This window comes from Chionomys nivalis, chromosome 12 (genome assembly GCF_950005125.1).
Source record: "Chionomys nivalis chromosome 12, mChiNiv1.1, whole genome shotgun sequence".
NCBI classification, from domain to species: domain Eukaryota; kingdom Metazoa; phylum Chordata; class Mammalia; order Rodentia; family Cricetidae; genus Chionomys; species Chionomys nivalis.
In genome coordinates this window covers 75227766-75299854 of record NC_080097.1, presented here as the reverse complement: position 1 = coordinate 75299854, position 72089 = coordinate 75227766, and the positions used below count along the sequence as shown (strand labels likewise).

Here is a 72089-nt window from a genome sequence, read left to right as displayed (position 1 = left end):
TATCGGTAACCACCTGTGTCTTATCAGATCACCATGGATTAAAGTTAGAATTCAACAACAATGCTATCCCCAGAAAGCCTATGAACTCATGGAAACTGGACAGTCAACTACTGAACCTCACCTGGATCAAGGAAGAAATAAAGAAAGAAATTAAAGTCTTTCTTGAATTCAATGAAAACGAAGACTCAACATACTCAAACCTATGGGACACTATGAAAGCAGTGCTAAGAGGAAAATTCATAGCATTAAGTGCCCACTTAAAGAAAACGGAGAAAGCACACATTGGAGACTTAATAGCCCACCTGAAAGCTTTAGAAAAAAAAGAAGCAGACTCACCTAGGAGAAGTAGAAGACTGGAAATAATCAAATTGAGGACTGAAATCAACAAAATAGAAACACAGAAAACAATCCAAAGAATCAATGAAACAAAAAGCTGGTTCATGGAGAAAATCAATAAGATTGATAAACCCCTATCCAAACTAATCAAACGGCGGAGAGAGAATACGCAAATTAACAAAATCAGAAACGAAAAGGGAGACATAACCACAGACTCAGAGGAAATTCAGAGAATCATTAGATCTTACTACAAAAATCTGTATGCCACAAAATTGGAAAATGTTATAGAAATGGACACTTTTTTAGATAAGTACCATATACCAAAGTTAAACCAGGACCAGGTGAACAATCTAAATAGACCTGTTAGTCGCGAAGAATTAGAAGTTGTTATAAAAAACCTCCCCACCAAAAAAAGCCCAGGTCCAGATGGCTTCAATGCAGAATTCTACCAGAACTTCCAAGAAGACCTAATACCTATACTCCTTAATGTATTTCACAATATCGAAACAGAGAAGTCATTGCCAAATTCCTTTTACGAAGCTGAAGTTACTCTGATACCAAAACCACACAAAGACACAACCAAGAAAGAGAACTACAGGCCAATCTCACTCATGAACATCGACGCAAAAATACTCAATAAAATACTGGCAAACCGAATCCAAGAACACATCAGAAAAATTATCCATTATGATCAAGTAGGCTTCATCCCAGAGATGCAGGGCTGGTTCAACATACGAAAATCTATCAATGTAATCCATCATATAAATAAACTGAAAGAAAAAAACCATATGATCATTTCATTAGATGCTGAAAAAGCATTTGACAAAATTCAACATCCCTTTATGATAAAGGTCTTAGAGAGATTAGGAATACAAGGGTCGTTCCTAACTATAATAAAAGCTATTTATAGCAAGCCGTCAGCTAACATCAAATTAAATGGAGAGAAACTCAAAGCTATTCCACTAAAATCAGGAACACGACAAGGTTGTCCACTCTCTCCATACCTCTTTAATATAGTGCTTGAAATTCTAGCAATAGCAATAAGACAACATAAGGGGATCAAAGGGATTCAAATCGGAAAGGAAGAAGTTAAACTTTCATTATTTGCAGACGATATGATAGTGTACATAAGCGACCCCAAAAACTCCAGCAAAGAACTCCTTCAGCTGATAAACACCTTTAGTAGCGTTGCAGGATACAAGATCAATTCCAAAAAATCAGTTGCCCTCCTATACACAAAGGATAAGGAAGCAGAGATGGAAATCAGAGAAGCATCACCCTTCACGATAGCCACAAATAGCATAAAATATCTTGGGGTAACCCTAACCAAGGAAGTAAAGGATCTATTTGACAAGAACTTTAAGTCAATAAAGAAAGAAATTGAGGAGGATACCAGAAAATGGAAGGATCTCCCTTGCTCTTGGATAGGGAGGATCAACATAGTAAAAATGGCAATTCTACCAAGGGCAATTTATAGATTCAATGCAATCCCCATCAAAATCCCATCAAAATTCTTCACAGATCTTGAGAGGACAATAATCAACTTTATATGGAGAAACAAAAAACCCAGGATAGCCAAAACAATCTTATATAATAAAGGATCGTCTGGAGGCATTACCATCCCTGACCTCAAACTCTATTACAGAGCCTCAGTATTGAAAACATTTTGGTATTGGCATAAAAACAGAGAAGTCGACCAATGGAACCGAGTAGAAGACCCTGATTTTAACCCACAAACTTATGAACACCTAATTTTTGAGAAAGGAGCTAAAAGTATTCAATGGAAAAAAGAGAGCATCTTCAACAAATGGTGCTGGCAGAACTGGTTGTCAACGTGTAGAAGAATGAAAATAGATCCATATCTATCACCATGCACAAAACTCAAGTCCAAATGGATTAAAGACCTCAATATTAGTCTGAACACACTGAACCTGATAGAAGAAAAAGTGGGAAGTACTCTACAACATATGGGTACAGGAGATCACTTCCTACGTTTATCCCCAGCAGCACAGACATTAAGGGCAACATTGAATAAATGGGACCTCCTGAAACTGAGTAGCTTCTGTAAAGCAAAGGACACTGTCACTAAGACAAAAAGGCAACCCACTGACTGGGAGAAGAACTTCACCAACCCTGCAACAGACAAAGGTCTGATCACCAAAATATATAAAGAACTCAAGAAACTAAACTTTAAAATGCTAATGAACCCAATAAAAAAATGGGGCACTGATCTGAACAGAGAATTCTCAACAGAAGAAATTCAAATGGCCAAAAGACACCTAAGGTCATGCTCAACCTCCTTAGCGATAAGGGAAATGCAAATTAAAACAACTTTGAGATCCCATCTTACACCTGTCAGAATGGCTAAAATCAAGAACACCAATGATAGCCTTTGCTGGAGAGGTTGTGGAGAAAGAGGCACACTCATTCATTGCTGGTGGGAATGCAAACTTGTGCAACCACTCTGGAAATCAGTGTGGCGATTTCTCAGGAAATTTGGGATCAACCTACCCCAAGATCCAGTAATACCACTATTGGGAATATACCCAAGAGATGCCACATCAAATGACAAAAGTATCTGTTCAACTATGTTCATAGCAGCATTGTTTGTAATAGCCAAAACCTGGAAACAACCTAGATGCCCTTCAATGGAGGAATGGATGAAGAAAGTGTGGAATATATACATATTAGAGTACTACTCAGCAGTAAAAAACAATGACTTCTCGAATTTTGCGTGCAAATGGATGGAAATAGAAAACACTATCCTGAGTGAGGTATCCCAGACTCAAAAAGAGGAACATGGGATGTACTCACTCATAATCGGTTTCTAGCCATAAAATAAAAGACATTAAGCATATAATGTGTGATCCTATAGAAGCTAAATAAGAAAGTGAACCCAAAGAAAATCATATAGTCATCCGCATGGAGAGGGTGAAGTAGCCAAGATTCCAGGGCAAAAACTGGGAACTTGCGGGTGAGGTGGCATGGGGCAAAGGGGAAATGGGATGAGAAATATGAGAAGGGGAGGATGGGAGGAGCTCGGAGGATTGGGATGGTTGGGATATAGGAAGGATGGATACGGGAGCAGCGAAGTATATATCCTATCTAAGGGAGCCATCTTAGGGTTGGCAAGAGACTTGACTCTTGAGGGGTTCGCAGGTGTCCAGGAATATGTCCCCAGCTGGTACCTTGGGCAACTAAGGAGAGGGAACCTGAAATGACCCTATCCTATACTGATGAATATCTTGCATATCACCTTAGAACCTTCATCTGGCGATGGATCGAGGTAGAGACAGAGTCTCAATTTGGAGCAACGGTCTGAGCTCTTAAGGTCCAAATGAGGAGCAGAAGGAGGGAGAACATGAGCAAAAAATCAGGACCACGAGGGATGCACCCACCCACTGTGACAGTGGAACTGATTTATTGGGAGCCCACCAAGGCCAGCTGGTCTGGGACTGAATAAGCATGGGTTGATTCCGGACTCTCTGAGCATGGCGGTCAATGAAGACTGATGAGAAGCCAAGGACAATGGCACTAGGTTTCGATCCTAATACATGAACTGGCTTTGTGGGAGCTTAGCCTGTTTGGAAGCTCACCTTTCTGGACGTAGATAGAAGGACCTTGGTCTTCCCGCAGGGCAGGGAATTTGGACTGCTCTTCAGTATCGAGAGGGAGGGGGAATCGAGTGGGGGGAGGAGAAGAGGAGTGGGGATAGGGGGAGGGAAGTGGGGGGAGGGCAATATTTGGGAGGAGGGGAGGGAAATGGGAAATGGGGTGCAGGTGGAAATTTTAATTAAAAAAGAATAAAAATAAATAAATAAGTAAAAAAAAAGTGACTGGAGTGTTAAGATATGCAAAAGCTTGGAAGTGGCAAAGAACCTGAAAAAGTCTGATACAGTGATAAGTGTGTAGGGGTCAAGGCTAGTATGGGGAATCAGGCAATAGTGAAGAGTAATATGGAAAAGAAGCTTTTTTTATTTTGTGGAGAATGCTGAGTGTCATATAGAGTCCATATTTTGTGAATTTGTATAACTAAAAATAGTTTTTGAGAACATATTCTGGGGTATCATTCCAGGAGTGGCATACATACACACTCACACACACTTATACACAGGCACACACACACATTCCCCACACACACATACACACACATATCCACAATACTTACGCATAAAATTAAAAATTTTAAATTCTCTAATAATGAATAGAAAATTATTCAAAAATATTGAAAAATTGAGAAATACAGGAAATATAACAAAATAGGGCTTTAAAATATAAGAAATGTCTCCTTTGTTTGAATAGAAGAATGTTGGATAAAATTCTGAGGGAAATTTACATGTACTACATATATAATACATTATAATATAATCATATGAAACATGTATAGAGATAGAAACAGAGACAGAGAAGTAGAGAGATGTGATACATGGGAGAGAGGGATAAAGATACAGAGAGAAGAGAGAGATAGAGGGAAAAAAGAGAGCCAGAGAGAGAGCTAGAGATAGTTATATAGGGAAAGAATATCCCTAATATTACATAATTGTCAGTTTAAAAGTAATGTACTGAACAATTGTTTGATAATCATATTTTCAGTAATTTCAGTTTTTACTCATATTCCAATGTCATTGTAATACTCTACAAAAGAGTACAACGCAATATTAAAGGGAAAAACATTGAATATTCTGATAAAATGAGATATCAACAGTTACATAGGGAGGACATTTTCTGGTCAAATATTTATGTAGATTATTTTGACATGAATCTCACACATGGTCTATGATAATTATATGCAGTTGGAGTCCTATAGTCAAATAATTGGCATAAGGGAGGCTACACTACCACAAAGTTCCTCTACTCCAGTCAATTATATATGTCTTATAGAACCTCAGGGTGGGGGACCCCAAGGCCCTACTCCATCCATGAGGAAATGTCAATTAAAAGACAGTTATCTTCAGATAGAGCTAATTGAACACAGTCTAGAGGAGGTTTTAACACTCAGGAGAACCTGTCAGGGAAGAGGAAGACTCTGCCTGTTCAAGACAAGCAGAACCAATATATGGGGCACCATGCTGGCCTTAGAGTCAGAAACAAGTCATGTGCAAATCCTGTGGATGGGACTACTCACTGAGAGCAGTGGGGTTACTGCTGCTCCTGAGAGTTCACTGAGCAGCAGAGCAGCACTGACCAAGACCAACTGGGCACTCGGTAACAAGCAGGCTCCATGAAGTGTCTTCCAGCCTTGTGGAGCCAGGACTTGAATATGCAACAGGCTTTCCTGTCTGTGAGAAAGGGAAACAGTGAAAATAGTCTGGAAAAATGTGAGCTGTTGAACTATTGCTAGACATAAAGTATGGGTGGTTAAAATCTTAAAACTGCGTTGTTAATAAAGTGGAACCCAGAGGAAAATCCATAGCTTTGAAATTCATTTTCTTTACATGATCTATTGTAACTGGCTAGTAGTGGTGCAGCAGGCTCAGGCTAGCTAGAGTGCGTGTCTAGCATGTCATAGCCTTTGGATTTGATCCCAGAACCCAGAACTAGAAGTTCAGCTAGGCATGATGTCCAACACATGTAATCTCCTGCACCCACATTCAGAATTCTGAGGAGCAAGGATTTTGAGGTCAGACCAGGCTGAGCTATATAGCAAGCTAAAGGCCAAGGTGGGCTTTTAAGGCTATGTCTCAAAACAAAGCCAGAAAAGAATAAAATTTACTAATAAAATATTTATTAATTTAAAAAGTAATTTTCGAGGCAAAGTCTCTAGCCCAGGCTGGTCTCAAACTCCCTGTGTAGTTGAAGGTGATCTTGAACTTCTGACCCTCTGCCTTCTACTTTCAAAGCATGAGATTACAGTTTTTCTCCTTGTCCGGATTATGTGCCATGGAGACCAAACTCAACTCCTCTTGTTTGCTAGGCAAGAAAAATTATCATCAACTGCTGAAAAACAAAACTTGATCAGGAAAGAAAGAAGGTGGACGGTAGTGCATACCTGTAATTCATTCTTTGAGCAACTGAGAGAAGAGGATCATTGAGACCCTATTTGGAGCAACGGACAGAGTGGGGGGAGGGGGAGAGGAGTGGGGGGAGGGGGAGAGGAGTGGGGGGAGGGGGAGAGGAGTGGGGGGAGGGGCGATATGTGGAAAGAGGGGGAGGGAAATGGGAAACAGGGAGGAGGTGGAAATTTTAAGTAAAAAGGAATAAAATAAAGGAAAAAATTTTTAAAAAAAGGGAAAAAAACTAAAGAGTAAAGGAGCATGGCAGAGAGACACTCAGATGGATGCGGCCTTCCTTGGTGGTAAATTGTCAGCTCTGATGATCTGGGCTTAAGGAGTGCTTGATCTACAAGCACAAAGTTCCACATGCACAGCTAAAGAAATAGAAATGAACCCATGACAATGGCATCTACTGGATGTACCGGCCTTCTAGAAGGCGGAAACAGATACTAAAGGTGCAACCAAAATGTCAGCCTGAAGAACTCTGAGAGGACAGAACGCTATCCTGTACTATGCATCCTGTTAGTGAAATCAGAGGTTTTTCTATGGCACTGTGTCCCAGTGAAAAGATGCCTGTCAGTGGAATCCAAGAATAGAACCAAGAGCCAGTCTTGGTTTGGCATAGATTTCAACAATAAGTATTTGGTGCTTTCTACCCCCAAATTTACTTAGAGGTCATGTGCTGTGGGACATCCTTCATTTATGCTATATGTTTTATTCCTAGTGGTTAATAAAGAAGCTGCTTTGTTCAATAGCAAGACAGAATAATGCTATGCAGGAAAGCCAAACTGAAATTACAAGGAAAAAGAATGGGGTTTGGGAGAGGCCACCGAACTGCCAAAGCAGAAAGATGTCCTTCACTATTAGGTAAAGCCATGAGCTATATGGCAATGCATAGATAAATAGAAATTTGAGAGTAGGAACTAGTTAGTAATAAGCCTGAGCAACAGGCCAAATAGTTTACAATTGATGTTAAGTCTCCAAGTGGTTATTTAGAAACAGGACAGAGAAACCTCCAACCACAATTCTGTTTCCAGAGTGGGCTCATCTCATCTAGAGATAGAGCAAGGGTATCTTTTTACCTGACCATTACAGCTGCCACTAGAAAGCCTTGGACTCTGTACTTGGGAAACAACAGGATGATAAAGGAGCCACCATCATGGCAGAGATAAATGACCCTTCTCCGCAAGAAGATAGACATGCCTTTATACTGCCCTTGCCATGGGGTCACTGGTAGATGTTTTGTATTTTCTCACTAATAACAGCTTTTGTGATGATTCATGTTTCACCCATTTTTTCTTGATTGTTCAATTTTATCTAGTGACTTTCAGGCATCTAGGACCTTGATTGAAACTGTTTTCATAAACACATTCATATGATTACTTTCCAGACATAATCATCTTCTCCATGTGCCTAGCACATCTGTGAAGTCCTGAATTCAATCTAAAGTGCCATCAGAAAAACAAACCAAATCTACATGTATACATTCCTAGAATAAATACCACCTGGTCATTGTGTAGTTTTGTGCTACTAGATTCAACATTTGTCTGCCAGTTTGGGTTGTTTGGTTTTGGTTTTTTTGTTTTATTTTTAATGTGTGAGTTTTTGACTATGTGTCTACCCTGGATACATGCCTATGCCCACAGAGGCCAGAGAATATTGGATCCCCAGAATTGCAGATGGTTTCCAGCCAACTTTGTGAGTGCTAGAAATCAAATCCAGGCTCTCTGAAGTCATCTCTTGAGCCCTATTGGCTTGTTTATTTTTGAGGAATGGGATAGCAACTCATGACAGTCTTCCTGTCTGTCTCCTAATCTAAGATGTTAGGTTCTACACTGCCATGCTTAACTTTTTGTTTAGACTCATTATGCTGCCCAAGCTGTTCTCAAGTTTTAGTGAAATCAATTCTCCAGTCTCCCAAGTAGCTGGAACTAACAGTATATACCACAGTACTTGGTATGTTTTACTTTTAAAATTTTATCATAAAAATAAATATTAAACTTTGGAATAATACAAAAGTATTAAGGATTGGGAGTAGTGTTAGATGCCTGTAATCTCAGTATTTGGGTGAGGGAGGAAGATCTGAAGTGTGAGGCCAGCCTAGGATCCTGTCTCAAGGATAGATAGATGATGATGATAGATAGATAGATAGATAGATAGATAGATAGATAGATAGATAGATAGATAGATGATAGATAGATAGATAGATAGATAGATAGATAGATGATAGATGATAGATAGATAGATAGATAGATAGATAGATAGATAGATAGATAGATAGATAGATAGATAGATAGATAGACAGATAGGTAGACAGAGACAAGGAATACCTGGAGAAATATTAGACTGTGCATTCTACCATTTTCTTTGAGGATATTTGCCTCATACCAAGGGAATTCGGTATAGCTTTTCTGTTTCCCAGCCTGCCAGTAAGTTGGCACTGGGGCTGTGAGCTGGGTCAAAGGTGCTGCTGTGTGGGGCAGCCACCTGAGTTTTAATCCCAGAACTCACATAATATAAGAGGGAGCAAAACAGTTTTTCAAAGTATCCAGAAAATCAAGCAGTTGTTTCAAGAAGCCTAATTGAGCAAAATGGTAATATGAACAAAGCAAAAGAAACTAAATGTTATTCAACTGGCTTGCATGTTGCCAAGGAATAGTACACTAACCAAGGGTGTGATGTAGCAGGACAGGAAAACACGGTTAAACTTGGGTTGGTAAAATGGGTGCATGGGTGAGTGGGTGTCTGGGGAGCAGGCTACACCAATTCTGTAAAAGGCTATGGTCCTGGGGCTGCTTATCCTTTACAGACTTTCCAGTCTCTGAATGGAAGACAGGGATCATCTCTAAAGCAGGCCACTTCATCTAACCTACCCTAGCAGGGTTAAGAAACAAATGGGAAAGGGATAGGTGACAACTCAGTGAGGGGAGGAGGAGAAAAGAGGAGAACTCAGGCTGTTTAGGAGCAAAACAGGCCACATCATGGGGATGGGGATGGCTCAGTGATTAAGAGCTCTGCCTTCTCTTGCAAAGGACTAGTCAGTTCCTAGCACAGACGTGTTGGCTCACAGGCATCTGCAACTCCAGTCCCAGGGGATGTGACACTGGCTTCAGGCCTCCATGGGCACTGAACACCTACATGTAGTCAAAATGTTCACACACATAAAAAATAAACCTTTTTTAAAAGGCCACCTTAGGGAACTTTGGGGCTCTCTGTTTTTAAAGAATATAGCCAGTTGTGCATATCTGTAATGCCAAAAATCCAAAGGCTGGTTCAGAAAGACAATAGCCTGGACTACATAATGAGACCCTGTCCCGAAAAGAAAAACAACAAATCAAAAAGATACAAAGATTGAGGAGATGGCTCAGTCAGGAAGGAGCCTGTTGTGTGAACAGAAAGACTGAACTCCCATGCCACATTCTGTAAAAAGCCAAGGTCGGTGGTGCATCCCTGTGACCCCAGTGCTGGGGAGAGCGGGGTGGGACAGACAGATGGATCCTAAAGCTCCTTGTCTAGCCCACATAGCTAATCTGTGAGGTTCCTTGTTGTTGTTGTTGTTGTTGTTGTTTTGAAAAAGAAAACAAGGTCAGGAGGTGGTGGCACACACTTTTAATCCCAGCACTTGGGAGACAGAGGCAGGCGGATCTCTGTGAGTTTGAGGCCAGCCTGGTCTACAAGAGCTAGTTCCAGGACAGGCTTCAAAGCTACAGAGAAACCCTATTTCAAATAAACAAAAAAATAAAAATAAAAATAATTTTTTTTAAAAAGAAACATCTATTTTTCTTATACATACCAATCCAAGTTTTCACTCTCTCCCCTCCTTCCATTCCCTCCAATTACTCCACAACCTCACTCCCAACCATTCCTCAGAGAGGGTAAGATGCATTGGTTTGGAGGAGGTCCAACGCCCTCCCTACTATATCTAGGTAGCCATCCAAAGAGAATAGGTTCCCAAAAAGCCACTACAAGCAGTAGGGATAAATCCTAGTGCCACTGCTAGTGGCTCCTCAGGCAGCTCCAGCCATCTAACTGTCAGCCACATTCAGAGGGACTAGTTTGGTCCTATGCTTGTTCCTTTCCAGTCCAGCTGGAGTTGGTAATCCCTCCTATATACAAATGATAAAGAAGCTGAGAAAGAAATCAGAGAAACATCACCTTTCACAATAGCCACAAATGATATAAAATACATTGGGGGGTAACACCAATCAAAGAATTGAAAGACCTGTTTGACAAGGACTTTAAGTCTGAAGAAAGAAATTGAAGAAGATACCAGAAAATGGAAAGATCTACCATGTTCTTGAATAGGTAGGATCAAAATAATAAAGATGGCAATCCTACCAAAAGCCATCTACACATTCAATGCAATCCCCATCAAAATTCCAACACAATTCCTCAAAGATCTCGAAAGAACAATAATCAACTTCTGTAGGGATAAGTCTCGCCCCTTAGGGAGCGTGTTTGCCTTGGGCTAATGTTTACCTATAAATCTGGTGAGCATGCTTGCAGCGCTTGCTTCTGCTTTCCTGGTCTCCACAGGAACGGTGGTTCTGTAAGTTTATTTCCTCATTAAAGCTGTATATATTTTTACAATCTGTCTGCATTCATTTATGCCGTTATATTTTGGCATCCAACATCGGGCTATTTTGCCCCCAACTCAAGCGCGTAGCCCGCTAGCTAACATAGCATGCTCCTGGGTGCCGCACGCTCCTGAGTGCCATTTTTTAGTTCATGACTCGGGCCCCAGTGCTGAGTCCGAGATACACCCGGCCACACAGGCCCATTCTGCCCCGCCTGCTCACCAGAGCAATTAACCCCTCCCTGCCTGCCTTGGCTAAGTTTGCAGAAGAACCCCACTGCCTGAATTAGCAGAAGCTCAAGTACCTGCGGTTTTGCAACAAAAGCCACCACAGCAGCAGATTTGGTCTGATACAAAGTGACTTGGCCAGGTGGTGGTGGCACATGCCTTTAATCCCAGCACTTGGGAGGCAGAGGCAGGCAGATCTCTGTGAGTTCAAGACCAGGCTGGTCTACAAGAGCTAGTTCCAGGACAGGCTCCAAAACCACAAGACCACCACTGGCAGGAACCGGTCATTGCAGGTAAAAACATTTCTTTTATAAATAAAATGTCTGAACACATTACTATTCAAGAATTTAACAGTTTTTTCAATTGTACCATGTGGGAGATTTTACAAGAGGTGTCTATCACCCCACATCTATGGATCCTTCTGGGATTCGTAGTTTTCATTGGCACTAAATGGTTTGATAACAGAAATATGATAAAGTCTTTACGAGAGGAATCCAGGATTCTTAAGGCAGAGATTGAATGCTTAAAAACAATTGAGAACGACAACAATCTTATCAAGAATCAGTTTGAAGTTCTCCAGGAAGAGAACAGATCTTTGTTTAACATGACTCGATCAACAGAGCAAAATTTAAAAAAGGGACAGGCTGATGTTAAGGAGAAATTCATTACTATGGAAGAGGGAACAGCTGATTTGGATCGTAAGCTTCAGTCCCTTTCTGTAGGAAGTGAAACATTAACTGAGAGAATCAAAACTGCTGAATGTGACGATTGGATTTTGTCTAAAGCTTATGACGGATTGGTGGAAAGATTGTCAATACAAGAAGGCACGATTTATGCCATAAAATTATGTCCAAAGATGAGATGTTATCTCTAATGGACAAACTTCATACTTTAGAATCCTCAATGAAGGCTTTGGAACATAATTCTGGACAGGAGATTCAGACATTGCAGAAGGCAATGGTGAATAGAATTGAAAATATTGAGGAATTTCTAAATTCTGATGAAGAAGAGCAAAGGGTAGAAAGGCAAATTTTAACTACATCTGTGGGTAAATCTCTCCAGGACATTTTACACAAAGCTCTACCTACAGCTCTACCTGCCTTTCCAGTAATAACAACAGAGAAGGTGATTGGTTCAAGAAACCCCAGGGTCATCAAGGAAGATACATGGGAGCCTGTCCGTATGAATGATCTCAAAGAAATTAAACAGGCTGTCATGACTTTTGGGATGCACGCCTCTTTTGTTAAAGAGATGCTAAAATCTAGGGCCACGACAAGCAGAGTAACTCCTGACTGGTTCCCGCTGAGCTCTGCAGTACTTGAGAGTGGACCGCAATTGAAATGGAAATGCTTATTCAGGCAAGAGACTAGACTTTTAGAACAGCAGGAAAAAGCAAAGGGAATTCACATTTCCCTAGATAAAATTCTAGGTAAAGGGCTCTTTTCCGACCCTCAGGAACAAGCTAATTTGGATGAAAACACACTCTCCATGTGTACTACAGCAGTCTTAAGGGCTGGGACAGGGAACAAGACCCAGGACAGAGAATGGAATCATTTGTCAGAGTTAAACAGGGTCAGAGAGAACCCTTTAGTGACTTTTTACAAAGACTAACTAAGGCTGTACAAATAGGGATATCTGACCCAGAAGCAAGATGTATAATGATTGAGTCTTTGGCTTATGAAAATGCAAATGTGGAATGCAAAAGGATTTTGGGGCCTTTAAAGCTCAGATCAGTGCCCTTGGAAGAATGGGTCTTGCATACACTGAATGTTAATACATTTGACTATGGCACTGAAGCATGGGTAGAAGAAGCAATTTCCAATGGTAAAAGGAGATACCAGAATACCAAATGTTTTAATTGTGGCAAAATGGGTCATATAAAAAGGAATTGTAGACAACGGATTTTCAGAAATAATAATAATGCATCTTCTAGAAATAACAGAAATAGGAGGACTCAGCCTTCAGGTTTATGTAGAAGATGTGGAAAAGGCAGACATTGAACGAATGAATGCAGGTCTACAAGAGATACACAAGGCAACCTGATACAGATGGGAAATGTGAGGGGGGGGCTCACAGGCACCCATGGCAAACATGGTTCAGTCATTTCCAGTTTCTGCAGAGAACGTGCCTCGTCAGGACAATTAGGAAGCCACATGTCTACTGTTACAAGCAATAATGATCAGAAAGATAAGTTACATGTGTTTTGGCAAACTTCTATAAATGATCAAAGACCTAAACTGAGAGTGTGTGTAAATGGCAATTTTATTACTGGCATGCTGGATACAGGTGCTGATGTAAGTATCATTACCCCTGAATCTTGGCATCCGTATTGGCCTCTTCAGAATGTAAATGTTCAGCTCCTGGGAGTTGGAACCCTATCTCGAGTAAGGCAGAGCATGAGATGGGTTGAATGTATAGGGTCAGAGAGACAAATAGGAAAATTAAGGCCATATGTAGCCAATATTGAAATGAATTTATGGGGTCGTGAACTATTACAACAATGGAATACCCAAATTAACATTCCTGCTACTTCTAGAGCCTATATTTCTGAGAATAATATTAAAAGATATTACAAACAGATAAAACCGGCCATTTGGGCTGTACAAGAACAAGCAATTGATGTCCCTTCAGAGATACCAACAGCCTTGCCTCTAAAATGGTTGACTGAGAAACCAATATGGACAAAGCAATGGCCTTTAGCTGAGGAAAAGTTACAGGCTTTAGAACAGCTGGTACAAGAGCAATTAGATGCTGGACATATAGAAGAATCTACCAGCCCTTGGAATTCTCCTGTATTTGTGGTTAAGAAAAAATCAGGTAAATGGAGAATGGTGACAGATCTCAGGGCTATCAACAAGGTTATTCAACCTATGGGCCCTCTGCAATCTGGAATTCTTTTGCCCTTTTTATTACCAAAAGGATGGCCTCTCATAGTTATTGATTTAAAGGATTGTTTTTTCACTATACCTTTACAAAAAGAAGATAGAGAAAAATTAGCCTTCACAGTGCCTACTTATAACAATTCTCAACCTTCAAGGAGGTACCACTGGGCCGTCCTCCCCCAGGGTATGTTAAATAGCCCTTCCCTGTGGCAATATTTTGTGAACCAACCATTGCAAATAATATGCAAGAAATTTCCCAAATCTATAGTATACCATTACATGGACGACATTTTGTTATCCAATTCAAACATGGATACCTTGAACAGACTGTTTGAAGAAATAAAGATACTTTTACCTAAATGGGGATTGCAAATTGCTCCTGAAAAGATTCAGAAGGGAGATTCTGTTAATTATTTAGGTTATAAAATAGGTTTGCAACAAATTAAGACACAAAAGGCACAAATTAGGAGAGATCGCTTACGGACTCTCAATGACTTTCAAAGACTGTTAGGAGACATTTCCAGTCTATGACCAGCAATGGGATAACACCTGATCTAATAATTCATTTGAACAAAACCTTGGATGGTGACAAAGATTTAAACAGTCCCAGAGAATTAACAGCTGAAGCAGAAAGGAACTGACAATGATTGAGGAAAAATTACAACAGGCACATGTGGACAGGGTGAATCCAGAGCTCGATTGTATTCTCGTCATACTACCATCAAAAATTTCCCCTACGGGAATTTTAATGCAGAGAGATGATATTATCTTAGAATGGATCTTTTTACCACATAAACCAAGTAAGAAACTGAAAACTTATGTGGAAAAAGTCTCTGAGTTAATTATAAAAGGCAAATTGAGACTTCGTCAACTAGCAGGCATAGACCCAGCAGAAATTATAGTGCCTTTCACTGCTGATGAACTAAAGAAATTATGGGAAGATAATAAACCATGGCACAGAGCTTGTGCTAATTTTTGGGAGACATTAATAACAACTATCCAAAAAGCAAGAGGCTTAACTTCATAAAGAGAACTTCTTGGACTCTTCCTCAAATTGTCCGTGATGCTCCAATAACTGGAGCCTGTACATTCTATACTGATGCCAATAAATCAGGGAAGGCAGGTTACAAATCAGAAGACTTGGGTAAGGTGGAACAAAGTCCTTATGATTCTGTCCAGAAGATGGAATTATATGCCATTCTTATGGTGCTAAGGGATTTTAAAGAACCTATTAATATAGTTACTGATTCACAATACTCAGAAAGAGTTATTTTACATATTGAAACTGCTGAATTTATACCTGATGATACAGAACTAACCTCATTGTTTCTCCAGGTTCAAGATTTGATCAGGAACAGGCTTTGCCCTATGTACATAACACACATTCGATCCCATACGGGTCTGCCAGGTCCTCTAGCACAAGGGAATGCAGAAATTGATCAATTACTGATTGGTAGTGTGCTACAAGCCTCTGAATTTCATAAAAAACATCATGTTAATAGCAAAGGTTTGAAGAAAGAGTTTTCTATTACATGGCAACAAGCTAAGGAAATTGTAAAGAAATGCCCTACTTGCTCTTTCTATAACCAAACGCCACTGCCTGCAGGGGTTAATCCAAAGGGCACCCAAAGGAATGAAATCTGGCAGATGGATGTGTTCCACTTTGCAGAATTTAGCAAATTAGAATATGTTCATCACACCATTGACACTTATTCAGGCTTTCAGTGGGCAACTGCTTTAAGTTCAGAAAAAGCTGATTCAGTAATCACTCTATTAGAAGTCATGGCTATCATGGGTATACCTACACAAATAAAGATGGATAATGGTCCTGCTTATATCTCTAGGAAAATGAAACGGTTTTTTGATTATTACAATATCAAGCATGCTACAGGTATACCATACAAACCTACAGGTCAAGCAGTCATAGAAAGATCAAATCGAACTATAAAGGATATGTTAAACAAACAGAAAGGGGTGGAAAACACCCCCAGAAATAGGTTACATAATGCTTTGTTAACCTTGAATTTTCTCAACGCTAATGAGAAGGGAACATCGGCTGCAGAAAGACATTGGATAATGGAAAAGTCTACTGAACTAAATCAATCAGTTTATTTCAAGGATGTGCTGACCTCACAATGGAAGCCAGGAGATGTGCTGCGTTGGTGAAGGGGTTTTGCTCTTATCTCCACAGGTGAGGAAAAATTGTGGATACCATCAAAATTAATAAAGGTTCGGTTTGAAGAAGAGAAGCCACTTAGAAAAGATAAATAACAATTCATTCACAAGGATGGCGAGCATACTGATGGTAAGAAATACAGATAGGTTGGGGGCAGGGTTCTTTTCTTATCTCCACAGGAAAATACTCATCTTCAAAGAAATTAAGGGACCCTGAATATTTAATTACTGATGGATGGACACATTTTGTAAGTATTAAATTATATATATATATAATATATATATATGTCTTATTAAACATTTCTTTATAAATATGTAGAGCTGGTTTTGAAGTTGGACTCTGGCTCAGTCCCTCTCCAATTCCAAGCCTGTTAGTAAGAGAAAAATCCAGAGTTTCTGGAGTTTCTGTCTCATGTCAAGAGCCATGATATGGGACAGAAAGAAATATGAGTTTAGAAAATATCTTTGCTTTTCTTCATATCTTTCATACTTTTCATTGAATATATCTATCATGCCTTTCATTGAATATATATATATATGTATGTCTATATATGTCTATATGATTAATGTTTAAGTTTTTTACAATGAACAATGAGTTTTTCCTGAAGTGACATTTAAAGTTTCCAGGAAGAAGATGGGGTCCCACAACAACAACTCTACCTGGTTGATATGATGTCATGATACTGATAGCACTACTACAAGACCTGTTTTGGGTACCAGCTGCACAAGACGATCCCAACTTGGTTAGCCGAAATGGTGTACATCTTGTACAACATTCTGGCCAGACCTCCACAAAATACTCAGAGACTCTTTGCAATTTTAAAAGACATTGATCTTGAAATTTAACCATCATTTTACTTTCACAGGATCCCCCAGAAAGAACGTCGCCCCCATGACAGCTGGAAGTAATTCTAGAGGACGATGTCCCCTCTCCCAGTAAAGTTTGTCCCTGGGTTTAGGGACATCATTTAGGGGTTGGGAGATTGGGGAGAAATTTTATAAGCTCAGGGATCATTTTGAAAAAGAAAAAGAAGAGGGAATGATGGGATAATAGATTTATAATTGTGAGTTACTGTTTTTAGACAAATATATTGGTATTGATTCTTGTATATTGATACAAAGTTAAATTATATTGACTATTGTATGCATGCATGTTTCTACCTCTGTTTAAAACATTTTTTATGTATTGACATATATTGTATTGATATATATATATTGTATATATTTACCATATTGTGTGTACATTTCTACCTCTGATTAAGATACTTATATAATGTTTGTGTATTGATTAAGATACTTATATAATGTTTGTGTATTGATATATATTTACCATATTGCAATGTATATTTGTACAGTGTTTATATTTGGAGGTCATTATCTTCATTTGTTACACAGTTGTTTATTGTCTTAGTCTTTAAGTTAGATAGATATTGAGAATTATGTAGATTAATAGTCATCTAAGTTTGTCATTTATAATTAGACTAATCAGGTTCTTTAGATATACAGAGATTATACTCAGTATAGATAGATAATCTTCAACCTCTTCAAAGAGCTGTAGAAAATGGCCTTTAATCTAACTCAGAGTTTCGTGATAGTGAGACACAATTGCTCCTGGCAACACTGCTCTATTCCCGAGAGAATGTTGAGCAGCAAAGACACTCCACCTGGAGCCTTTCTTTTTGTCAGAACTGGCCTTTGGGCAAAGATATGCCCATACTTCAACCACTGACAGAGATACAGAGCGTGCATCAATGGATAAAACAGGATTGTCATATCCTGCCAATACAGGGTAAGATAGTTTTGAAAAGTTCCTTGCCTTTAATAATGGTATGTCAGTTATGTTAGGCCTTAGCCAAAGTTGGTTGACTCAACATTGCAAACGAGACTTTGAGTGATTGCCCAGGTAGTCAGTTGTCTCTGTCAATTGTTGCACATTTTGGATATATCTCGTTTGTTAAGTACTATTCATTCCCTTCTCAGTTCTTTGACGGAGTTGAAGATTATATAATTGTAGTTACTCTTTACATTATTTAGACTCCTTGAGATAGAATGTTTAGCGAAACTTTCGTTCTCAATATTGTTTGTTATATTTATTATTTGTTATTATTGTATATAGTTGTATTTGTTTTAGTTCTGTCTTATTTAGACAAAAAGGGAAGATGTAGGGATAAGTCCCGCCCCTTAGGGGGCGTGTTCACCTCAGGCTAATGTTTACCTATAAATCTGGCGAGCATGCTCGCAGTGCTTGCTTCTGTTTTCCTAGTCTCCACAGGAACGGTGGTTCTGTAAGTCTATTTCCTCATTAAAGCTGTATATATTTTTACAATCTGTCTGCATTCGTTTACGCCGTTACAAACTTCATATGGGAACAACAAAAAAAAAACAGAATAGACAAAACAATCCTGTACAATAAAGGAACTTTTGGAGGCTTCACCATCCGTGATATCAAGCTCTATTACAGAGCTACAGTAATGAAACAGCTTAGTATTGGACAAAAACAGAGAGGTTGACCAATAGAATTGAATCAAAGACCCAGATATTAATCCACACACCTATGAACACCTACTTTTATACCAAGAAGCTAAAAATGTATAATGAAAAAAAGAAAGCATCTTCAATAAATGGTTCTGGCATAACTAAATATCAACATGTAGAAGAATGTAAATACCAGATTCTTATCTATTGCCATGCACAAAATTCATATCCAAATTGATTAAAGACCTCAACATAAAACCAACCACACTGAACCTGATGGAAGAGAATATGGGAAATAGCCATCACACTGCATAGGCAAAGGAAAACAATTCCTAAAGATAACCCCAGTAGCTCAGATGCTGAGAACAACAATAGATAAATGGGACCTCCTGAAACTGAGAAGCTTCTGTAAAGCAAAGGACAGAATCAATAAGACAAAAAGGCAGCCTACTAAATGAGACAAGATCTTCACCAACCTCACATCAGATGGAGGACTGATCTCCAAAATATATAAAGAACTCAAGAAATTAGGCATCAAAATTCCAAATACTCCAATTTAAAAACTGGGGGTACAACAGATTCAACACAATGCCCACCAAAATCCCAGAAAAAATCTTCAAAGACCTCGAAAGATGGTACTCAACTTGATATGGAAAGGCAAAAAAAATTCAGGATAGCCAAAACAATCCTGTACAATAAAAGAACTTCTGGAGGTATCACAATCCCTGACTTCAATCTCTACAACAGAGCTACAGTACTGAAATCAGCCTGATATTGGCATAAGAACAGACAAGAGGACCAATGGAACTGAAGAGAAGACCCAGATATCAATCCACACATCTTTAAACACCTGATCTTTGATAAAGATCAAATTGAAAAAACAAAGCTTATTTAACAAGCGGTGCTGGATATCAACATGTAAAGAAATATAAAGAATTAAAATAAACCCATATCTATCACCATGCACAAAACTCAAGTCCAAATGGATCAAAGACCTCAACATAAAGCCAGCCACACTGAGCCTTATAGAAGAGAAAGTGGGAAGTACACTTGAACACATTGGCACAGGGAACCACTTCCTAAATATAACCCAGCAGCACAGACACTGAGAGAATCAATTAATAAATGGGGCCTCCTAAAACAGAAAATATTCTGTAAAGCAAAGGACATGACCAACAAGACAAAATGACAGCCTACAGAATGGGAAAAGATTTGTATTAACCCCACAGCAGACAGAGGTCTGATCTCCAAAATATACAAAGAACTCAAGAAATTGGACACCAAAAGAACACATGATCCAATTTAAAAGAAAAATGGAGTACAGACCTAAACAGAGAACTCTCAACAGAGGAATCTAAAATGGCTGAAAGACACTTAAGGAAATGTTCAACATCCTTAGTCAGTAGAGAAATGCAAATCAAAACAACTCTGAGATTCCATCTTACATCTGTAAGAATGGCCAAGATCAAAAACACTGATGACAACTTATGCTGGAGGGGTTGTGGGGAAAAGGGAACACTTCCGCATTGCTGGTGGGAATGCAAACTCATACAACCCCTTGGATGTCAGTGTGGTGATTTCTCAGAAAATTAGGAAACAACCTTCCTCAAAAGCCAGTACTACCACTTTGGGGTATATATCCAAAGGAGGCTCAATCATGCTCCAAGGACATGTGCTCAACTATGTTCATCACAGCATTGTTTGTCATAGCCAGAACCTGAAAACAACCTAAATGCTCCTCGACCAAAGAGTGGATAATAAAAATATGATACCTTTACACAATGGAGTACTACACAGCAGAAAAAATAATGACAGCTTGAATTTTTCAGGAAAATGGATGGAACTAGAAAACATGGAAATAACCCAGACATAGAAAGACAATTATCACATGTACTAACTCACAGGTGCCATTTAAACATAAAGCAAAGAAAGCCACCCTACAAACCACAATCCCAGAGAACTTAGACAACAATGAGGACACTAAGAGAGACTTACTTGGCAATTAGATAGTAGAAAAAGACAAGATCTCCTGAGTAAATTGGCAACATAAGAACTTTGGAGGAGGGTTGAAGTGGGCAGGGAATAGGCAGGGAGGGGAGCAGAGAAAAATGTAGAGCTCAATAAATATCAATAAAAATGTAAAAAAAATTGGGGGTACAGAACTAAATAGAGAATTCTCAACAGAAGAATCTCAAATGGCTGAAAGACACTTAAGGAAAGGTTCAACATCATTGACCATCAAGGAAATGCAAATAAAAACAACTGTGAGATACCATCTTGCACCTGTAAGAATGGCTAAAATCAAAAATACAAATCATAGCTTATGCTGGAGAGGATGTGGCGTGAAAGGAACACTCACCCATTGCTGGTGGGAATGCAAACTTGTATAACCACTTTGGAAATCAGTATGGTGATTTCTCAGAAAATTGGGAATCAACCTACCTCAGAACCCAGCAACACCACTCTTGGGCATATACCAAAAGGATGCTCAATCATACTACAAAGACATTTGTTCAACTATGTTCATAGCAGCATTATTTATAATAGCCGGACCTGGGAACAACCTAGATGCCCTTCAACCAAAGAATGGATGAAGAAAATGTGACACATTTACACATTAGAGTACTACTCAGTGGGAAAAAAAAAACAATGGCATCTTGAAATTTACATGCAAATGGATGGAACTAGAAAACACAATACTGAGTGAGGTAACCCAACCCAAAAAGATGAATGTGGTACGTACTCACTCATAAGTGGCTATTAGCCATAAACAAAGGATACTGAGTTCATGATTCTGGAGAAGCTAAGGAACAAGGTGCACCCTAAGAAAAACACATATCAATCACCTGAAAAGTCAAAATAGACAAGATCACCTGACAAAATTGGGCACATAGAGGGGGGGGAGAAGGGAGAGTGGAATATGTGAGTGTCTAATCAGTAGAAGCCATGTCTCAGAAATAAGGCATAGGGAAATAAAGGAGGATACCTACAGTAGAACTCTGGCTTCCATGTATCCACACAGATATGTGCACAGACACACACATGCACACATAAATAATGCCAACTGAGAGGGATGAACCAATGAGAAAACATGTCCTCACTTACCTTTCAACATCACAACAAGAAAAGCGTCTTCTCTCCAGAAATTAGGTAGTAAATTAGTTACAGCCCCTCAGCTCATAGTCATCCTGCCTCAGACTCCAGACTGCTATGATCACAGACATGTCATAGCAGACCTGGTTTAGTCTGAATCTTTGGAATGTGTGTGTGTGTGTGTATATATATATATATATATATATATATATATATATATATATATATATATATTAATGTTAAATACCCCCTTACAGGTTCATATATGGAATGCTTGGCCCCTAGCTGGTGGCACTGTTTGGGGAGGTGATAGGAGCTTTAGGTGACGCCCAGCTGGAGGAAGTATGTCACTAATGAGGGAGTAGCTGTGTAGGCTATACCTAGTGCCCTCCTTCTGTTCCCTGGCAATCATGAGGTGAGTTGTCTTCTGATAACCACAGACTGATAGCAACAGATGGCATGCCCATAAGAAAGTATCTGTCTATCCCATGGCAAAGAAAAGGAGCTGGGGGCTAGGGACATCCCTCAGTTGGTAAAGTACTTGCATAACATGCTTGAAACCCATAAACTGGCTGTGGTGGCTTGAATGAGAATGTGCTCCCCTAAACTCATATATTTGGACGTTTGTCCACTTCCCACCAGTTGGTGAAACAGCTCAGGAAGCATAGGGAGAATTGCTACTGAATGCAAGCTTTGAGACTTAAAAAGGCCACATGATCCCCACTTGTTTCTCAAGAGCTGGGCTATGTGGCAAATTTGAAGCCAACGTGGAATTCAGGAGACAAAGGAGGGAAGAGGAAGATCTGGGGAGAGTCAATCAAATAAGAAGGGAAAAAAAGGAAGAATCATGGGCCTTCAATTCTATGGGAGAGTCTCAGAGAATTAAGAAGACATCCAGTAAACAATAAAGTTTGAAGCCAAACCCATCTGTAGTCCAAACTTGGGAAGCACAGGCTATCTCGATCTTAAATTCTAAAGAATGTTATTCTAGGGAACAGTAAGAGCAACACAGTAATACTTCATTTGGCTATCCTGGAATTCACTCTGTAGACCTGTGTGGCCTTGAATTCACAGAGCTTCCCCTGGCCTTTGCCTCCCTGAGTGCTGGAATTAAAAGCATGGGTCACCATTGCCCTGTTTTTTGTTTATTTGTTTTTATTTTTTATTAAATACAGTGACTGCCTCTTAAACAACTGCTGTCCTAAACAGCAATTGCTGTTGTGGAATATTATTTTAAATGTGTGTTACTTTCTTTTTTCTGCTTTTGTTAACAATACAAAGGTGTGTTACATTTGTTTGATTGAATAATATTAACCTAAGGTCAGGACACTGAATCAGCAACTAGCAGACAGGAAGTGGTAGGGAGGAAATAAGTGTAGCTAGGGTTCTTAAGTGGAAGCTGAGCAGAACTCCAGCTTTGGGGGAAACAACAGGAAGGAGAGATTAGATACTTGCTATTTAGCCTTTCTGGGTGAGCTTAATGTCACATCAGGTTTTGAGTCCTAAGTTCTGTAGAAGAACAGAGATCTAGATAAAGTACCTTTATTGGTTGGAAAGATGGCTCAGCAGTTAAGGGCATATCAGGAGGCTTCACAGTCACCTGTAACTCCAGCTCCATTGAATCTGATCCCTCTTCTAGCCTCTATGGACACCCACATGCATGTGTGCATACATACACAGACACACCAAAATGAACTGAAATTAAATAAACCTCAGTACCAATAGGAAATTCCATCTACCAAAACATACTGGTGGAAAATTGATTGAGGGATCTCTCAATAGGATCTGCTGAAGAAGGCCTTACCATAAGGTTTGCTATGGGTTGATCCACTAAAAAATTACTAGTCATGATTTTACAAGTGCAGTACAACGTTGATTATGTTTGGTTAGAATCATGTTTCCACGTCCAGAGAAAAACATCACTTATCTCTGTTATCAGCATTTTCCCAGTCCTGGATAGAGGACAAGGTGCTGATTAGAGAAGTGATTTCGCTGGCTAAAGAGCTACAGAAAAGCCTGTCAGGGATGGAGCTCCAAGACTCCTAGAGGGACAGAGGAAAATAGAAGCTCTGATTTGTGTAGAGCTAAAGCTGTTAAATATCTGGGGGACATTTTTCCTCCCATTCCACTGGCTGTTTCCCATAGGATCATAGTTCTCCCCTGGAAGCAGGTTTAGAGGCTTGGGAAACACAGAATATAGAACAACACAATTAAACCATTAAAGACCTCTATTGTCTCTTCCTTGTGTGGTTGCTTTGGGAGAGGGAATCTTAAGGAATGTGACTTTGAGTCCGAAGCAGTGATTAAGTTGTAGACTTACAAAGATGAAACAATATGCTATTTAATGTCAACTCTTAAAAAAAATTTATTTATTTATTTATTTATTTATTTATTTATTATGTATACAACATTCTGCCTCCATGTATTCACACACACCAGAGGAGGGCGCCAGATGTCATTACAGATGGTTATGAGCCACCATGGGTTTGCTGGGAATTGAACTCAGACAGTGCTCTTAGCCACTGAGTCATCTCTCCAGCCCCCTTAATGTCAACTTTTTTGTTCTGATAAAGCAACATGGTTGAGAAGGTTTAGTACTGTAGGAAGGCAAAAACAATTTTCCAAAATGGAAAAAACTGAGACCCTGTAGCTCTAAGAAGGGACCCTGTAAATAAACAGTGGGTGTGTGAAAATGTGTGAACTTAGAACTTGACTTTAAGATCTTCATTCTTTTTCAAGATTCCTTTTTTAGGTTTAGATCACAGGAACAGGAGAAGGAACACAACCAGTAGCTGTAGAGGCAGGAAACAGCTATTCTAAAACTGTCCCGAAAGAGAGCACGAATCCCCCTCCCCCAGCCCCTGCTGCAGGGCTTCCTTTCCTACAAACAACACGCCGCCCCCAAGCCTGCCTTGTCTGCAAGGTCCTTTGCTGAGGAACAGCTTCCTGCTCCTACACTAAGGCTACCCACTCAGAGTGGTGAGTGCCTGCCTACCGGGCAGGCCTCAAGAAAACCCAAAAGGGAGTGCAGGCACCTCCAGCTTGTGCTGCAGGGTCGCCTGTGTTCTACTCAACCCCAGCCTACATCCCGCACCCACATTCGCCCTTTTGTCCGCCGGTCATTGGACTACCAGGTGTTCATGTTTTGGTGTTGAGGAGTCCATCTGGAAGGGAACGGTTCCTGCCCCTACACTGACGAGATACACCCAGAGAGTTAGTCACAGCAAAGACTGGACCAAGAAACCAGGCCTCTCCTGGTTCCATTTGAAGGAAGAGATGGGCAGGCGCCAATGCAAGAATTCCTCCAACAACCTGAACTGCAACGTGATATCACCAGAATCCAGGAATCCCTAAATAAGAAGAATTGTACACCCTAATCCAGAAGAATTAGAAGAACTCGACTCAAAAATGAATTATATGAAAATAATAGAGGACCTTAAACAGGAGGTGAAAAACTGGCATAATCAATTAGAGACTACAAACAAAAAGGTAGAGGAAATGAATAAATCTCTCAAAGATACCCAAGAAAAACAAGAAAAAGCAATCAAACAGGTACGAGAAATGGTCCAAGACTTGAAGAATGAAATGGAAGTAATGAAAAAAACACAAACCGAGGGGAGGATGGAGATGGAAAATTTGGATAAACGAACAGGAACTACAGAGACAAGGACTACCAACAGATTACAAGAGATAGAAAAAAAGAATCTCAGACACTGAAGATACCATAGAGAAAATAAACACAATGATCAAAGAAAACAGCAAAACCAAAACAAATTCTCATCACAAAACATTCAGGAAATCTGGGATACAATAAAAAGACCAAACCTGGCACAGACAGTTCCGGCCGGCGGAGGCACCGGCAGGCAGGCCTAGGCGGCGGAAGCAACGGCGCGCAGGCAGGCCCGGGCAGCGGAGGCACCAGCACGCAGGCAAGTCCGGGCGGCAGAGGCACCGGCGTGCAGGCAGGCCCGGGTGGTGGAGGCACCGGCAGTCAGGCCCGGCAGGCAGGCCTAGGCGGCGGAAGCACCGGCGCGCAGGCAGGCCCAGGTGGCGGAGGCACCGGCAGGCAGGCCTAGGCGGCGGAAGCACCGGCGCACAGACAGTTCCGGCCGGCGGAGGCACCGGCAGGCAGGCCTAGGCGGCGGAAGCAACGGCGCGCAGGCAGGCCCGGGCAGCGGAGGCACCAGCACGCAGGCAAGTCCTGGCGGCAGAGGCACCGGCGTGCAGGCAGGCCCGGGTGGCGGAGGCATCGGCAGTCAGGCCCGGCAGGCAGGCCTAGGCAGCGGAAGCACCGGCGCACAGACAGGCCCGGGCGGCGGAGGCACCAGCACGCAGGCAAGTCCGGGCGGCAGAGGCACCGGCGTGCAGGCAGGCCCGGGTGGCGGAGGCACCGACAGTCAGGCTCGGCAGGCAGGCCTAGGCGGCGGAAGCACCGGCGCGCAGGCAGGCCCAGGTGGCGGAGGCACCGGCAGGCAGGCCTAGGCGGCGGAAGCAACGGCGCGCAGGCAGGCCCGGGCAGCGGAGGCACCAGCACGCAGGCAAGTCCGGGCGGCAGAGGCACCGGCGTGCAGGCAGGCCCGGGTGGCGGAGGCACCGGCAGTCAGGCCCGGCAGGCAGGCCTAGGCGGCGGAAGCACCGGCGCGCAAGCAGGCCCAGGTGGCGGAGGCACCGGCAGGCAGGCCTAGGCGGCGGAAGCACCGGCGCACAGACAGTTCCGGCCGGCGGAGGCACCGGCAGGCAGGCCTAGGCGGCGGAAGCAACGGCGCGCAGGCAGGCCCGGGCAGCGGAGGCACCAGCACGCAGGCAAGTCCTGGCGGCAGAGGCACCGGCGTGCAGGCAGGCCCGGGTGGCGGAGGCATCGGCAGTCAGGCCCGGCAGGCAGGCCTAGGCAGCGGAAGCACCGGCGCACAGACAGGCCCGGGCGGCGGAGGCACCAGCACGCAGGCAAGTCCGGGCGGCAGAGGCACCGGCGTGCAGGCAGGCCCGGGTGGCGGAGGCACCGACAGTCAGGCCCGGCAGGCAGGCCTAGGCGGCGGAAGCACCGGCGCGCAGGCAGGCCCAGGTGGTGTAGGCACCGGCAGGCAGGCCTAGGCGGCGGAAACACCGGCGCACAGACAATTCCGGGCGGCAGAGGCACCGGCAGGCAGGCCCGGGCGGCGGAGGCACTGGATACAGGATAGTGCGGGCAAGAAACAGTGAAGCCTGCACTGAGAACAGATTGCCCCGCTACAATTAAATCAAACCCAATAGATAGCATCGGTAAGAGGAGATGGGCAGACGCCAAGGCAAGAATTCACCCAACAATCTGAAAAACAACATGAAAACACCAGAACCCAATGATCTTACAACACAAGGACTTGAACACCCTATCACAGGAGAAGAGGAAAAAACTGACTTTTTGAAAGCAATAGAGTCCCTTAAACAACATGTAAAAAACGCCCTCATAGAAATGGATGAGAAGTATAACAAAAAGTTTGAAGAAATGAGTAAATACGTAAATGATACCCTGGGAAGCCAAGAAAAAACGATCAAACAGGTAATGGAAACAGTCCAAGAATTGAAAACTGAAATGGAAGCAAGGAAGAAAACACAAACTGAGGACCAGCTGGATATGGCAAATATAGGTCAACGAGCAGAGACTACAGAAACAAGCATAATCAATAGAATACAAGAGATAGAAGAAAGAATCTCAGATTCTGAAGACACCATAGAGAAAATAAACGGACTGATCAAAGAAAACACCAAAACCAACAAATTCTCATCACAAAACATTCAGGAAATATGGGACACAATAAAAAGACCAAACCTAAGAATAATAGGGATAGAAGAAGGAGAAGAGGCACAGCTCAAAGGTCCAGAAAACATTTTTAACAAAATTATGGAAGAAAACTTCCCCAACATAAAGAAAGATATTCCTTTGAATATTCAAGAAGCATACAGAACACCAAACAGACTGGATCAAAAAAAAACGTCCCCTCGCCATATAATAATCAAAACACAAAATATACAGATTAAAGAAAGAATATTAAGAGCTGCAAAGGAAAAAGGCCAAGTAACTTATAAAGGTAAACCGATCAGACTTACACCTGACTTCTCTATGGAAACCATGAAAGCCAGAAGGTCCTGGATAGAGGTACTACAGAAACTAAGAGACCATGGATGCAAACCCAAACTACTATACCCAGCCAAGCTATCGTTCACTATCAATGGAGAAAACAAGACATTCCAGGATAAGAACAAATTTAAACAATACGTTGCCACAAATCCAGCCCTACAGAAAGTAATAGAAGGAAAATCACAACCCAAGGAATCCAACATTGCCAACACTGCCTACAATAACCCAGGCATCTAGCGACCCTTCAACAGCACAACTCAAAGAAGGGAGACACACAAACTCTTCTACCAAAAGCAGTAAGAATAACCGGAGTTAACAACCACTGGTCATTAATATCACTTAATATTAATGGTCTCAATTCACCAATAAAAAGGCACAGGCTAAGAGATTGGATACGAAAACAGGATCCAACAGTCTGCTGTTTGCAAGAAACTCATCTCAACCACAAAGACAGGCATCTACTCAGAGTAAAGGGCTGGGAAAAGGTTTATCAAGCAAATGGTCCTAAGAAAAAAGCAGGTGTGGCCATACTAATTTCTAACAAAACTGACTTCAAACTAAAATCAATCAGAAGAGATCGAGAGGGACACTTTATACTCATAACAGGAACGATTCATCAGGATGAAGTCTCAATCCTGAATATCTATGCCCCTAATATAAAAGCACCCACTTATGTAAAAGAAATATTGCTAAAACTCAAGGCAGACATCAAATCACACACACTAGTAGTAGGAGACTTCAACACACCTCTCTCACCAATGGACAGGTCAATCAGACAGAAAACTAATAGAGAATTAAGAGAATTGTTGGAGGTAATGAATCAAATGGACTTAACAGACATCTATAGAACACTCCACCCAAATAGGAAAGAATACACCTTCTTCTCTGCAGCTCATGGAACCTTCTCGAAAATTGACCACATACTTGGAAACAAAGGAAACCTCCACAGATACAAAAAAATATCAGTGTCCACCTGTGTCTTATCAGATCACCACGGATTAAAGTTAGAAGCCACCAACAAAGCTACCCCCAGAAAGCTGGCAAACTCATGGAAACTGAACAGTCAACTACTGAACCACACCTGGGTCAAGGAAGAAATTAAGAAAGAAATTAAAGTCTTCCTTGAATTTAATGAAAACAAAGAGACAACATACTCAAACCTATGGGACACGATGAAAGCAGTGCTAAGAGGAAAGTTCATAGCACTAAGTGCCCACTTAAAGAAAACGGAGAAAGCATACATTGGGGACTTAACAGCACACCTGAAAGCTCTAGAAAAAAAAGAAGCAGACGCACCCAGGAGGAGTAGAAGACTGGAAATAATCAAACTGAGGGCAGAAATCAACAAAATAGAAACACAGAAAACAGTCCAAAGAATCAATGAAACAAAAAGTTGGTTCTTGGAGAAAATCAACAAGATTGACAAACCCCTATCCAAACTAATTAAACGACAGAGAGAGAACACGCAAATAAATAAGATCAGAAATGAAAAGGGGGACATAACCACAGACACAGAGGAAATTCAGAGAATCCTTAGATCTTACTACAAAAGCCTGTATGCCACAAAACTGGAAAATGCAAAAGAAATGGACACTTTTTTAGATAAGTACCATATACCAAACCTAAACCAAGACCAGGTGAACGATCTAAATAGACCTGTTAGTCGCGAAGAATTAGAAACAGTTATCAAAAATCTCCCTTCCAAAAAAAGCCCAGGGCCAGATGGTTTCAATGCAGAATTCTACCAGAACTTCCAAGAAGAGCTAATACCTATACTTCTTAATGTATTTCACAATATAGAAACAGAAGAGTCATTGCCAAATTCCTTTTATGAAGCTACAGTTACCCTGATACCAAAACCACACAAAGACCCAACCAAGAAAGAGAATTACAGGCCTATCTCACTCATGAACATCGACGCAAAAATTCTCAATAAAATACTGGCAAACCGAATCCAAGAACACATTAGAAAAGTTATCCATTATGATCAAGTAGGCTTCATTCCAGAGATGCAGGGCTGGTTCAACATACGCAAATCTATCAATGTAATCAACCATATAAATAAACTGAAAGAAAAAAACCATATGATCATTTCATTAGATGCTGAAAAAGCATTCGACAAAATTCAACACTCCTTTATGATAAAGGTCTTGGAGAGATTAGGGATACAAGGGGCATACCTAAATATAATAAAAGCTATTTACAACAAGCCGACAGCTAACATTAAATTAAATGGAGAAAAACTCAAAGCCATCCCACTAAAATCAGGAACACGACAAGGATGTCCACTCTCTCCATACCTCTTCAATATAGTGCTTGAAGTTCTAGCAATAGCAATAAGACAACATAAGGGGATCAAGGGGATCCGTATTGGAAAGGAAGAAGTTAAGCTTTCATTATTTGCAGATGATATGATAGTATACATAAGCGACCCCAAAAACTCTACCAAAGAACTCCTACAGCTGATAAACACCTTTGGTAATGTGGCAGGATACAAAATCAACTCCAAAAAATCAGTTGCCTTCCTATACACTAAGGATAAGGAAGCAGAGAGGGAAATCAGAGAAGCATCACCTTTCACGATAGCCACAAATAGCATAAAATACCTTGGGGTAACTCTGACCAAGGAAGTGAAAGATCTATTTGGCAAGAACTTTAAGTCTTTGAAGAAAGAAATTGAAGAGGACACCAGAAAATGGAAGGACCTCCCTTGCTCTTGGATTGGGAGGATCAACATAGTAAAAATGGCAATTCTACCAAAAGCAATCTATAGATTCAACGCAATCCCCATCAAAATCCCATCAAAATTCTTCACAGATCTGGAGAAGACAATAATCAACTTTATATGGAAAAACAAAAAACCCAGGATAGCCAAAACAATCTTATACAATAAAGGATTGTCTGGAGGCATTACCATCCCTGACTTCAAACTCTATTACAGAGCTACAGTACTGAAAACGGCTTGGTACTGGCATAAAAACAGAGAAGTCGACCAATGGAATAGAATAGAAGACCCTGACTTTAGCCCACAAACCTATGAACACCTGATTTTCGATAAAGGAGCTAAAAGTATACAATGGAAAAAAGAGAGCATCTTCAACAAATTGTGCTGGCAAAACTGGAAGTCAATCTGTAGAAGAATGAAAATAGATCCATATATATCACCATGCACAAAACTCAAGTCCAAATGGATTAAAGACCTCAATATCAGTCCAAACACACTGAATCTGATAGAAGAGAAAGTGGGAAGTACTCTACAACACATGGGCACAGGAGAACACTTCCTACGTACAACCCCAGCAGCACAAACACTAAGGACATCATTGAATAAATGGGACCTCCTGAGACTGAGAAGCTTCTGTAAAGCAAAGGACACTGTCACTAAGACAGAAAGGCAACCCACTGACTGGGAGAAGATCTTCACCAACCCCGCAACTGACAAAGGTCTGATATCCAAAATATACAAAGAACTCAAGAAATTAGACCGTAAAAGGTTAATCAATCCAATTATAAAATGGGGCACTGAGCTGAACAGAGACTTTTCAACAGAAGAAGTTCAAATGGCCAAAAGTCACTTAAGATCATGCTCAACTTCCTTAGCAATCAGGGAAATGCAAATCAAGACAACATTAAGATACCATCTTACACCGGTCAGAATGGCTAAAATCAAAAACACCAATGATAGCCTCTGCTGGAGAGGTTGTGGAGAAAGGGGCACTCTCATCCATTGCTGGTGGGAATGCAAACTTGTGCAACCACTTTGGAAAGCAGTGTGGCGGTTTCTCAGGAAAGTCGGGTTCAACCTACCTCTTGACCCAGCAATACCACTATTGGGAATATACCCAAGAGATGCCCAAACATACAACAAAAGTATATGCTCAACTATGTTCATAGCAGCATTGTTTGTAATTGCCAGAACCTGGAAACAACCTAGATGTCCTTCAGTGGAAGAATGGATGAAGAAAGTATGGAATATATACATATTAGAGTACTACTCAGCAGTAAAAAACAATGACTTCTTGAATTTTGCATATAAATGGACGGAAATTGAAAACACTATCCTGAGTGAGGTAAGCCAGACCCAAAAAGAGGAACATGGGATGTACTCACTCATATTTGGTTTCTAGCCATAAATAAAGGACATTGAGACTATAATTCGTGACTCTAGAGAAGCTAAATAAGAAGGTGAACCCAAAGAAAAACATATAAGCATCCCCCTGAATATTAACCTTCATCAGGCGATGAAAGAAGACAGAGACAGAGACCAACATTGGAGCACTGGACTGAAGTCTCACGATCCAAAGGAGGAGCAGAAGGAGAGTGAGCACGAGCAAGGAACTCAGGACGGCGAGGGGTGCACCCACACACTGAGGCAATGGGGATGATCTATCGGGAACTCACCAAGGCCAGCTGGCCGGGGACTGAAAAAGCATGGGACAAAACCGGTCTCGCTGAACATAATTGACAATGAGGACTACTGAGAACTGAAGAACAATGGCAATGGGTTCTTGATCCTATTGCATGTAATGGCTTTGTGGGAGCCCAGGTAGTTTGGATGCTCACCTTAATAGACTTGGATGCAGGTGGGTGGTCCTTGGACCTCCCACAGGGCAGAGAAACCTGCTTGCTCCTTGGGCTGAGGAGGAAGGAAGACTTGATTGGGGGAGGGGGAGGGAACGGGAGGTGGTGGTGGGGAAGAGGCAGAAATCTTTAATAATTAAATTAATTAATTAATAAAAAAAAAATAAATAAGTAAAATTGACAAAAAAAAAAAAAAAAAAAAAAAAAAAAAAAAAAAAGACCAAACCTAAGAATAATAGGGATAGAAGAAAGAGAAGAAGTACAGCACAATGGTCAAGAAAATATATTTAATAAAATTATAGAAGAAAACTTTTCCAACCTTAAGAAAGATATTCCTTTGAAGGTCCAAGAAGCATACAGAACACCGAATAGACTGGATCAAAAAAAAATCTCCTCATCATATAATAATCAAAACACAAAACATACAGAATAAAGAAAGAATATTAAGAGCTGCAAAGGAAAAAGGTCAAGTTACTTGTAAATGTAAACCTATCAGACTTACACCTGACTTCTCTATGGAAACCATGAAAGCCAGAAGGTCCTGGATAGATGTACTGCAGAAACTAAGAGACCATGGATGCAAGCACAGACTACTTTACCCAGCCAAGCTTTTGTTCACTATAAACTGAGAAAACAAATTTTTCCAGGATAAAAACAAATTGAAACAATACATAGCCACAAATCCAGCCTTACAAAAAGTAATAGAAGGAAAATCACAAACCAAGGAGTCCAAATGCCCACAATAACTCAGACATCTAATGGCCCTTCACCAGCACAACTTGAAGAAGGGAAACACATAAACTCTACTACAAAAAAAGAAAGAAAGAAAGAAAAAATGATGGGAGTTAACAACCACTGATCAATAATATCACTTAATATCAATAGACTCAACTCACCTATAAAGAGGCAAAGCTAAGAGATTGGATATGAAAATAATATCCAACATTCTGCTATTTACGAGAAACACACCTCAACCACAAAGAAAGACATCTACTCAGAGTAAAGGGCTGGGAAAAGGTTTATCAAGCAAATGGACCTAAGAAACAAGCAGGTGTGGCTATACTAATTTCTAAGAAATTTGACTTCAAACTAAAATCACTCAAAAGAGATGGAGAGGGACATTTTTTACTCATAACAGAAACAATTCATCAGGATAAAGTCTCAATCCTGAATATCTATGCCCCCAATATAAAAGCACCCACTTATGTAAAAGAAACATTATTTAAACTCAAGGCAGCCATCAAACCACACACACAAATAGTAGGAGATTTCAACACTCCTCTCTTACCAATGGACAGGTCAAGTAGACAGAAACCTAACAGAAAAATAAGAGGATTAAGGGAGTTAATGAATCAAATGGACTTCACAGACATCTATAGAACATTCCACCCAAATAGGAAAGAATATACCTTCTTCTCTGCAGCTCATGGAACCTTCTCGAAAATTGACCACATACTCGGTAACAAAGCAAACCTACACAGTTACGAAAAAATATCGGTAACCACCTCTATCTTATCAGATCACCATGGATTAAAGTTAGAATTCAACAACAATGCTATCCCCAGAAAGCCTACGAACTCATGGAAATTGGACAGTCAACTACTGAACCACAACTGGATCAAGGAAGAAATAAAGAAAGAAATTAAAGTCTTTCTTGAATTCAACGAAAAGAAAGACTCAACATACTCAAATCTAAGGGACACTATGAAAGCAGTGCTAAGAGGAAAATTCATAGCACTAAGTGCCCACTTAAAGAAAACAGAGAAAGCACATACTGGAAACTTAACAGCCCACCTGAAATTTCTAGAAAAAAAAGAAGCAGACTCACCTAGGAGAAGTAGAAGACTGGAAATAATCAAACTGAGGGCTGAAATCAACAAAAGAGAAACACAGAAAACAATCCAAAGAATCAATGAAACAAAAAGGTGATTCTTGGAGAAAATCAACAAGATTGATAAACCTCTATTCAAACTAATCAAACGGTGGATAGAGAATATGTAAATTAACAAGATCAGAGACGAAAAGGGAGAGATAACCATAGACACAGAGGAAATTCAGAGAATCATTAGATCTTACTAAAAAAGTCTGTATGACACAAAATTGGAAGATGTAAAAGAAATGGACACTTTTTTTAGATAAGAACCATATACCAAAGCAAAATCAGGACCAGGTGAACAATCTAAATAGACCTGTTAGTCACGCAGAATTAGCAGTTGTTATAAAAAACCTCTCTACCAAAAAAAGCCCAGGTCCAGATGGCTTCAATGCAGAATTCTACCAGAACTTCCAGGAAGACCTAATACCTATACTCCTTAATGTATTTCACAATATAGAAACAGAGAAGTCATTGCCAAGTTCCTTTTATGAAGCTGCAGTTACTCTGATACCAAAGCCACACAAAGATACAACCAAGAAAGAGAACTACAGGCCAATCTCACTCATGAACATCGATGCAAAAATCATCAATAAAATACTGGCAAACCGAATCCAAGAACACTTTAGAAAAATTATCCATTTTGATCAAGCAGGCTTCATCCCAGGGATGCAGGGTTGGTTCAACATACATAAATCTATCAATGTAATCCATCATATAAATAAACTGAAAGAAAAAACCATATGATCATTTCATTAGATGCTGAAAAAGCATTTGACAAAATTCAACATCCCTTCATGATAAAGGTCTTAGAGAGATTAGGGATACAAGAGTCGTACCTAACTATAATAAATGCTATTCATAGCAAGCCGACAGCTCACATCAAATTAAATGGAGAGAAACTCAAATCTATTCCCCTAAAATCAGGAACACGACTAGGCTGTCCACTCTCTCAACACCTCTTCAATATAGTGCTTGAAGTTTTAGCAATAGCAATAAGACAACATAAGGGGATCAAAGGGATTCAAATTGGAAAGAAAGAAGTTAAACATTCATTATTTGCAGATGATATAATAGTGTACATAAGCGACCCCAAAAACTCCAGCAAAGAACTTCTACAGCTGGTAAACACCTTTAGTAGCATGGCAGGAGAGAAGATCAATTCCAAAAAATCAGTTGCCCTCCTATACACAAAGGATAAGGAAGCTGAGAGGGAAATCAGAGAAGCATCACCCTTCACAATAGCCACAAATAGCATAAAATATCTTGGGGTAACTCTAACCAAGGAAGTGAAGGATCTGATTGACAAGAACTTTAAGTCTTTGAAGAAAGAAAGTGAGGAGGATATAAGAAAATGGAAGGGTCTCCCTTGCTCTTGGATTGGGAGGATCAACATAGTAAAAATGGCAATTCTACAAAGAGTAATTTGTAGCTTCAATGCAATCCCCATTAAAATCCCATCAAAATTCTTCACAGATCTTGAGAGGACATTAATCAACTTTATATGGAAAAACAAAAAACCCAGGATAGCCAAAGCAATCTTATACAATAAAGGAACTTCTGGAGGCATTACCATCCCTGACTTCAAACTCTATTACAGAGCTTCAGTATTGAAAACAGCTTGATATTGGCATAAAAACAGAGAAGCCAATGAATGGAATAGAGTAGAAGACCCTGATTTTAACCCACAAACCTATGAACACCTGATTTTTGATAAAGGAGTTAAAAGTATTCAATGGAAGAAAGAAAGCATCTTCAACAAACGGTGCTGGCAGAACTGGTTGTTAACCTGTAGAAGAATGAAAATAGATCCATATCTATTGCCATGCTCAAAACTCAAGTCCAAATGGATTAAAAACCTCAATATCAGTCTGAACACACTGAACCTGATAGAAGAAAAAGTGGGAAGTACTCTACGACATATGGACACAGGAGATCACTTCCTACGTTTATCCCCAGCAGCACTGACATTAAGGACAACATTGAATAAATGGGACCTCCTGAAACTGAGAAGCTTCTTAAAGCAAAGGACACTGTCACTAAGACAAAAAGGCAACCCACTGACTGGGAGAAGATCTTCATTGACCCTGCAACAGACAAAGGTCTGATCTCCAAAATATATAAAGAACTAAAGGAACTAGACTTTGAAATGCTATTTAACCCAATTAAAAAAAATGGGGCACTGAACTGAACAGAGAATTCTCAACAGAAGAAATTCAAATGGCCAAAAGATCCTGAAGGTCATGCTCCACCTCCTAGTGATCAGAGAAATGCAAATCAAAACAACTTTGAGATACCATCTTACACCTGTCAGAATGGTTAAAATCAAAAACACCAATGATAGCCTTTGCCGGAGAGGGTGTGGAGAAAGGGGCACACTCATCCATTGCTGGTGGGAATGCAAACTTGTGCAACGACTTTGGAAATCAGTGTGGCAATTTCTCAGGAAATTTGGGATCAACCTACCCCAAGATCCAGTAATACCACTCTTGGGAATATACCCAAGAGATGCCCTATCATATGACAAAAGCATTTGTTCAACTATGTTCATAGCAGCATTGTTTGTAATAGCCAGAACCTGGAAACAACCTAGATGCCCTTCAATGGAAGAATGGATGAAGAAAGTGTGGAATATATAAATATTAGAGTACTACTCAGCGGTAACAAACGATGACATCATGAATTTTGCATGCAAATGGATGGAAATAGAAAACACTATCCTGAGTGAGATATCCCAGACCCAAAAAGATGAACATGGGATGTACTCATTCATAGTTGGTTTCTAGCCATAAACAAAGGACATTGATCATATAACTTGTGATCCTAGATAAGTTAAATAACAAGGTAAACCCAAAGAAAATGTATAGTCATCAGCCTGGAGAGGGGAAGTAGACAAGATTGCCAGGCAAAAACTGGGAACTTTTGGGTGAGGTGGCTTGGGTCTAAGGGGAAATGGGATGAGAAACATGACAAGGGGAGGATGAGGGGAGCTTGGGGGAATGGGATGGTTGGGATAAAAAAAGGGTGGATACGGGAGAAGAGAAATATATATCCTAATTAAGGGTGCCATCTTAGGGTTGGCAAGAGACTTGACTCTAGAGGGAATTGCAGGTGTCCAGGGAAAGGTCCCCAGCTAGTACCTTGGGCAACTGAGGAGAGGGAACCTGAAATGACCCTATCCTATACTAATGAATAGCTTGCATATCATCTTAGAACCTTCATCTGGCGATGGATCAAGATAGAGACAGAGACCCAATTTGGAGCAACGGACTGCGCTCTTAAAGTCCAAATGAGGAGCAGAAGGAGGGAGAACATGAGCAAGGAAGTCAGGGCCACGAGGTGTGCTCCCACCCACTGTGACAGGGGAACTGATTTATTGGGAGTCCACCAAGGCCAGCTGGACTGGGACTGAATAAGCATGGGTGTTGTAATATGAGCGGCTGGACTGCGTCCCCGGCACCCGGCCGCCCGCATGGCTTATGCCCCAAAATAATAACACGGAAACTGTATTCTTTTGAACACTGCCAGGCCCATTAGTTCCAGCCTCTTATTGGTTAGCTCTTACATATTGATCTAACCCATTTTTAATACTCTGTGTAGCCCCACGAGATGGCTTACCAGGGAGGATCTTAACCTGCGTCTGTCTGGAGTGGGAGAATCATGGCGACACCTGACTCAGCTTCTTTCTCCCAGCATTCTCTTCTGTTTACTCCACCCACCTAAGGGTTGGCTATCAAATGGGCCTAGGCAGTTTCTTTATTAATTAACCAATGAAAGCAACAGATTAATACAAGACCCACCTCCATCATTTCCCCTTTTTCTGTTTAAACAAAAAAGAAAGGCTTTCACTTTAACATAGTAAGATTACATATAGCAAAACAATTATCAAGCAAGAATTACAGTTATAATATTTATATCTATTTTATCTTTTATCATAACTAAGGAAAACTATAACTATAACTAACCATTCTTCAACTCCATCAAAGACTCCAGAAGGATATAATATTACCTAAGCAAACAAGAGATCCCAAACTCTAGAAATGACAGAGACATCTCGCTGCCTGGACAGTCACCCAAAGTTCTTTTGTACCATTGGGGCATCCATCTTCAGCCTTCAGGCCCATAGTATCCAGAGACATTTCCAGGAAGCAGGAAATTCCAAAGACAGTTCAGTCACTATCTGCTGTGTCCTGCAGAATGTCTCACAGACTCTTTCATGAGTCAGGAACCCTGAAAGACCATCTCACCTTTAGGCAAGTTCAGCAGTCCTCTTTCTGCAGGTTCTCTGTGTCCAGTTTATGCAACAGTCCAGGCAAGAGCAGTTTCTTGCCCAAATGGCTATCAAACTCCTTAAGGAGCCTCTTTGGTGCCCATCTTCCTCTTGAAGTAGATTGGTGCTGCCAGGAGCAGACATGTCTCATTATCATGAAAAGCCCTAAGTTATTAAAACATTAAATGCCATATTCTGCAGTCTTTGAAAGATATGAAGAATGCCTATCTAGCTGAAATATATCTATGTACATCTAGAAAATCTAACTAACATGACTAAAAGCTTGACAATTATCGATGATTATCCATTAACAACCTATATACATTACATTTTTAAATGAACTATACAATCACAATACCTTAATCAAGATTAGAAATATGCATATACATATAACAAAATTGACCTTAAAATCCACACCAATGCAAATTGTTCATATCTATATCATATCCCCCTTTAAATGTAAAAGAATATTCATAAACAATATTTGGGAATATGGGCGCAGTTTTTTTCTCTCCAAACTGCTTCCTGCTGAATGGGGGCGCTGTATTCAGATCTTTCATGGTGTAACCTGTGTGTCAGGGTCATCTCAGTCTGCAGTTGAGTGAAGTAATTTTCTGAAGGTGTTCACAGCAACCTTTCAGGAGGGCGTGGTCTATCATACCATATTGGTATAGACGCAATCCACAGAGCCTCATCCTCTGTGAAAACAAAAGAAGACCCTCTCCAAAGCATCATATCCTTTGACCCATATTCTGAAACCATAATACCCTTATATCCATTCTGGTTTAGCTTGGCAGCCCATATAATGAAATGTCTCTCTGTATTTAGCTCCTTTACAGTCAAAAATTTTAAAGAAAACACAATAATACAAAGAATCCAGACTCTCTGTGAATTTTACATTTTTACGTGGCTTATTTTTCTTTATTTCTTTTAATCTGTAACTATCTGTACTCTGTCTCTTTAAAGACCTTACCCTTTTTTAAGACATTAACTTTATTCTTCATGTATATATTTTTCTCTCTCTTAAGCCTACATACATTCATCCAACAGTGTCTGAATCAGTTCTATTGTGAATCTGTAATTTTTTTACTATCCAGGAGCATTTTTTAAAATATTAAGCAGTTCTTAAAAACCTAAGTTGCACCATTTAGAGGTATTATGGTACTGCCTGTGTCCTGCCCAGTCTAAACCTTAACTGCGATGTTATTATGGTAATTACGGTAGTTCCTGCCTGAGAACAGCAGAGTTCCGCATGGCGGAGCTGAGCTGCTCCTCCATCAGAACCATTTGGTGCCCCTGAGTCACACACAGTTCCAGGCACACAGCAGTCCACATTGCCATCAAGTAAGCCGTAGCACTTTACTCCAAATGCTCCATTCAAAAGCTCTGTCTCCTGCAGGAGCCAGAGATCGCAATGGCGGCACAGCCCAGAAAGCCAGCATTTTAAAATAGCCAGTTTTTTCCTGTTGCTGAGTCAGGACAATTTCTTTGCGGCACACAACCCAGAAACAGCAAAAAGCTGTCTTAAATTTTCTCTCTCTCCTTTTGAAGCCCTCTCAGGTTTTACGTGGAGTTCATTAGCACGTTGGGTGCCACTCTGTTGTAATATGAGCGGCAGGGCTGTGTCCCCAGCACCCAGCCGCCCACATGGCAAGCTTATGCACCAAAATAATTACACAGAAACTGTATTCTTTTGAACACTGCCAGGCCCATTAGTTCCAGCCTCTTATTGGTTAGCTCTTACATATTGATCTAACCCATTTCTAATACTCTGTGTAGCCCCACGAGCTGGCTTACCAGGGAGGATCTTAACCTGCGTCTGTCTGGAGTGGGAGAATCATGGCGACTCCTGACTCAGCTTCTTTCTCCCAGCATTCTCTTCTGTTTACTCCGCCCTCCTAAGGGTTGGCTATCAAATGGGCCTAGGCAGTTTCTTTATTAATTAACCAATGAAAGCAACAGATTAATACAAGACCCACCTCCATCACATGGGTTGAAACTGGACTCTCTGAGCATGGCGGACAATGAGGGCTGATGAGAAGCCGAGGACAATGGCACTAGGTTTAGATCCTCATACATGAACTGGCTTTGTGGGAGCCTAGCCTGTTTGGATGCTCACCTTCCTGGACCTAGATAGAAGTGGGAGGATCTTGGACTTCCTGCAGGGTAGGGAATTTGGACTGCTCTTTAGTATCCAGAGGGAGAGGGAATGGAGTGGGGGGAGGGGGAGTGGAGGGGGAGAAGGGAGTAGGGGGAGGGGGCAATGTGTGGAAGGAGGGGGAGGGAAATGGGAAACGGGGAGGAGGCAGAAATTTTAATTAAAAAAGAATAAAATAAAAAAAAGAATTATACCGATGCAAATTATTCATATCTACACCATATCCCTCTTTAAATGTGAAAGAACATTTATAAACATTATTTGGGAATATGAGCACAGTTATTTCTCTGCAAACTGCTTCCTGCTGAATGGGGGTGCTGTTAATCATGGTGTATCCTATGTGCTAGGTTCATCTCATTCACCAGTTGAGTGACGTAATTTTCTGAAATTGTACACAGTGACCTTTTAGGAGGGTGTGGTATATCATACCATATTGGTCTTGAAAGAATCCATATGGTCTCATCATCTGTGAAAACAAGAGAAGAACCTCTTTTAGAAAGCATCACATCTTTAGACCCAAAGTCTGAAGTCATTATATTTTTATAATAATGTACACGCTGGTTTAGCTTGGCAGCCAATACAATGAAAAGTCTCTCTGTACCTAGCTCCTCTACAGTCGAAAACTTAAAGAAAATACAATAATGCATATAATCCAGATGCTCTGTGAATTTTGCATTTATACATGGCTTATTTTTTAATGATTTTCTGTACTGTCTCTGTGAAGACTTTACCCTTTTTTTAAAGCATCAACTTTATTTTATGACTATATATTCTTTTTATTTTTTCTCCCAAGTCTATATACTCTGACCCATTTAGAGGTCTTTTATATCTAAATCTGTGCTTATTGCATTGTCTATAAATCTCTATTGTCTAGAAGAGCTTTTAAAATGCAAAGCAGCCTGGTTGCAGCTGCTCTGGATATTGGCTCCACCTCTCTCCAATTTCAAAATAGTGGACATACCTACTTTGCTCACTCTGGGGCCACCAAGTAGGAGCCATACTCAGCACTTTAACTCAGCGACTGAGCATGCAGCACATAAATTGTTTTTATCTGAGCTACAGTAAAATCTGCCAAGCAGAGCACGGCGCAGTCTGGAAACATCTCTCTTTATGGCGACAGAAATCCACAATGCTCTCCAGATTGTGTATGCATAGTAGACCTGATTCTGCTTCCTACCCAGGCAGGGCGCGCTGAGCCATTGGCATGGTTTCAGAGTACTTTGTTTCCTACCCCACTGGGCACACAAACATCTGGGCCCACAAATGCTCTATAGCTGGAATTTGCACCGGCAGCAGGGCCCAGGAAGCCTCATTTTAAAATGGCATGACTTTTTTTTTGCTACAGCTGAATCAGGAAAATCTCTCTTAAAACAAATATGGCAAGCCACCAACAAACAACAAAAGCTGTGTTAAACTATCATTTTTGAAGTTCTCTTAGATTTTACATGGAGTGAGTCAACCACATTGAGGTGCCATTTTGTTGTATGAAGACCGGCTAATTTATAACTGAAATAACCACACGGAAATTGTATTATTTAAGTTACTGCTTGGCCCATAAGCTCTAGCCTCTTATTGGCTAACTCTCACATCATGATTCAACACATTTCTAATAATCTGCATGTCACCACAAGGTCGTGGCTTACCGGAAAAGATTGGGCATGTGTGACCTGGCATCTTCATGACAACTCTCTCTGCCTCCTTCTTCCCAGCATTCAGTTCTGTCTACTTCACCTATGTAAGTCTACCCTATCAATATTCCAAGGTAGTTTCTCTCTTCAACCAATGAAAGCAATACACAGACAGATGAACCTCCTACACCAAAAAGTTGCTCAGGGAGGTTAGAAGTCTGGAAACAGGCATAATTTCCTTAATAAATATGTTACTAAAACACACTGAATGTGTTTTTCCTCATTAAAAATTAATTGTTGCGGGAGGTCCTTCCGCTTCTCCAGCCAATAGCCACTGAGATACCAGCCCATTGGGGCATGGTCTCTTTCCCTTTAAAAAAGCGGCTACTTCCCTCCTTGCTCTCTTTACTTCCTGCTCTGGTTGCAGCAACTAGACTTCTTCCTAATTGCACAGAGGGCTGTTGTTTGGGACGGTGATCTGTAAGTTTTTTCCCCTTTAAATAAATACCACCCTATTAATCATAATTGTAACCTGGTGTGGGATTGTTTATGACTTATGCCTACATACAGAGTATCTGTGAATGGAAAAAAACAGGACTGTCATATCCTGCCAAGACAGGGTAAAATAGTTTTGACAAGTTTCTTGCCATTGAAAATGGTATGTCAATTATATTAGGCCTTAGCAGAAGTTGGTTGCTTCAAAGCTGCAAACGTGACCTTGGGTGATTGCCCAGGTAGCTAGTTGTCTCTGTGATTTGCTGCATGTTTTGGAAGTTGTTTGATCGCACTTCCTAATTACTCAGGTAACATTATTTCCCTTCTCAGATCTTTGATGGGGTTGAAGACTATATAAATGTAGTTACTTTCCACTCATGACTTAGCCAAGCTATTTATTATACAAGATCTAAGCTACTTAGAATAGGATATTTGTACTTATTGTATATAATTTCATAGTAGGTTTAGAACTCTCTTACTTAAACAAAAGGGGGAGGTGTTGCGGGAGGTCCTTCCGCTCCTCTAGCCAATAGCCACTGAGATACCAGCCCATTGGGGCATGGTCTCTTTCCCTTTAAAAAAGCGTCTACTTCCCTCCTCACTCTCTTTACTTCCTGCTCCGGTTCCAGTGACTAGACTTCTTCCTAATTGCGCAGAGGGCTGTTGTCTGGGACGGTGATCTGTAAGTTTTTTTCCCCTTTAAATAAATACCACCCTATTAATCATAATTCCAAACTGGTGTGGGATTGTTTATGACTTAAGCCTACAATTAATTGCTTAATAATCTACACAAAATTGTAGTGAGAATATACATTCAAGTAACACTCCTATTAATCATTGTACATTTCTATGTCATATATTGATTTAGATAACTTTTATGAAATAAACTTGAAACTTTACCTCAGCAGAAAGAGTCAGGGAGCTTAGATCCTTTATAAAGATGTCATTAGTATTTTTAGACTCTATTACTGTCTGCACATTATTTTTTAAACATGATTCTTTATTGATTCTTTGGGAATTTCATGTCATGCACCCCAGTTTTGTTTACCTCCTGGTCCTTCTGTGTCTGCTCCTCAACTCTGCAGCATGTCTCCCAAAAACACCCCTAGAAAATTATTACAAATAAATAAACAAAAACAAAAAATCTTGCTCCTCTGTCTTTCCAGCACTTCCTCATTCATTCTAGTAGAGTTGGGAGCTTCGGTATAACCCTTTGGTCCAATCAGCCCCACCTGCAAAATGTTCAATGCAATGAATCATTGGCCTGCCACCTTTCTCACAGCATTCAGTTTAGTTTTCCTCACCTAAAGACAGTTTCTTTATTAACCAATAATTTTTCACACCATACAGAGGGGAATCTTGTATCATCAGAATGCAGCAAAAACAACTCTAAGTGGAAAGTGTACAGAGATAAAATGTCTACGTGAGAAAAAACCTCAAGAATCCCAAAATTCTTTATATCTCAAAGAAATAGAACAATGAGAATTAAACCCCAAATAACCAAAAAGAAGAAAATTCTTAAGGTTATATAGCTTTAATGGGGAATTCTACTGAACAATGAAATGAGTTTTTAATTAATGGTTTATTTTAGTTTTATTTATGCATGTTCATGTGTCTTTGTATTTGTACTCATGTATATGTAGGTTTTTGAGTAGACCAGAGAGAGTTTTAAGTCCCAGGTAGTTGGGAACAATTAAAGGTGAATGCTAGGAAGTGGACTATATTCTTCTCTGAGACCAAGTGCTTTTATTTGCTAAACAATTTATTTATCCTTTTACCAAACAGTTAAAGGAGACTTGACATGCTTCACAAATGTCAGATAGACCCACACTAGCTGCCTTTTCTCTCTGTCAGAACTTGAGTTAACCAGAGCCTGGTCATCTCTGCTCTTCAAAAAAGTTGATAAAATGCACTGCAACTTCACAGATTTTAAAGAATTCAGTATCTCCCTCCCACTTGCAGCTATGAGCAAGCACTGCCTCCTGATAATCCTAGACCAAGGACCATTCTGAATTACAACTTTGGGTTAAAAATCTATAGGAATCAAAGACTCCCCTGTTCTTCAGATTTGTAAGGAAGTTTCTATCTCCCTGTAAGGGTGAATAATGGCTGTATATGGCCATGATGCCATGCATATCCTGACATTAAAGCAATAAAGTATCTGTCTTTTTCCCTTAGGGCCAAGCAATACATGATAGCTATTCTTCCTAATGGTTTCCAATTTCAAAGCCCCATCACAGTTTCCTGGGAACACAAAGTGTTTGCAGGAATAGTGTTATCCTGCAAAGGTCTTGGAGGAGCTTAGCCGTGGTGTAGACTTGTGGCTGGCTGGCCAATTCTGTCTCCAGACTTTGTGGAAACTCATTAACAGTTTTTCCCAGGTGACTGTTTGCCCCTGTATTTTGGACACTGTTTATTCTGGGCAGTAAAAGTACTTTCTGGGTTTCCCTCTCTTGCTCTAAGACAGTCCCGTTCTGAGATATTGTGTCCCTGAAATTATGTTGGAGAGTTTCAGAATGATGTTGCCCTCTGATTGGATTAACAGGGCCTGTGAAGGCTCATGGTCAGCACCAAATGGAAATGCTCTCAGGGTTCTCTCGATATACTTACAGGAAGGAGAGGAGACAAGGAGAAGACTTCGTAGTGATGGAGAAGAATCCTCAATTACCACCTCTCTTAACTGGCATGGTTTTCTTAGAAACCTGAATACCTCAGGTGCTGAACTGGTCCCAGAAACAGAGGTAATTGAGGACAGCAAGGCATACAGTGCAACAGGCAAGGACTAAATTTTTTTCAGCTTAAAGAGATTTTTTATGGGCTTGAGTATCTTTAGGTGTAGGCCCCACCTGTGCTTCACCTGAAACCTTACAATAGATTTCTCCAGGGCATGGTGAGTGCCTGCATCAAAAAAGGCAAGTTTCTATAAAGAGCTCATGGACTTGTCTGAACTTTTAGAGGATGCTAAAATCTTAGTTTCTATTTGGATGTCAGACATGGAAAACCATCATTCATAGCAAACCATTCATAGCAAGCTAGGATGGACACACACTCGGAGGGATCAGACCTTGATTGATTTGCTCTGACTTTGTGCCCACATGAGCTTTCAGGGTGCTTTCTAGATTCTTGTTTGCATTTTGAGCCAGTTATGGAGTCTCTCTTCAAGCTCTTCACTGCATTTCTTTTTTACTCCAAAAGATTTGTGCCTTGTAAATTGACTGGAGCTGTCCCCAAATACCTGTTTGCATCATTTGACATCTTTCCTAGAATAGAGCCCAAATTCTTTCTTATATATTGATACAAAGTTAAGTTATATATTGATACAAAGTTAAATTATATTGACTATTGTATGCATGCATGCTTCTATCTCTGTTTAAAACATTTTTATGTATTGATATATATATATTGTATTGATATTGTATATTTACCATATTGCAGTGTACATTTCTACTTCTGATTAAGATACTTATATCTTGTTTGTGTATTGATATATATTTACCATATTGCAATGTATATTTGTACAGTGTTTATATTTGGAGGTCATTGTCCTCATTTGTTGCACAGTTGTTTATTGTCTTAGTGTTTAAGTTACATAGGTATTGAGAATTATATAGATCAATAGTCATCTAAGTTTGTCATTTATAATTAGACAAATCAGGTTCTTTAGATACATAGAGATTATACTCAGTATAAATAGATAATCTTCAACCTTTTCAAAGAGCTGTAGAAAATGGCCTTTAATCTAACTCAGAGTTTCGTGATAGTGAGACACAATTGCTCCTGGCAACACCAATCTATTCCTAAGAAAATGTTGAGCAGCAAAGACACTCCACCTGGAGCCTTTCTTCTTGGCAGAACTGGTCTTTGGGCAAAGAAATACCAATACCTCAACCACTGACAGAGATACAGACTATCCGTAAATGGAAAAAACGGGACTGTCATATCCTGCCAAGACAGGGTAAGATAGTTTTGACAAGTTTCTTGTCTTTGAAAATGGTATGTCAGTTATGTTAGGCCTTAGCCAAAGTTGGTTGCTTCAACGCTGCAAACGTGAACTTGGGTGATTGCCCAGGTAGCTAGCTGTCTCTGTGATTTGTTGCATGTTTTGGAAGTTGTTTAATTGCACTTCCTAATTACTCAGGTAACATTATTTCCCTTCTCAGATCTTCAATGGGGTTGACAACTATATAAATGTAGTTACTTTCCACTCATGACTTGGCCAAGTTATTTATTATATGACTTAAGCTAGTTAGAATAGGATATTTGTACTTATTGTAAATAATTTCATAGTAGGTTTAGAACTCTCTTATTTAAACAAAAGGGGGAGGTGTTGTGGGAGCTCCTTCCGCTCCTTCAGCCAATAGCCGCTGAGATACCAGCCCATTGGGGCGTGGTCTCTCTCCCTTTAAAAAAGCAGCCACTTCCCTCCGCCCTCTCTCTGGCTTCCAGCTCTGCTTCCAGTGACTAGGCTCCTTTCCTGATTATGCAGAGGGCTGTTGTCTGGGACGGTGATCTATAAGTTTTTCCCCTTTAAATAAATAACCATCCTATTAATTGTAATTCCAAACTGGTGTGGGATTGTTTGTGACTTACGCTTTCAGTGAAGTAGATGACCCTGGTAAAGATGCTGGGGTAAATGTGATGCCAGTAGTCCAGAACCCAACTAACCAGTCCTACCAGGACCCATGAACTGGTTTGGTAGCAGATGAGGGGACCCCCAGAATCACCCTGAGGAGAGAGAGAGAGTAGTTAGTGTGTGATCTGCTTAAGGCCACAAATACCAACTACATGGTAGGATCCTACAGAGCACAGACAGATGAGGACAAACTGAAAACTTATGGACTTTTCTTTTTGCTTACCATGCCTCATGTCTAGAAGGGAAAGTTTAGGGACTTGTAAAAAAAAAAAAAACTAGTTCTGCTAATCTATTGTAGATCCTGGCTCTGTAAACCTTGAACTGATGCAATATATTCAGTCAACTCCTCTTCCTTTGATAACCATGCTTAGATCTATTTTCTCAACTTGTGAACTGGAACTCTTGAAAAAATATGCCCATCCCTTGGCTGGGTAAAGATAGCTCATATCACTGGAACACTTCCAAAAGTTCCTGCATTTGTGGAATCCCTTTAGGAAAATCCCATGGGAAATCCAGTCTATAATGGGGACTATGTCAGCTCAGGAGTCAGAAGCCTGCAGAGATGGGGAAGGCATCAGAATCGAGACATTTGGACCCTGGTTGTGCCACTTCACTTCAGACCAACTATTTTCCTTCTCTGGGACAGTATCCCCAGAAAATCCATTATGTCCAATTGTGAGTTTACTTCTATACCATATAAAGAGTTCCCATAAGACCAGGAGATCCAGCACCAGGGTGAGTCAGTTTCAGATTCGCAGCAGCAGCCTGGGACACGGAACTCAGATGTTCCTCATCCCCCCATATACTTCCTGAACCTCCTGCAGGGGTTAGACTCCCCGGATACTGCCTCTCTCTTCCTATCCCACCCAGCTTGCATCCAGAACCCCCTCTCCCTTCTGCCTTCCTCTCCTCTTTGGGCACATAACATCACCCAGCTCAGCCTGCTTGGGCGCTGGGGCCAAATCGTGCAGGAGTTCCTTTGTCTCAATAGCCTGCCTGCATCAAGCAAGGTAGACGCTTTGTTTACAAGCTACCCAACCAGCACGGAGATCTGATCTCGGCACCAGGACAGCCAGCACCAGGCTGAATCAGTTTCGGACCTGCGGCAGCAGCCCGAGACACGGAACTCAGACATTCCCCATCCCCCCCATACTTCCTGATCTTCCTGCAGGGGCTAGACTCCCTGGATACTCCCTTTCTCTTCCTATCCCACCCAGCTTGCATCCAGAACCCTTTCTCCCTTCTGCCTCCCTCCCCTCTTTGGGCATATAACATCACCCAGCTCAGCCTGCTTGGGCACTGGGGCCGAATCGTGTGGGAGTTCCTTTGCCTTAATAGCCTGCCTGCACCAAGCAAGGTAGGTGCTTTGTTTACGAACTACCCAACCATTATGGAGATCTGATCTCGGCATCAGGAGAGCCATCACTAGGGAGTGTCATCACTAGGACGTACATCAGTGGCCAAGGAAACCTGAACCTGTAAAAGAAGATCCATAGGGGAGCATTTGGAAGAAGAGATGGGCAGGTGTCGATGCAAGAATTCACCCAACAATCTGAAAAACAACATGAAACCACCAAAACCCAGTGACCACACAACAGGAGGACATGAACACCTTAATCAAGAAGAAGTAGAAAAAAATGACTTTATGAAAGTGATAGATGCCCTTAAACAGCATGTAAAAAATGCCCTTATAGAAATGGATGAGAAGTATAACAGAAAGTTTGAAGAATTAAATAAATCAGTGAATGACACCCTAGGAAACCAAGGAAAAACAATCAAACAGATAATGGAAACAATTCAAGACATGAAAACTGAAATGGAGGCAAGGAAGAAAACACAAACAGAGGGCCGACTAGACATGGAAAATCTAGGTAAACGAATAGAGGCTAGAGAAACAAGCATAACCAACAGAATACAAGAGATAGAAGAAATAATATGAGATTCTGAAAATACCATAGAAAAAATAAACACGCTGATCAAAGAAAACAGCAAATCCAACAAACTCTCATCACAAAACATGCAGCAAATCTGGAACATAATAAAAAGACCAAACCTAAGAATAATAGGAGTAGAAGAAGGAGAAGAAGGGCAGCTCAAGGGTCCAGAAAATACATTTAATAAAATTATAGAAGAAAACTTTCCCAACCTTAAGAAAGATATACCTATGAAGGTTCAAGAAGCATACAGAACACCGAATAGGCTGGATCAAAGAAAAACATCTCCTCGCCATATAATAATCAAAACACAAAGCATACAGAATAAAGAAAGACTATTAAGAGCTGCAAAGGAAAAAGGTCAAGTTACTTATAAAGGTAAACCTATCAAATTTACACCTGACTTCTCTATGGAAACCATGAAAGCCAGAAGGTCCTGGATAGATGTACTGCAGAAAATAAGAGACCATGGATGCAAGCACAGAATACTTTACCCAGCCAAGCTTTCATTCACTATAAATGGAGAAAACAAAATTTTCCAGGATAAAAACAAATTTAAACAATACGTAGCCACAAATCCAGCCTTACAGAAAGTAATAGAAGGAAAAGTACAAACCAAGGAATCCAACAACGACCACAATAACTCAGACATCTAGAGACCCTTCACCAGCACAACTCAAAGAAGGAAAACACACAAAATCGACTACTAAAAAAGTGACCGCAGTTAACGAACACTGGACATTAATATCACTTAATGTCAATGGACTCAACTCACCTATAAAAAGGCACAGGCTAAGAGATTGGATACAAAAACAGGGTCCAACATTCTTTTTTTTAAATATTTATTCATTTATTATGTATACAATATTCTGTCTGCATGTATGTCTGCAGGCCAGAAGAAGGCACCAGACTTCATTACAGATGGTTGTGAGCCACCATGTGGTTGCTGGGAATTGAACTCAGGACCTTTGGAAGAGCAGGTAATGCTCTTAACCACTGAGCCATCTCTCCAGCCCAGGGTCCAACATTCTACTGTTTACAAGAACAACACCTCAACAACAAGGATAGGCACCTACTCAGAGTAAAGGACTGGGAAAAGGCTTATCAAGCAAATGGACCTAAGAAACAAGCAGAAGTGGTCATACTAATTTCTAAAAAAGTTGACATCAAACTAAAATCAATCAAAAGAGATGGAGAGGGACATTTTATACTCATAAAGGGAACAATTCATCAGGATGAAGTCTCAATCCTGAATATCTATGCCCCTAACATAAAACCTCCCACGTACGTAAAAGAAACATTACTAAAATTCAAGGCAGCCATCAAACTGCACACACTAATAGTAGGAGACTTCAACACCCCTCTCTCACCAATGGACCGGTCAATCAGACAGAAACCTAACAGAGAAATAAGAGAATTAAGGGAGGTAATGGATCAAATGGACTTAACAGATATCTATAGAACATTCCACCCGAGTAGGAAAGAATATACCTTCTTCTCTGAAGCTCATGGAACCTTCGTGAAAATTGACCACATACTCGGTAACAAAGCAAACCTCCACAGTTACAAAAATATATTAGTAACCACCTCTGTCTTATCAGATCACCATTGATTAAAGTTAGAAGTCAAAAACAATGCTACACCCAGTAAGCCTACAGACTCATGGATACTGAACAGTCAACTACTGAACCACACCTGGGTCAAGGAAGAAATTAAGAAAGAAATTAAAGTGTTCCTGGAATTCAATGAAAATAAAGAAACAACATATTGAAACTTATGAGACACTATGAAAGCAGTCCTAAGAGGGATGTTTATAGCACTAAGTGCCCACTTAAATAAAACAGAGAAAGCACACATTGGAGACTAAAAGCTCACCTGAAAGATCTAGCAAAAAAAGAAGCAGACTCACATAGGAGAAGTAGAAGACTGGAAATAATCAGACTGAGGGCTGAAGTTAAAAAATAGAAACACAGAAAACAATCCAAAGAATTAATGAAACAAAAAGCTGGTTCCTGGAAAAAAAAAAAAAACAAGATTGATAAACCCCTAGCCAAACTAATAAAATGGCAGAGAGAAAATATGCAAATTAATAAGATCAAAAATGAAAAGGGGGACATAACCACAGGCACAGAGGAAATTCTGAGAATCAGGAGGTCTTACTACAAAGACCTATATGCCACAAAACTGGAAAATGTAAAAGAAATGGACACTTTTTTAGATAAATACCATATACCAAAGTTAAACTAGGACCAGGTGAACAATCTAAATAGACCTGTTAGTCATGAAGAATTAAAAGCTGTTATCAAAAACCTCCCTACCAAAAAAAGTCCAGGACCAGATGGTTTCACTGCGAAATTCTACCAGAACTACCAAGAAGACCTAATACCTATACTCCTTAATGTATTTCACAATATAGAATCAGAAGAGTCATGGCCAAATTCCTTCTATGAAGTTGCAGTTACTCTGATACCAAAACCACACAGTGACTCAACAAAAAAGAAAATTACAGGCCAATCTCACTCATAAACATAGATGCAAAAATCCTCAATAAAATACTGGCAAACCGAATCCAAGAAAACATTAGAAAAATTATTCATTATGATCAAGTAGGCTTCATCCCAGAGATGCAGGGCTGGTTCAACATACGAAAATCTATCAATGAAATCCATCATATAAAACTGAAAGAAAAAAACCATATAATTTCATTAGATGCTGAAAAAAAACATTTGACAAAATTCAACATCCCTTTATGTTAAAGGTCTTAGAGAGATTAGGGATACAAGGGTCGTACCTAAATATAATAAAAGCTATTTATAGCAAGCCTACAGCTAACATCAAATAAAATGGAGAGAAACTCAAAGCCATCCCACTAAACTCGGGAACACGCCAAGGCTGTCCACTCTCTCCATACCTTTTCAATATAGTTCCTGAAGTTTTAGCAATATCAATAAGACAACATAAGGGGATCAAGGGGATTCAAATTGGAAAGGAAGAAGTTAAACTTTTGTTATTTGCACATGATATGATAGTATACATAAGTGACCCCAAAAACGGCACCAAAGAACTCCTACAGCTGATAAACATTTTAGTAATGTGGCAGGATACAAGATCAATTCCAAAAAATCAGTCGCCCTCCTATACACAAAGGATATGGAAACAGAGAGGGAAATCAGAGAAGCATCAACTTTCACGGTAGCCACAAACAGCATAAAATATCTTGGGGTAACTCTAACCAAGGAGGTGAAAGATCTATTTGACAAGAACTTTAAGGCATTGAAGAAAGAAATTGAAGAGGATACCAGAAAATGGAAGGATCTTCTTTGCTCTTGTATTGGGAGGATCAAGATAGTAAAAATGTCAATTCTACCAAAGGCAATTTATAGATTCAATGCAATCCCCATCAAGGTCCCATCAAAATTCTTCACTGATCTTTTTTTTTAAAATATTTATTTATTTATTTATTTATTATTGTTTTTAATTAAAATTTCCGCCTGCTCCCCGTTTTCCATTTCCCTCCCCTCCTCCCAAATATTGCCCCCTCCCCCACTCCCCTCCCCCTATCCCAACCCCTCTTTTCCTCCCTCCACTTCATTCCCCCTCCCTCTCGATACTGAAGAGCAGTCCTAATTCCCTGCCCTGCGGGAAGACCAAGGACCTCCCACTTCTATCTAGGTCCAGGAAGGTGAGCATCCAAACAGGCTAAGCTCCCAAAAAGCCACTTCATGTATTAGGATCGAAACCTAGTGCCATTGTCCTTGGCTTCTCATCAGCCTTTATTATCCGACATGTTCAGAGACTCCATTTTCAACCCATGCTTATTCAGTCCCAGTCCAGCTGGCCTTGGTGTGCTCCCAATAGATCAGTTCCACTGTCACAGTGGGTGGGTGCACCCCTCGTGGTCCTGACTTCCTTGCTCATGTTCTCCCTCCTTCTGCTCCTCATTTGGACCTTAAGAGCTCCCACCGTTGCTCCAAATTGGGTCTCTGTCTCTATCTCGATCCATCGCCACATGAAGGTTCCACAAGTTCCCAGTTTTTACCTGGCAATCTTGTCTACTTCCCCATCCAGGCGGATGCCTATATGTTTTTCTTTGGGTTCATTTTCTTATTTTTGGAAATCAGTGTGGCTATTTCTCAGGAAATTTGGGATCAACCTACCCCAAGATCCAGTAACACCACTCTTGGGAATATAACCAAGAGATACCCGATCATATGACAAAAGTATCTGTTCAACTATGTTCATAGCAGCATTGTTTGTAATAGCCAGAACCTGGAAACAACCTAGATGCCCTTCAATGGAGGAATGGATGAAGGAAGTGTGGAATATATACATATTAGAGTACTACTCAGCGGTAAAAAGCAATGACTTCTCGAATTTTGCATGCAAATGGATGGAAATAGAAAACACTATCCTGAGTGAGGTATCCTAGACCCAAAAAGAAGATCATGGGATGTACTCACTCATAATTGGTGTCTAGCCATAAATAAAGGACAATGAGCATATAATTTGTGATCTTCACAGAACTTGAGAGGCCAATAATCAACTTTATATGGAAAATCAAAAAACCCAGGATAGCCAAAACAATCTTATACAATAAAGGAACTTCTGGAGGCATTACCATCCCTGACTTCAAACTCCATTACAGAGCTACAGTAATGAAAACAGCGTGGTATTGGCATTTAAACAGAGAAGTTGACCAATGGAATCATATAGAAGACACGGATTTTAACCCACAAACCTTTGAACACCTCATTTTCGATAAAGGAGCTAAAAATATTCAATGGAAGAAAGAAAGCATCTTCAACAAATGGTGCTGGCACAACTGGATGTCAACCTGTAGAAGAATGAAAACAGACTCATATCTATCACCATGCACAAAACTCAAGTCCAGATGGATCAAAGACCTCAATATCAACCTGAACACACTGAACCTGATAGAAGAGAAAATGGGAAGTACCCTACAACATATGGGCACAAGAGATCGCTTCCTATGTATAACCCCAGCAGCACAGACATTAAGGATAACATTGAATAAATGGGACCTACTGAAACTGAGAAGCTTCTGTAAAGCAAAGAATACTGTCACTAAGACAAAAAGGCAACCTACTGACTGGGAGAAGATCTTCACCAATCCCACAACAGACAAAGGTCTGATCTCCAAAATATATAAAGAACTCAAGAAACTAGACCGTAAAAGGCTAATCAATCCAATTATAAAATGGGGCACTGAGCTGAACAGAGAATTCTCAACAGAAGAAGTTCAAATGGCCAAAAGAAACTTAAGGTCATGCTCAACCTCCTTAGCGATCAGGGAAATGCAAATCAAAACAACTTTGAGATATCATCTTATGCCTGTTAGAATGGCTAAAATCAAAATAATAAAATCAAAATAATAAAATCAATGATAGTCTTTGCTGGAGAGGTTGTGGAGGAAAGGGTACCCTCATCCATACTAATGAATATCTTGCATATCACCATAGAACCTTCATCTGGAGATGGATGGAGATAGAGACAAAGTCCCATATTGGAGCACCGGAACGAGCTCCCAGGGTCCCAATGAGGAGTAGAAGGAGGGAGAACATGAGCAAGGAAGTCAGGACCACGAGGGGCGCACCCACCCACTGAGACAGTGGGGCTGATCTATTGGGAGCTCACCAAGACCAGCTGGATTGTGACTGAAAAAGAATGGAATAAAACCTGACTCTCTGAACATGGCAGAAAATGAGGGCTGATGAGAAGCCAAGGACAATGGCACTGGGTTTTGCTCCTACTTCATGTTCTGGCTTTCTGGGAGCCTAGCCAGTTTGGATGCTCACCTTCCTAGACCTGGATGGAGTGGGGAGGACCTTGGATTATCATAGGGCAGGGACCCTGAAGGCTCTTTGGACTGGAGAGGGAGAGGGAGAGGGGTGGGGGGAAGGAGAGAGGAGGGGGCGGAGGGGGAGGGAAATGGGAGGCTGGGAGGTGGCAGAAATTTTTTTTTCAATAAAAAAGAAAAAAAAGAGTTCCCATAAGAAACTGACAACCCAACAACAAAGTGAGAAACTTAAATGAAACATCACAAAAGACAGCATATAACAATGAACATACAAAATGCACTGAGGCCTTTCACTAAGGCTACCAACCCAGAACAGTGCGTGCCGGACTAGAGGGCAGGCCTCAAGGTCCCCGCCAGGGAATGCGGGCCCTTCCTGCTGGGGCTGCAGTGACTGCTGTGCTCTCTTGGACCCGCTCTGCCTGCCTCCTACTTTCCTTGGTCCCTGGCTCATTGGGCTACCAGGAGACCCTGTGTAGGTGCTGAGAAGTTCCATCTGGACGGGTGAGTGTGTGCTATCCTGGGGCGGACTGTCCTGGTAGAGAGCACAAACCCCCCTACACTAAGGCTACCCAACCAGAGCAGTGAGTGCCTGCCTAACGGGCAGGCCTCAGCAACCCCAGAAAGGGAGCACAGGCACCTCCAGCTTGTACTGCAGTGTCGCCTGTGTTCTACTCGACCCCGCCCTACCCTTTGCATTCGCCCTTCTTTCCGCTGGTCATTGGAATACCAGTTGTTCATGTTTTGGTGTTGAGGAGTCCATCTGGAAGGGAACGGTTCCTGCCCCTACACTGAGGAGATACACACAGAGAGTTAGTCACATCAAAGACTGGACCAAGAAACCAGGCCTCTCCTGGCTCCATTTGAAGGAAGAGATGGGCAGGAGCCAATGCAAGAATTCCCCCAACAACTTGAAAGGCAACGTGACATCACTAGAATCCAGGAATCCCGAAATAAGAAGTGTACACCCTAATCCAGAAGAATTAGAAGAATTCGACTCAAAAGTGAATTATATGAAAATAAAAGAGGACCTTAAACAGGAAGTGAAAAACTGCCATAATCAATTAGAGATTTCAAACAAAAAGGAAGAGGAAATGAATAAATAGATCAAAGATACCCAAGAAAACCAAGAGAAACAAGAAAAAGTAATCAAACAGGTAAGGGAAACGGTTCAAGACTTGAAGAATGAAGTGGAAGTAATGAAGAAAACACAAACCAAGGGAAGGATGGAGATGGAAAATTTGGATAAACGAACGGGAACTACAGAGACAAGTACCACCAACAGATTACTAGAGATAGAAGAAAGAATCTCAGACACTGACGATACCATAGAGAAAATAAACACTCTGATCAAATAAAACAGCATAACCAACAAATTCTCATTACAAAACATTCAGGAAATCTGGGACACAATAAAAAGGCCAAACCTAAGAATAATAGGGATAGAAGAAGGAGAAGAAGTACAACTAAATGGTCCAGAAAATATATTTAATAAAATTATAGAAGAAAACTTTACCAACCTTAAGAAAGATATTCCTTTGAAGGTCCAAGAAGCATACAGAACACCGAATCGACTGGATCAAAAAAAAATCTCCTCGTCATATAATAATCAAAACACAAAACATACAGAATAAAGAAAGAATATTAAGAGCTGCAAAGGAAAAAGGTCAAGTTACCTATAAAGGTAAAGCTATCAGACTTACACCTGATTTCTCTATGGAAACCATGAAATCCAGAAGGTCCTGGATAGATGTACTGCAGAAACTAAGAGACCATGGATGCAAGCCCAGACTACTATACCCAGCCAAGCTTTCATTCACTATAAATGGAGAAAACAAAGTTTTCCAGGATAAAAACAAATTTAAACAATACGTAGCCACAAATCCAGCCTTACAGAAAGTAATAGAAGGAAAATCACAAACCAAGGAGTCCAACAATGCCCATAATAACTCAGACATCTAATGACCCTTCACCAGCACAACTTGAAGAAGGGAAACACACAAACTCTACTACCAAAAGAAAGAGAGAAAGAAAGGAAAAATGACAGGAGTTAACAACCACTGGTCATTAATATCACTTAATATCAATGGACTCAACTCACCTATAAAGAGGCACAGGCTAAGAGACTGGATACGAAAACAGGATCCAAATTCTGCTGCTTACAAGAAACACACCTCAACCACAAAGACAGACTTCTACTCAGAGTAAAGGGCTGGGAAAAGGTTTATCAAGCAAACGGACCTAAGAAACAAGCAGGTGTGGCTATACTAATTTCTAAGAAAGTTGACTTCAAACTAAAATCAATCAAAAGAGATGGAGAGGGACATTTTTTACTCATAACAGGAACAATTCACCAGGATGAAGTCTCAATCCTGAATATATATGCCCCTAATATAAAAGCACCCACTTATGTAAAAGAAACATTACTAAAACTCAAGGCAGTCATCAAACCACACACACTAATAGTAGGAGATTTCAACACTCCTCTCTCACCAATGGACAGGTCAATCAGACAGAAAACTAACAGAGAAATAAGAGGATTGAGGGAGGTAATGAATCAAATGGACTTAACAGACATCTATAGAACATTCCACTCAAATAAGAAAGAATATACCTTCTTCTCTGAAGCTCATGGAACCTTCTCAAAAATAGACCACATACTCGGTAACAAAGCAAACTTACACAGTTACAAAAAAATATCGGTAACCACCTGTGTCTTATCAGATCAGCATTGATTAAAGTTAGAATTCAACAACAATGCTATCCCCAGAAAGCCTACGAACTCATGGAAACTGGACAGTGAACTAATGAACCACACCTGGATCAACGAAGAAATAAAGAAAGAAATTAAAGTCTTTCTTGAATTCAATGAAAACGAAGACTCAACATACTCAAACTTATGGGACACTATGAAAGCAGTGTTAAGAGGAAAGTTCGTAGCATTAACTGCCCACTTAAAGTAAACGGAGAAAGCACACATTGGAGACTTAATAGCCCACCTGAAAGCTTTAGAAAAAAAAGAAGCAGACTCACCTAGGAGAAGTAGAAGACTGGAAATAATCAAATTGAGGGCTGAAATCAACAAAATAGAAACACAGAAAACAATCCAAACAATCAATGAAACAAAAAGCTGGTTCTTGGAGAAAATCAATAAGATTGATAAACCCCTATGCAAACTAATCAAACGGCGGAGAGAGAATACACAAATTAACAAAATTCAGAAACAAAAAGGAAGACATAACCACAGACACATAGGAAATTCAGAGAATCATTAGATCTTACTACAAAAACCTATATGCCACAAAATTGGAAAATGTAAAAGAAATGGACACCTTTTTAGATAAGTACCATATACCAAAGTTAAACCAGGACCAGGTGAACAATCTAAGTAGACCTGTTAGTCGCGAAGAATTAGAAGTTGTTATAAAAAACCTCCCCACCAAAAAAAGCCGAGGTCCAGACGGCTTCAATGTAGAATTCTACCAGAACTTCCAAGAAGACCTAATACCTATACTCCTTAATGTATTTCACAATATAGAAACAGAGAAATCATTGCCAAATTCCTTTTATGAAGCTGCAGTTACTCTGATACCAAAACCACACTAAGACACAACCAAGAAAGAGAACTACAGGCCAATCTCACTCATGAACAGTGACTCAAAAATACTCAATAAAATACTGGCAAACCGAATCCAAGAACACATTAGAAAAATTATCCATTATGATTAAGTAGGCTTCATCCCAGAGATGCAGGGCTGGTTCAACATACGAAAATCTATCAATGTAATCCATCATATAAATAAACTGAAAGAAAAAAACCATATGATCATTTCATTAGATGCTGAAAAAGCATTTGACAAAATTCAACATCCCTTTATGATAAAGGTCTTAGAGAGATTAGGAATACAAGGGTCATACCTAAGTATAATAAAAGCTATTTATAGCAAGCCGTCAGCTAACATCAAATTAAATGGAGAGAAACTCAAAGCTATTCCACTAAAATCAGGAACACGACAAGGTTGTCCACTCTCTCCATACCTCTTTAATATAGTGCTTGAAATTCTAGCTATAGCAACAACATAAAGGGATCAAAGGGATTCAAATTGGAAAGGAAGAATTTAAACTTTCATTATTTGCAGATGATATGATAGTGTACATAAGCGACCCCAAAAACTCCAGCAAAGAACTCCTTCGGCTGATAAACAGCTTTAGTAGTGTGGCAGGATACAAGATCAATTCCAAAAAATCAGTTGCCCTCCTATACACAAAGGATAAGAAAGCAGAGAGGGAAATCAGAGAAGCATCACCCTTCACGATAGCCACAAATAGCATAAAGTATCTTGGGGTAACTCTAACCAAGGAAGTGAAGGATCTATTTGACAAGAACGTTAAGTCTATGAAGAAAGAAATTGAGGAGGATACCAGAAAATGGAAGGATCTCTCTTGCTCTTGGACTGGGAGGATCAACATAGTAAAAATGGCAATTCTACCAAGGGCAATTTATAGCTTCAATGCAATCCCCATTAAAATCCCATCAAGGGCTGGAGAGATGGCTCAGTGGTTTAGAGCATTGCCTGCTCTTCCAAAGGTCCTGAGTTCAATTCCCAGCAACCACAGGGTGGCTCATAACCATCTGTAAAGAGGTCTGGCGCCCTCTTCTGGCCTTCAGGCATACACACAGACAGAATATTGTATACATAATAAATAAATAAATATTTAAAAAATAAATAAATAAAATAAAATAAAATCCCATCAAAATTCTTCACAGATCTTGAGAGGACAATAATCAACTTTATATGGAGAAACAAAAAACCCAGGATAGCCAAAACAATCTTATATAATAAAGGATTGTCTGTAGGCATTACCATCCCTGACCTCAAACTCTATTACAGAGCCTCAGTATTGAAAACAGCTTGGTATTGGCATAAAAACAGAGAAGTCAATCAATGGAACCAAGTCGAAGACCCTGATTTTAACCCACAAACATATGAACACCTAATTTTTGATAAAGGAGCTAAAAGTATTCAATGGAAAAAAGAGAGCATCTTCAACAAATGGTGCTAGCAGAACTGGTTGGCAACCTGTAGAAGAATGAAAATAGATCCCTATCTATCATCATGCACAAAACTCAAGTCCAAATGGATTAAAAACCTCAATATTAGTCAGAACGCGCTGAACCTGATAGAAGAAAAAGTGGGAAGTACTCTACAACATATGGGTACAGGAGATCACTTCCTACATTTATCCCCAGCAGCACTGACATTAAGGACAACATTGAATAAATGGGACCTCCTGAAAATGAGTAGCTTCTGTAAAGCAAAGGACACTGTCACTAAGACAAAAAGGCAACCTACTGACTGGGAGAAGATCTTCACCAACCCTGAAACAGACAAAGGTCTGATATCCAAAATATATAAAGAACTCAAGAAACTAGACTTTAAAATGCTAATTAACCCAATAAAACATGGGGCACTGAACTGAACAGAGAATTCTCAACAGAAGAAATTCAAATGGCCAAAAGACACTTAAGGTCATGCTCAACCTCCTTAGCGATAAGGGAAATGCAAATTAAAACAACTTTGAGATACCATCTTACACCTGTCAGAATGGCTAAAATCAAAAACACCAATGATAGCCTTTGCTGGAGAGGTTGTGGAGAAAGGGGCACACTCATTCATTGCTGGTGGGAATGCAAACTTGTGCAACCACTTTGGAAATCTTTGTGGCGATTTCTCAGGAAATTTGGGATCAACCTACCCCAAGATCCAGTAATACCACTTTTGGGAACATACCCAAGAGATGCCCCATCAAATGCCAAAAGTATCTGTTCAACTATGTTCATAGCAGCATTGTTTGTAATAGCCAAAACCTGGAAACAACCTAGATGCCCTTCAATGGAGGAATGGATGAAGAAAGTGTGGAATATATACATATTAGAGTACTACTCAGCGGTAAAAAACAATGACTTCTCGAATTTTGCATGTAAATGGATGGAAATAGAAAACACTATCCTGAGTGAGGTATCCCAGACCCAAAATAAGAAACATGGGATGTACTCACTCATAATCGGTTTCTCGCCATATATAAAGGACATTGATCATATAATTTGTGATCCTAGAGAAGCTAAATAAGAAAGTGAACTCAAAGAAAATCGTATAGTCATCCACCTGGAGAGGGGAAGTAGACAAGATTACAGGGCATAAACTGGGAACTTGTGGGTGAGGTGGTATGGGACAAAGGGGAAATGGGATGAGAAACATGAGAAGGGGAGGATGGGAGGAGCTCGGGGAATTGGGATGGTTGGGATATAGGAAGGGTGGATACGGGAGCAGCGAAGTATATATCCTAACTAAGGGAGCCATCTTAGGGTTGGCAAGAGACTTGACTCTAGAGGGGTTTGCAGGTGTCCAGGGAGATGTCCCCAGCTGGTACCTTGGACAACTGAGGAGAGGGAACCTGAAATGACCCTATCCTATACTGATGAATATCTTGCATATCACCTTAGAACCTTCATCTGGCGATGGATGGAGGTAGAGACAGAGTCTCAATTTGGAGCAACGGTCTGAGCTCTTAAGGTCCAAATGAGGAGCAGAAGGAGGGAAAACATGAGCAAGGAAATCAGGACCACTAGGGATGCACCCATCCACTGTGACAGTGGAACTGATTTATTGGGAGCCCACCAAGGCCAGCTGGTCTGGGACTTAATAAGCATGGGTTGAAACTGGACTCTCTAAGCATGGCAGACAATGAAGTCTGATGAGAAGCCAAGGATAATGGCACTAGGTTTCGATCCTAATACATGAACTGTCTTTGTGAGCTTAGCCTGTTTAGACGCTCACCTTCCTGGACGTAGATAGAAGACCTTCGTCTTCCCGCAGGGCAGAGAATTTGGACTGCTCTTCAGTATCGAGAGGGAGGGGCAATGGTGTGGGGGGAGGAGATGAGGAGTGGGGATAAGGAGAGGGGAGTGGGGGGAGGGGGCAATATTTGGGAGGAGGGGAGGGAAATGGGAAACGGGGAGCAGGTGGAAATATTAATTAAAAAAGAATAAATAAATAAATAAATAATATAAAAAGAAAAAGATAAAAGAGCAAAATATGTTCATATGTTGAGCTCTCTCTAAGGGGAAGGATGGTGGAGCATGAAGAATGTACAAATCAAACATCAGCAGCTGCTGGTGGATTTAACTACAGGTTTTGGTTTTTTTTTAGAATCTGGAAAAAATACTTTGATACAAAATAGAAAAATGCAGTAGCAAAACTTATACAATGAAATAAACCAGAATACTTTTGTAACTATAAACATCGATTATATTTAATGAAATGGTATATGCTAAGTACAATATTTTCAAATATTAGAGGATGAATAATAAGATATACTTCAAATGCTCTAAGAGTGACTATTGGGCATTACTGTGCAAACCTTTCCTAGCATTGCTGAACTTAGATCTTGTAAATCCTTCATGTTTGTCCACATTGCTTGCTGGATCTTCTGGATCCCCATAAAAGCATGACAGCGCTGCACTCAGTCACCCGATGCTTCACGGGTCATCTGTCATTTACTTTGCAGTTTTGCCAACTGTAGATGATGCTTCTGTATGTGAGAAATTGCCATATCCTTTTCTGTGCAAAGTTAAGACCCAGTCATTTTCTTCTGAGTACTCATTTATAAAATTTCCATTTCTCTATGTTCAACCTCCTTCTCATATTTAAGCATGGAAGCCACAATTAAAGATTCCACAATCTGTATTGCTGAGAGTTCTCTCTAAACCATGTGATGTTCATTTTGCTGGTTCTGTGTCCTGACTGCCAGTATTATATTAAAATGAAAGAATGGGGGCTTCATAGGAATAAAATCTTTTAAAAATTTAAAAAAAAAAACGCACTTAGTTCCCGAAAGGGAGATTGGTACCAGAAGCATACTAAGTCAGCACTGAAAACATTACCAAACTGTTTACTTACAAATTACATATTTGTGTATATGTTATGCCTCAATAAAAAGTATAAGATATGCAACAAAAATTGATGTTAGGATTTGCTAAAGCTATCCTGAAGGAGACTATTGAGGCATGAACCCAAGGAAAACAAGTAGAGGTAATGAAACAAGAAGTGTGGGCATCTCCAGAAACACTAGAGGAACTGAGATAGAATAGGCATGGGGAAAATACATGACTGCCTTACTCACCCCGCAGATGGATTTTCCTGTGGAGGGGACCCCGGCACACAACATTTCCTCATGCACATAGTCCTTGCTTTGGCATGGTCTTCGCCCATATAAGGCATTACAGAACTCATTCTCAAGGATGCCCACTTCACCCTCTTGCAGCGAGAAGGGTGGTAACAGTTTTGCTGTGAAAATAAGGAGGAGAAAATAAGGATGGACACTGTGACTTAGATGGGAAGTCCAGGCTACTCTTACTGATGCTCACCATAGGACATCTGAGTGTCAAATTCTGTTTCCATCTTCTACCTACTTCTCATGAACTTCTCTCCTTTTTCTCAAAAACTCCCACTTACCTTCCTCATCTCTCTCACAGCAGTATACCACAAATCTACTATATAGAGGCAAATCCTACTAACATATTGTGTCCAATGTTGTTAAGCAACCTTTATCACTAATCTTTATCCTATGTTTTTATCCACCCATTCACCCATACACCCACTTATTTTTCATTACCTTTATCAATTTATCCATTTCTAGACCCATCCTTCCATCCATACATTCTTTCATTAGTGTCTCCATCTATCTTGCTGCCTCATACCTGCTAACATTTCTATTCACAACACCTATGCACCAATATTCTTTCCTTCCTTCCTTCCTTCCTTCCTTCCTTCCTTCCTTCCTTCCTTCTTCTTCTCCCTTACTCACTTGACTTCACCTCACTCACCTATCCACTGACTATGTCACCAATAGCCTTGCACTAGTTAAAGTAATACAAATAACATTTTTAGTTGGGAGAACCAGAAAAACTAAGTTTATTTACTCATTTGTGTCAAAGAAATAACACAAGGAGAGGTGACAGTACAAATTGTCTACTTTAGTATACATAATTAAGTAAAATGCAGATGGGAGACTGTAAAAATAAATCTAAACCAATCATACCAAGACTAAAGGGGAGAGAAAATTGCAGAGAAAAAAAGAGGTCCTGGGGTGGAAATGACCTCAAACATATTCAAGGAGAATTAAGGAAGCTGAGGTTGGGTTAATGAGGGAAGAAGCAGGTGATGAAGCAAAAATGGATCAGGGTGCTATCATCACATAAGACTTTGACGGGGATTTTTTAAAATTTTTATTGAAAGCACAAGTGAGAAGGTAGTGGGGGGTTATGAAAAGGAAAATGAAATGGCTATGTTATAAAGCAATGCTGATGGCCACGTAGAGACTCATGTAAAAGCACATAAGAATAAAAGTGGAGAACCATTTTAGAAACTACACTCAAGAAATGGGAGTTAATTATGCTAGGCTATGTAACAGCAGCACTGTGCAGTATCCATCAGGTATTAGACTGGTATTGTAAAACAAAATGTGGACCCTGCTTTCAGGAATGTGTGCATGGTTGGAAGGAGCAAAGTTCCTCGGGAAGACATGTTCTTCCCAAAACACCTAAAATACATTTTTTGAGAATAAATGTGTCAAATTGTGATCTTACAAAGAAGTAAAAATCTACATTCTTTTTTATTTACATTATTCCATATTTCTAAGTCATAATCCTTAAATAAATACTTCCAGGTATGACTCTGCATTCGTTTCTCTACTTTCAATCTAAAGTAATAAAAGCTAGGGGATTTTGGTGGTTCACTGGTAGAGCCTTTTCTAATATGTGCAAGGCACTGGGACCAATCCTCAATACCAGAAACAAACAAACAAGCAAATGAAACCAAAATGATTTCTCCACTATGTAGTTCATCTGACAAGACTGATAAAGCCAGTTGAGATTAAACACTTTAGAGCTGCAATAGTTCTCACTTAATCATGCATTCTCAGTGGTCTCAAATCACATGTGACTCTCCGCTTTCCTCAAGCACTTCCAAGATGTTTGGTAATTACATGTATTATACTTGGATATTAAGTATTCAGGCCAGTGTGTTTGAGGCCTTGCACTCAGCCTGTAACACTATTAGTAACTAAATATCCTATTAGGAAGAGGTAGAGCCTGGTGGTAGGAAGTTAGGTCATTGGACATGTGTGTCTGTTAAGAAGATACTAGTACACTGGCCTCTGATCTTCCTCTTTATTTGCTTCCTGACAACCATAAGGTATGCATTATTCTACCACACATTTCCTCACCACAACGTGCTGCTTCACCACAGGTCCAAAACAAAAGGGCCAAATTATCATGGTCTGGAAGCTCTGAGCTAAATCTGTGAGCTAAAATCAACCTTACCTTTTAAAACTGATTATATCAGGTATTTTGTTACAGTGCTGGAAACTTGATTTACATGGAATGGAATAGCCTCTACACATAACCTTTGAGTTTAATCAAATCACCTCAGATCCATGATTGATTGAAATCTTAGAATAAAAAGACAATTAATATTAAAAGAACCTAGATTCTAAATGGCAAATGTCAACAGTTCCCACCTTCAGACCCTGGACTGCAGGGAAGTTTGTGGCTATGGACTCTTCACACTTTCAGGGTTATAAGACTCTATAATGGCCTTTTCATGTCATAGGCTATGGAGGTGAGGTACCAACCTGGGTCTCTTGCCAGCTGAGACATTTTTCTTCCTCTTCTCCCTGCCCTCACTCCCTCTCCAACTTTCCTTTCACTTAATGTCTTCAGAAAGCATTCCCCATCCAGTTATCCAACAGGATGTGTAGTTGTGGAGCTGTGAATCTTTAGGTGGGAAGCAGGCAAACACAACATAGGATGTGAAGTTCATGGGCAGATGCAGCTGCAGCATTGCAATGTCACTCCCAAAGGAATGAAACTTCTCAAAGTCTGGGTGTTTGATGATACGATTCACAGACATCTTCTGAGTGTGCTGTGCTTTCTGCTATAGCTGAGTATTCCCCAGCAGAACCTGATAGCCCCCTGGGGCCTGGGATTTGCTGAAAGACAAAAGAGTCCATCATCATCATCATCATCTCTGAGTGGGAGGATAGCCCGGTATTCCTGAACCCTCACTTATCACTGGTCACTCTGCCCTGATTCCATGCATAATGGTCTCTCCCTTTCTGACAGTCAAGTGTTATGGTGGGTGTAATGAGAATGGCCTCCACAAATTCATACATCTGAATGTTTGGTACCTAATTAATTGGTAGAACTGTTTGGGAAGTACTAGAAGATGTGCCTTTGTTGGAGAAGGTGTGGTACTGGGATGGCTTTGAGGTTTTAAAAGCCCTAGTAATTCCTAATTACATCTCATTTTCTGCCATGTGCCTGAAGATGTAAAGCTCTCAGGTACTGCTCTAGTGCCATGTCTGCCCACCTGCTGTTGTGTGCTCCCTGCCATGACGATCACGGATTCTAATCCCCTAGAATAGGGAGTCTCAATAAACATTTTTAAACTGCTTTGAACACAGTATCTCATCATCGCAATAGAAATATAACTAAGACAGAATTTGATACCAGGGAATGGGCTATTGCTGTCACAGACCTGGTCAAGTTGGTTTTATTAAAAAAGAGCAAGTAGGGGAAAATATAAAATGTATAGTTTGAAGAGAAAAGGAGCACCATAAAATTTAATATTGGAGACTTGATTTACGCTGAAAGAGATAAGGAGAATGAGGGGAGGGTGGTAAAGGCAATGGTGTCCTCAGGGTAAGACTTCACACAGCTATCCCTGCAACTTATTAAAAGGAAAGGTCTAAGGAAGTATTTGTTCCTAAAGAGCAACAAGTCAAGGATTATGCAAATGTAATTTGAGGGAGTCAAGTTTTATCCTGAACAGCAAGCAGAATTGGTGGCATCAGCTATGTAATTCTGACTTTAAAGTCATGGAGGTTACAGAGTAAAAGGTTTGTGGAATATTTCTCTGTTAAGAAAAGCTTCCCTGCAAGGAAGCCCAGTGAGGCCATTGTGTGAAGGTGTGAAGGTGAAGCCTGGGTTGTGCTGGAGACCTCAGAATACAGGAGGTGCTAGAACTGCAACTGTAGGATACCTGTCAAGGGAAGTTGAACCAATCCAAAAGAGAAAAGTTATGTTGCAGTCAGAAAAGCTGGAAGGGTAGAACCATGTAAGTCATTTGACACTGGAAATAGAGCTTCGTGATTTGGAGTTTAGCCTGCTGGGTTTCCATCTTGCATTGGTCCATTACTTCCTCACTGTAGTTCTGTTCCTTCCTTTTTGAATGTTAATGTATATTGTAATACCATTGGATGTTGGAAGAATGTAATTTGTTTTTTTATCTTATAGGGGTAACAATTAAGAGATTGTTCTGAATCTCATAAGAGACTTTGTACTTTGAAATGGTGTTGAGACTGAAAGACTTGGAAATATCTTAAGTTGTCCTAAATGCATTTTTGCATTATGATATGGCCACAGCCTAAAGGGGTCAGGGAGTAGAATGTGGTACTTTAAATGAGAATGACCTCCATAGGCTAATATGTTTGAATATTGGGTCCTTAGTTGGAAGAACTGCTTGGGAAGGATTAGGAGCAGTGGTCTTGATAGAGGACATGTGTCACTTGGGGGGGTGAGTTTTGAGGTTTCAAAAGCCTAATCCATTCTCATTTATATCTGTTTCTCCACTTTGTACATGTGGTTTCATATTTAAGCTATCAGCTACATTGTACTGCTCCAGCACCATGCCTACCTGCTGCCATACTCCTTGTCATAATGGTCATGAACTCAAACCCTCTGAAACTGTGAGCCCCAGTAAACATTTTCCTTTATAAGTTGCCTTGGTCATGATGTCTCATCATGACAATAGAAAAGTAACTAAGAGGAGTGAGTGCCTGACCAGTGGCCGACCTGACATCCTGAAAGGGGAACTCAGGCACCCCCCATTCCGCTAAACTTTCTGGCCATTCAGCAGGGGCTTCCCCCTGGCTACTACCTTACTATTCTTATCCCATCTAACTTGCCCCCAAAACACCCCTCTCCTTCTGCAAGGTCATAGGATTCCCCAACTCAGCCAGCTCTGGGACTGAGGGTCTGGGGACAAAGTGGTGAAGGCAACTTCTGCAGGACTTTCTTTGTCCCACTGAGCCTGCAGCCAGTGAGCATGCCCTTTTGTCTGTGAGGTCCCTGGGCAGTAAGTGGCCCGGATCCTGTACCAGAAGATCCATCTTTCTGGAGGGGTGAGTGAGTGCCCTGCCAGCCAAGCTCCCCTCATTCCCCTAAACTTTCTGGCCATTCAGCAGGGGCTTCTCCCTGGCTGCTGCCTTACTGTTCTTATCCCAAACCAACTTGCCCCCCAAGCACCCCTCTCAATCTACGGGGTCATAGGGTTCCCCAATTCAGCCAGCTTTGGGACTGAGGGTCTGGGGACAAAGTGGTGAGGGCAACTGCTGCAGGTCTTTCTTTGTCCCACTGAGCCCACAACCAGCAAGCCAACCCTTTTGTCTGTGAGGTCTCTGGCCAGAAAGTGGCCTAGACCCTGTACCAGAAGATCCATGTTTCCGGAGGGCATTTGAAGGAAGAGATGGACAGGCACCAATATAAGAATTTCTCCAACAACCTGAAAAACAACATGATAGCACCAGAATCCAGCAAACAAAACAGGAAGACTTGAACACCCTAATAAAAAGACGTAGAAGAAATAGACTTTAAACATAACATTATGAAAGTGATAGAGTCCCCTAAACAGGAAGTGAAAAACTCCCTTAAAGAAATGGATGAGAAGAATGACAAAAAGCTTGAAGAAATGAATAAATCCCTCAAAGATACCCTAGGAAACCATGAAAAAGCAATCAAACAGGTAATGAAACAGTTAAAGACTTGAAAACTGAAATGGAGATAATGAAAAAAAAACACAAACCAAGGGATGGCTAGATATGGAAAATCTGGGTAAACAAACAGGGACTACAGAGACAAGTAAAACCAACAGAATACAAGAGATAGAAGAAATAATCTCAGACACTGATGATCCTATAGAGGAAATAAACTCATTGATCAAAGAAAACAGCAAATCCAACAAATTCTTAACACAAAACATCCAGGAAATCTGGGACACCATGAAAAGAGCAAACCTAAGAATAATAGGGGTTGAAGAAAGAGAAGAAGTAGAGCTCAAAGGCCCAGAAAATATATTCAACAAAATTATAGAAGAAAACTTTCCGAAACTAAAGAAGAATATTCCTATGAAGGTACAAGAAGGATACAGAACACCAAATAGACTGGATCAAAAAACAAAAAAAAACCATCCCCTCGCCATATAATAACCAAAACACAAAACATACAGAATAAAGAAAGAATATTAAAAGTGGCAAAGGAAAAAGATCAAGTAACATATAAAGGTGAACCAATCAGAATTACACCTGACTTCTCTATGGAAACCATGAAAGTCAGAAGGTCTTGGATAGATGTGCTGCAGAAACTAAGAGAACACAGATGCAAGCCCAGACTACTATACCCAGCCAAGCTTTCTTTCACCATCAATGGAAAAAACAAGATACGCCAGGATAAAAACAAATTTAAACAATACGTAGCCACAAACCCAGCTTTACAGAAAGTAATAGAAAGAAAATCACAACCCAAAGAACCCAACGACACCCACAATAACAAAGACATCTAACAACCCTCCATAAGCACAACCCAAAGAAGGAAAGCTACGAATTCTACCACAAAAAAAATTATCAATTCACCTATATAAAGGCACAGGTTAAGAGAATGGATGTGAAGCAGGATCCAACATTCTGCTGTTTACAAGAAACACACCTCAACCACAAACACAAACATTTACTCAGAGTAAAGGGTTGGGAAAAGGCTTTTCAATCAAACAGACCTAAGAAACAAGTGGGTGTGGCTATACTAATATCTAACAAAATTGACTTCAAACTAAAATCAATCAGAGGAGATGGAGATGGACATTTTATACTCATAACAGGAACAATTCATCAGGATGAAGTCTCAACCCTCAATATCTATGCCCCTAATATAAAAGCACCAACATGTGTAATAGTAACATTACTTGAACTCAAAGCACACATCAAATCCCACAAACTAATAGTAGGAGACTTCAACACTCCTCTCTCACCAATGGACAGGTCAACCAGACAGAAACCTAACAGAGAAATAAAAGAACTAATGGAGGTAACCAATCAAATGGACTTAACAGAAATCTATAGAACATACCACACAAACAGAAAAGAATATACCTTCTTCTCAGCATCTCATGGACCCTTCTCAAAAATTGATCACATACTCAGTAACAAAGCAAATCTCCACAGATACAAAAAACATTTTAGTAACCACCTATGTCTTATTGGATCGCCATGGAATAAAGTTAGAATTTGACAACAATGCTACCCCTAGAAAGCCTACAAACTAATGGAAACTGAACAGTCAACTATTGAACCAACCCTGGGTCAGGGAAGAAATAAAGAAAGAAATTAAAGACTTCCTTGAATTCAATGAAAAAAGAGAAACAACATAACCAAACCTATGGGACACAATGAAAGCAGTGCTAAAAGGAAATTTCATAGTTCTAAGTGCCCACATTAAAAAAATGGAGAAAGCTCATATTAAAGACTCAATAGCACAGCTGAAAGATTTAGAAAAAAAAGAAGCAGACTCACCCAGGAAGAGTAGAAGACTGGAAATAATCAAACTGGGGGCTGATTTCAACAAAATAGAAACATAAAAAACAATCCAAAGAATCAATGAAACAAAGAGCTGGTTCTTTGAGAAAATCAACAAGATTGACAAGCCCCTATCCAAACTAATCAAAAGGCGGAGAGAATGCACAAATTAACAAACAATAATTGAAAAGGGGGATATAACAACAGACATAGAGAAAATTCAGAGAATCATTAGGTCTTACTACAAAGGCCTATATGCCACAATGTTGGAAAATGTAAAAGAAATGGACTTGTTTTTAGATTAATACAATATAACAAAATTAAGTCAAGACCAGGTGAACAATGTAAATAGAACTATTAGTCATGAGGAAATAGAAGCTGTTATAAAAAAACCTCCCAACCAATAAAAGCCCAGGACCATATCGTTTTAATGCAGAATTTTAGCAGAACTTCCAAGAAGAACTGATACCTATATTGCTTAATGTGTGTCAGAGAATAGAAAGAGAAGAGTCCTTGCAAAATTCCTTTTATGAAGCTACAGTTACTCTGATACCAAAACCACAAGAGGACTCAAACAAGATAGAGAATTACAAGTCAATCTTGTTCATGAACATTGATGCAAAAATTCTCAATAAAATACTGGCAAACCGAATCCAAGAACACATCAGAAAAATAATCCATTATGATCAAGTAGGCTTTATCCCAGAGATGCAGGATTGGTTCAACATACAAAAATCTATCAATGTAATATATCATATAAATAAACTGAAAGAAAAGAACCATATGACCATTTCACAATATGCTAAAAAAGCATTTGACAAAATTCAGCACCCTTTATGATAAAGGTCTTGGAGAGTTTAGGGGTACAAGGATCATATCTAAATATAATAAAAAGCAATATAAAAAACCAACAGCTAATATCAAATTAAATGGAGAGAAACTCAAAGCCATTCCACTAAAATCAGGAACAAGACAAGGATGTCCACTCTCCCCATATCTCGTCAATACAGTGTTTAAAGGTCTAGCAATAGTAATAAGACAACATAAGGGGATCAAGGGGATTTGAATCGTAAAGAAAGAAGACAAACTTTTGTTATTTGCAGATGATATGATTTGTTCATCAGTGACCACAAAAACTCGTC

At 40.3% G+C, this 72089-nt stretch overlaps 1 pseudogene; it reads right to left on the bottom strand.

Moving 5' to 3' along the window:
• Positions 1 to 45242: 45242 nt before the first annotated feature.
• LOC130884744 (putative serine protease 47) lies at positions 45243 to 68822 on the bottom strand (annotated as a pseudogene).
• Positions 68823 to 72089: the final 3267 nt, after the last annotated feature.